Source organism: Lichenostomus cassidix, unplaced genomic scaffold (assembly GCF_008360975.1).
Source record: "Lichenostomus cassidix isolate B80296 unplaced genomic scaffold, HeHo_3.0 HiC_scaffold_853, whole genome shotgun sequence".
Lineage (NCBI taxonomy): Eukaryota > Metazoa > Chordata > Aves > Passeriformes > Meliphagidae > Lichenostomus > Lichenostomus cassidix.
This window is the reverse complement of record NW_028147366.1, coordinates 160-59,031: the sequence shown is the minus strand read 5'-3', so window position 1 is coordinate 59,031 and position 58,872 is coordinate 160. Positions and strand designations below refer to the sequence as shown.

Here is a 58,872-nt window from a genome sequence, read left to right as displayed (position 1 = left end):
CTCGGGGCACTGCGGGCTCACTGCTCCCTCACGGCCGGGATCGTCCCTCAGCCCCGCTCTGACCAATCAGCGCGCGGGAAAACGAGGAGTGACGGCTGAGTCGGCCAGTCGCTGGGGTTGGAGGGGTTTGAGTGGGAAAACTAGCCAATGGGAGGTCGGGCTGCTCCGTGAGGGGAGAATCCTCAGACCTTCTGTTCGCTCTGCAGAGAGAAGCTGTGGAGACATCTGACATCTGATACTCCACGGCTGCTGGCCTGTCCCAAGGGCTGGATTGGGTACAACGGGATCTGCTAGCTCCTCTCGAGGGATCACCACTCCTGGGATCAGGCTCAGACTCGGCGCTCCGAGCTCGGGGCCTCCCTGGCTGTGCTCAATGACAAGGAAATGGTGAGTGAGGGGATCTGGGGGGATTTTGGGTGGCTGAGGGGAGCCTGGGGAGCTCTTGGGCCACAGGTGCAGCTCCCATTGTTTGCTCTTCTCTCCTTGCCAGAAGTTCCTCTTCCACCTCAGTGAGAATGACAATTCCTGGCTTGGGCTGCACAGACAGGGCCAGTGGCTGCAGTGGGTGGATGGCAGCAGCTTCATCTCCTTGTGAGTTGTGGGGGCACAGGCAGGGCCCTGTGGTTCCAGTGCTGTCTTTGCTTCTCCCTGCAGGGTTCGTGTCCTGGGCAATGCAGGGTGTGTGTTGGAAAATGGCTAATAGAAAGAGGCCATATTGGCGAGGTGTGCGTGCAGAAGAAGATGCAGCATGCACAAACCAGCTATTGTTCTAAACTCTGAAGGTGCTATTGTTCCTAACTCTAAGATGCTATTGTTCATAACTTTGAGATGTTCTTCCCAGGAGATTGAAAGGAAAAGAGAGCTAGAATTGTATCCAATGTAGAGGAAATAAGCAAAATAGAGAGTCGCACAGTAATTCAGCTTATGCTGGCAGAACTGTAGCTGATTCAAGTGAAACGTGCCTAGAGACTGCAGCAAATCAGAAAGCTAAGATACTATATGCATAGACCTGACAGCCAATCATAAGTGCCAGTCTGTCACATGAATCTGTACCTGTTTTCTATAATAATGCTTGTCTTAGAAGAAATAAATGGAATAACACTATTATCTCTGTGAGAGTGTGTGCTATGTCCCAGTGACCTCTCTGACATTTGGGGTCCAAGACAGGGACAGAGTACACCAAAGCTGAAGCTGCAAGAAGATTGAATCGGTCAAGCAGTGGAAGCTGGGAGGAGGTCGCAGACGCGGAGAAACGCCTGAAGACCAAATTGAAATCCGAGCCAAGAAACGGCTGAAAACCGAATTAAAGTCCAAGCCAGGTGAGGAGGGTCGCTACCTCTTCCTCCGCGCGGGGGTCGCGTGCAATGGATTTAGAACTTGCCGCAGCACAAAATTTACTCTTTAATATCCTTGATAATAGAGGGAAAGGAGTGAAGGAGAAAAATTTAGATAAACTTATTTCCTACACTAGGAAGAAAAACTATTTTGGCTCACCCCCTCTGCTTTTTGCTGTGCCAGAATGGCAAGGGGTTGGAGATTTTTTTTTTCGACCAAATGATACAGAACAAGGGGAGAAAAGGTCTAACAGCTAGGAGAGCGACTTGGTGCTCTATAATCAACACTTTAAAAACTATGAAGACAGAGACCCGTGTAGCTGCCGCAGCAGTGCAGGCTTTCTCCGTTCTGCTGGCCGCCGTCCAACAGATAACACCCCCTCTGCTCCTCTGCCGCTGAAAGAGTCCAAGGAAGAAACAAAAGCTTTTTTATTTGAAAAGTTTCAAGTGATGAAAAAGCAAAAAGTAGAGTCCAGCTCGACTGTCTGAATTACACAGAAGGTATGAAAAATCTAACCTGAGAGGTCTGCTCAAAAGGGAGTCTGCTACAGGACAGAATCCAGAGATAAGTGCAGAAATTTCTCCGATTGCAAGCTCCAGTCAAATAATACAGAACACGGAAGTCACAGAAGTCATGCCTCCAGCATCCATGCCTCCCTCCGTCACCTCAATTGCCCACGTGGGCAGCAATCCCAGAAACACAGCCCTTGCCCAGTGAGGAAAAAAGCAGCTCTGACGAAAAAGAAACAGAGCTGGCAAACAATATTACTCTGCAAAAAGCAGCCACCAAAAGCCAGAAAGAACTCAAGAATCTTATAGAAGAACTGAGAACTCAATTGCAACAAGTGATGAAACAATTGAAACAGCAAGGAAACAACACAATTGCCCAGAAAATAGTACAACCAATGACTAGCCCCTCAGGGTCACTACAAATATTGCAGCATGTAAGACCAGCTATAAATGCAGCCCAACTACAGCAGTGGGCTTTCCAGCCCCCTGCGCCCCAGACAGCAATGAGTCTGGAGCAAGTCCCGCTTGGGTGTGTGAAGTGCCTTCCCCCCCGGACACTTTGGGCTGCCTGGCTAGGCGTAGGGCCAAAGAGAAGAGCAGGGCCAGCTCTGCTGTTTTTCCTCTTCGCTTTCCCCCGCGCAGCCTTCCCCACCATCCGGTGACAGGGGAGCAGGCGAGCACTAGCTGTGCCCCGGAAAACCCTGTCAAGACTTCACAAGTTGATTTGTGAATGTATTTTCAAAGTGCTTTTTTTAAATTAGTATAACTGAGTTGTCTTTTAAACTTGTTTTCAGCTTTTCAGAATAAGAAAGCCTTGTAGCAAAATAATTGTCCTAATGAGTGATAACACCTTGATTGATAAAACCTTGAACAAGAGCTAAATTCTTTGCTGAAGCAGTTCTAAAAGTGTTTATTTTAAGTATACCTCTGATGTTCATAGAGTCTTAGCCAGATAGAAACTGTTCAAGTCAGTTTTTTTCCCAATGCATTTTATCTCAACTCTACAAAATTAGTATATAAACCACAACAAAATGCCTTATTTGTAGCCTTATTGTGGACAAACCTCCATTTCTCTCTTTTTAAAACCTTTCCAAAATTTAAAAAATCTTTTCTTCTGCCTGCGAAATAGCTAGCCAAGCTGCTTTGGCATTTGCCCAGCTAAGTGTTTAGAAGATACCTGAGGCTACAGCTCTGACCTTGGCATGCCTGAAACTACTCAGTATGAAGCAAATAGTACAAATATAATTGCAGGCAGCTTTTATCTTGGTTTACAGACAAGCTCTGTGTTGTGTCCTTACTCAGCAGAGATTCAGGTAGCCCTGATGCATTCAGTAAAGTGAATATTAACAGAATAAAATATAAGGCTGTAGCAATTAACTTTACAGCCTGATGTGAAAACATCAAATGAATTACCATGTGTTTACCACACTTTTCTGACCCTTCCAGTTAATCCTGCAGAAATGTAACCCTCTGAAGTTCTCTGTTGCTGCTGTCTTATCTCTAGCTCAGTTACTTCTTTGTATATTGTTCATTTATGTTTAATTGCTGTATGATAAATCTTCAGTAGTTTTCTTGTAATGATAGAGTCAAAATGAGTTAAACTCTGCTGTATCTGAAACTTTTAGAATAATACTCTCAAGTTTGAATCTAGCTTTCATAAATTTAAAGTTCAAAAGATGCAGAGGCATCCAAAGTAACTACCTCACTAAATTTAAGGAAAATTTTTTTTTATTATTCACAAGTATGACTAAAACCAATGTCTGTGTGTATGTGAGTGTGACAGTACTGCAGCAAACATACTGAGTGCTGTTTTAACTTCTTAAGCATTTTAAATTTGTAAGTTAAGTCTCTAGATGATGTTCTAACCAAGACCTCCAGAAGAACAGAAGTTTTGTCCTGTATTGAAGGCAAAGCTCCAAGGAGTTCTGAGACATAAATACGTGCACCTGAAACCAACAAAAGGAAGGTTTACTGTCTTCTCCCCTGTGTCCTGTGTTTATGTCTGTGGACTCACAGTTACTTAAAAACAAACATTTACTATAAATAGCAAAAAATAAGCTAGAGCACAGAAAACTCCGTTCTGCCTAGAGACGTTTTGTGCTGTGTTATAGTGAATATTTTAAACTACCTCTCAAGTGCCATTGAAGCTAAGTTCTGTTAAGTTAAATAAGTTTAAGTTTTATTAAACGTACATTATGTTAAGTTTAAGTCATGTTACGTTTAAGCAATGTTAATTTTAAATTCCATTAAGTTTGAGTTCAATTATAGTTAAGTCTCTTAAGTGTTGCTCAATTTACTATTTATTAATTTTTAAGTTCTGGTAATTTTTTGTTCTGTTAAGTTCTATTAAGATTGAATTCTGTTCACTTTCAGTGATGTTAACTTTAAGTTTTGACAAGTTCATTTTTGTTACGTTATGCTCATTTAAAGAACACAGGTTTTCTACTGTGAAGATAAAATGAAGACTTAAGACAGAAACCTTCCTGATGAAAATTTAGCCATGTGAACACACAGTCTGTAAGATCCTTGCTGTCATTAAAAATTCTGTGGATCCAATTGTTCTGCATTTGTTAGCTTATCCTACTATTCATAACAATCTTTGCAGTTTTATCTCCCATAGATAGCACAAAAGAATGAGTGAAAATTTCAAATGATGCTGCACATGCACAATTTCAGTTATAATTTGTTTATGGTACCATTGATTATTTAGTTAAAGTTTAATAATAATGCCAGCTGCTTTAGAATATTTCACGTTACATTCTGTTGTTATCTGCAAGAACTGTATCATTTTAAAAAAGTTTTCCTAATTGTTATTAATAGAAGCCTGTTGGTAGAATGTTCTAGAGAAACCCTCCCAGTTAAGGCCTAGGCTCTGGCTAAGCCTTGGTCCTAGCTGGTTGGGAAGTATGCCACCAAACTCAGGTGTTTCTGCACCAAAAATGTGATTGAGTCACCTTGACTCGCTGATTTGGACTTGTGAAAGCTGAGCCCTCTTCCAGGTAAACTTGGAATCCTTGCCCGGGAAAGGTTCTCCAAGCCCTGCCTGTGAAATGAGGTTCCCCAGCGATTGCAGACTCTGAATGATGGCAAAGTAGTTAGGCAATTGATGATGTATTTTCTTAAGTAAGCTTATTGTTTCATTCCATGTATTGTTACACCTTTGTGTCATTTTTCATCTTATAGAAGGAAACACATCTTGCCAAAAACAAAAAGGGGGAGTATGACCCCTCAAGCAATTAGACAATGCAGTATTTGCACTAAAATTTTATGTGTGGAAAAACGTAATTTCGCTTTTTATAACAGTTATTGTTACTGTATTGACGATTCTAGATGTGTTGTTAATGTCATTATGTGAGTTCACTGAGCATAGCTTGCCTAACCTCTGTTGTTGCAGCATGGGCCCCAGCACAGCCCAAAACAAAGCTATGGGTCACTCTGGCCAGCCTAACGGAACAAGACGAAATTTGTCTCTCTCTCTCATCACCGGGCAATCCCTTTTCTACCTGCTTAGTCAGCATCCCTGTAGACAATTGGCCATGTCCTTCCAGCAATACCTGACAAGGCCATGTCCTTCCAGCGTCCCTACCTGCGATCAGACAAATCTTAACAGCACAATAGACAATTGGGACGCCTGGGTTCCTTCCCTTCCCATAGCCCCAAACGAGTCTCAAGAGCTGGAGCTATTAGGAGCCATACGAATGGATGCTTGTGTGACCTTTAATTGGACAAGCAAGCAAGCCAAAGTCAACAGTACAGCAACAAGTGTAAACTCTAGCCTGTCAGTATACGGAAATGCCAGCATGTGGAGCCAATATGCCTCCACCAATCTATCTGTGTCCACAAATAACACAATATCGTTACCAGCAGGAATGTTTTTAATTTGTGGAGACCACGCATGGCCCAGCATTTCCTCCCGATTACGAGTTGGACCTTGTTCCCTAGGGAGATTGACGTTGTTAACCCCCAACACTTGGATGATACTGAACATGACTTGACAACATAATCGAACAAAATGAATAGCTCATGCTTTCTCCCCTGACTGTAAATCAAATGTCAGATTCTGGTTCCCTGGAGCCATTATAGCTGCTTCCTTTTTTGCACCAGGAGTAGCTTCTGCTGGCGCCTTGGCTCAGCTGAACAAATTAGGATGCTGGCTAGCTAAACAAACTAACGCTACTTCTCAAGCCATTTCAGAGTTGTTGCTTGACGTTGATTCAGTTAGACATGCCACGCTACAAAATAGAGCTGCAATAGATTTTCTCTTACTAGCCCAAGGCCATGGCTGCGAAGAGTTTGACAGAATGTGCTGCATGAACCTTTCTGATCACTCAAAGTCCATTCACCGGCAACTTGCCGAACTGCAGCACCTGCCAGGGCAGCTACAGATAGCTGATGGCCTGGGGCTTGCCGGGTGGCTGAAAAGCTGGGGAATTACTGGATGGTTCAAAGACCTAATCCAATCAGCTGTGCTCATTTTAATTGTAGTTTTGCTATTTTCAACAATTTTGCCATGCATAGTGCAGTACTTACAGCGCATGCTAGTAAAGACGGTCAGTCAAGCCTGGCTTGTGCAAAAAGAAAAAAGGGGAATTGTTGGAGAATGGCTTGCACAGCAAGGCCACATAAGCGAAATGTACATGCACAAACGAGCCTTTGTTCCCAACTCTGAAATGTCCTTCCCAGGAGATAGAGAGGGACAAGAGCCAAGACTGTCCTTCCCAGGAGATAAAGAAGAATGAGAGCCAGGATTGTAACTAACATAGGGGAAATAAAGCGAGATAGGGAAAAATCACACACTCAGTACTTTAGCTGAAGCAAGCAAATCGTGCCTAGAAACTTACAGCCAATCAGCAAGCTGGAATAGACACGTGAACAGTAGCAAATAACCAATCATATGTACCAGCCTGTCGCGTACAAAACAGTACCTTTTGTCTATATTAATGCTTGTCTTAGAAGAAATAAACGAAATAGCACCAATACCTCTATGAGTGCGCGTGTTATATTTGGGCAACTCTCCACACACATGGCCATGGTGTGTTGTGATCATCTCATGGTCATCTCTTGGTCACAATCATCACATGCTCACAGTCATCTCACAGTCATGGTTAACTCATTGTAATGGTCATCTCATGTTCTTGGTGATCTCATGGCCATTGCATGGTCATGGTCATCTCATCATTGTCTTATAGTTAACTCATGGCCACATATGAGCCACATATCATATCCTGGTCATGTCATGGCTGTGGTTTTGTCATCCTCATGATCATGGCCATGGTCATGGTCACAGTCATCTCCTGGCCATCGCACAGTCATGGTCATTTCCTGATCACCATCATCTCATGCTCACGGTCATGGCACTGGAATGGTCATCTCTTGGTCACCTCGTGATCATGACCACACATGGCCATGGTGTGTTGTGATCATCTCATGGTCATCTCTTGGTCACAATCATCACATGCTCATGGTCATCTCACAGTCATCGTTAACTCATTGTAATGGTCAGTTCATGTTCATGGTCATCTCATGGTCATGGTTGTGTCATAGTCATGGTCATGGTCATTGCATGGCCATGGTCATCTCACTGTTATCTTCTAGTTAACTCATGGCCTCAGTCATATCCTGTCCATGTCATAGCTGTGGTTATGTCATGATCACGGTCATGGTTATCTCATGATCCTGGTCATCTCATGGTCACGGTCATCTCCTGGCCATTGCACAGTCATGGTCATTTCCTGACCACCATCATCTCATGCTCATGGTCATCTCCTTGTAATGGTCATGGCCATGGTCATGGTCGCGGTCATGTCTTGGTGTTGGAGGTTGGGGGCATTGGAATTTTTTCTCCATCCCTGTTACTAAGCAACAAATAGCTGGGTGATTAGAGCCATCTACTCTTTTGTAAGGGACAAAAGGTGTGCTGGGTGGGGCAGGGGAAGGGAAGGGAAGAGCAGGCCATTGGAACACTGGCTCTCTCGTCGTTCAGACATGGAGAGGAGAGGCTGCTCCTTGCCTCTGGCTGTGACCGCAGAAAAATCCAACTGTGCTCTGTCTTCTCCTCCTGGCTTGGAGAGCTTTGATTTAACCTCTTTCCCATTGGGAGTGCACGCTTCCCCGGCTGCGTTTCTCACAGTGTCCCTGCCGCCCACCCTGTTTTGCCTCACGAGACCGTGGCGTCTGCTGCGACTGGAGAGTCCCTGCTACTTCTCTGGCCAGCCCAGGGGAGAGCCAGCTCCTGCCCCCCCTGCCGCCCCGCTTTGCTGCTCCGAGCTGCCTGCCTGCTTCTCAGCCCTCCGCCATTACCAGCTGCGGCAGGCTGACCTGACCCTGCGCCACAGCGCCACCTGCAGCCGCTCGGGAGTCATCGCACCTGCCCTGCCTGGCCGGGAGCTCAACAGCGCCCCTGCTGCTTGCGACCGTGATTACACCACACGGGAGAGGGCTCAGCAGCTCAAAAAGTCATTTGCTATTGTGATAATAGCTGCAAGTTCCCCACACCCCTTTCGTAACGACTGTACTTGTCACCTATTGTCCTACCTTCCCTACTCCACATAGTCCTAACCACGCCCCCAGTTTTCCCTATTGGTTCCGGTACCCTAACCCCACGTGGCCCTGGCCACTCCCTTGGGTTTCCCCTATTGGTTCCTGTACTCCTAACTCCGCCCATGTACCTCCCTTGTACCCAGAGGTCACTGGGCCTGTGTGCTGTCCCTGCCCCTCTCTGTTTCCCTATAAAACCACTTACCCTCCGCCATCTTGCTGTCTATGCTCCACGTGTGTTTATGCTTCACATGTGGCTGTGCATGTGAGGCCTTCGCCCTCGAGGCATCTCTGCCTCGGGGAGGTCGTTGGCCTCTGCTGCACCATGCGAATAAACATCTTCCATGGACACAACGCATAGACCCTCCTCGCCTCCTTTATCACCACCAGTTGTGGAAGCAGACGAACCAGAGCTAGCCTTATGGCTCCCCGGCCGGTGAGAGCGCAGTGTCTGCCCTGGGACAGAGGGTTTGGAGCTCTGAGCCGCTGAACTGGGCTGGGTAGAGAAGCTCTAGGGTAAAGTCTGCTGCAACATCCTTTAAACCGCAACAAATGGCGCCCAACGTGGGGCAGAAGCCACCCTGGAAAGCATCCCCCTGAAGCCGCAACTGCGGCAGGGGAGTAGTCGCATTTGGGAAGCCATTTCCCCGACGAGAAGCTTGCATTCAGCGAGAAGACCGAAGGGGCGGCCGGTAGCCTCTGGAAGAAAGTCGCGCTTTTCAAGGAAGTCGGCCGAACGGCGGTGGACCATCCCGAGTGCTTTTTATTTTGATTCTCTGTGCTTGGTAAGCCCTCTGGAAAGCCCCTTGGAAGGGGAGCCGGTGAAGGCCTGGTCGGCTTGGTACGGGGGTCCCTTTTTTCTTTTTAGTTTGTTCTTTTTGCCTCGGGGTGGGTGGAGGGTTAGAGGTGGCTTCTTGTCGAGGTGAAGGGAGTCGCGCTCCATGCGAAATCTCGACAAGAAAAAACCCACTTCTAACAAGGAGAGACCTAAGTTTTGTGCCCCCATTTTGGGAGAAATTTTTCTTATAAAATTAGACATATTTTATAAGGAATGGGGAATCAGCTGTTGTGTGGGAAGTTTTTGCGCGCGAGAGATAAAGTAAACTAATCTGTGTTTTGTTTTATTTAGTTAGCTGGCAGTGAAAAACCCTTGTTCTCTCCCTAATAAGCACCTTCCCCTGCATGTATCCCCCAACATGGTGCCGGCCATGTGTTGGTGGCACCCCCTCCTCCACCAGCTCGTGCTCTCCCTCTGTCCCTCAGGAGAGAGCTGATCGTACGTTTTTCAGCCTCTCCTGTCCCTTTCCCGGGTTAGAACTGATCACTCTAACTCGAGATCCCTGCTAACCTCCTTTCCTGTGCCCCAAACCTCAGCCGAGGTGACTCCACGTGTTTTCCAATATGGCGCCGGCCGCATGGTCAGGCACGCCATGTTGTCTTCTTCCCCTTGAAATTTTCCCGGGCTTGCCGAAGCCCCGCCCCCTGTGTCCCTCGTGTTCCATTGTAGCCTCTCCCCCCGCGTCGGTGGGCGCTCCCTTCGGTTACAGATCCTTCCCCATCTGAGTGTTTCTCTTCGGTGCGGGCCCCTCCTCCCATCCTCCCAGGTGTTCCCTCTCAGCCAGAAGCAGCTATGGCCTGGCTGGAAGCGGAGCTGCACCTCCAGTTGCCCGCGGCAGGCTCGGAGGAGCCGGTGGAGCCGCACCCCTAGCTCCCCGCGGCAGACACTGCCCCCGGAGCCCGGTGGAGCTGCGCCAGAGCAGTCCCTGAAGCTGTGCTGCCGTCCAGCCGTGCTGGGGCCTAGTGGAACTGTTCCAGACCCGGCAGAGCCACAGCAGAGAAGAGCTGTGTGTCACCCAGTGGAGCTGCGCTGCGTCCAAAGTTTTCTCCCTCTCCTAAGCTGAGAAAGACTTCGGTGACAGCCCCGTTGCTGCTGCAAACCCTGCCTTCATCTTAGCAGCCCCAGCAAAAGAAAAACAGACTACAAACATGACTGCAGTCCGAAAATTCAGCCTGTGCTTAATTCCAACATCAAAATCAGCCAGCTGCATCATCGTTTTCCCCATACTCACAGCAAAACTAATTTTGTTATTGCTTTACATTATGTTGTTTTACCATTTTCCTGTTGTTTAAAAATTTGCTATGAAAGTTTTTAGGAAAAGCCTTTCCCTCTTTAATTTAGTAAAAAATGGGGAAATATTGTGATAATAGCTGCAAGTTCCCCGCACCCCTTTCTTAACGACTGTACTTGTCACCTATTGTCCTGCCTTCCCTACTCCACATAGTCCTAGCCACGCCCCCAGTTTTCCCTATTGGTTCCTGTACCCTAACCCCACGTGGCCCTGGCCACTCCCTTGGGTTTCCCCTATTGGTTCCTGTGCTCCTAACGCTGCCCCTGTACCTCCCCTGTGCCCAGAGGTCACTGGGCCTGTGTGCTGTCCCTGCCCCTCTCTGTTTCCCTATAAAACCCCTTACCCTCCGCCATCTTGCTGTCTACGCTCCACGTGTGTCTATGCTCCACATGTGGCTGTGCATGTGAGGCCTTCGCCCTCGAGGCATCTCTGCCTCGGGGAGGTCGTTGGCCTCTGCTGCACCATGCGAATAAACATCTTCCATGGACACAACGCATAGACCCTCCTCGCCTCCTTTATCATCGCTGGTTGTGGAAGCAGACGAACCAGAGCTAGCCTTATAGCTCCCCGGCCGGTGAGAGCGCAGTGTCCAGCCCTGGGACAGAGCGTTTGGAGCACTGAGGCGCTGAACCGGGCTGGGTAGAGAAGCTCTAAGGTAAAGTCTGCTGCAACATCCTCTAAACCGCAACAATTTGCTATTGGTTTCTGGTTCTATTTGTGGTTGCTATTATTGTTATTGCTTGTTTATAGGTACTAGTAAAGAACTGATAGTCCTTTTTTCCCAGGAAAAAAGCCCTTGATTTTCAAAATTAAATAATTCGGAGGGAGGAGAAAATCACATTCTCTGTCCTAAGGGAGAGTTCAACCTCTCTTGGCAGACACTTGTCTTTCAAACCAAGACACCTAGTTACTCTTCAACTCAAACCTTGTCTTCATCTCAATTTCATTTATACTTTCTATGTTCTCAGCATCTTTTGCAAGGTAATCATATCTATAAGGCCTTCCTATTTCATCTTCCCCAACAGGGAAGGGAAAAGGGGAGTGGCCAGCCCCAAAGGGCCAACCAGGGAAGGTCCTAGGGGAGAAGGACAGGGGTACAGACCAATAACTGTACCCCTTGTGAGGGAGTGAGGGAGGGTACAAAACTTGTAAACCAATGGGGTGCCATGCTGGGGGGAACATTCTAGAACAGAAACCATGAATCGGACAAAGGTGGGGAAGTGCATGGGGCCAATAGACTTGCTGCTTGGTGCATGTTGATGCTTCTAGCCACAGGGTCCTCTGGGTGGTGACAAGCCTGTCGCCCTAACCATATTAGTGATGACTTTGATCTCACACCCAGGATTCCTCATCCACTGTCACTGACCCATGCGGCTGGTCACCCAAGCTTATCTGCCTAAGGGCCACTGCAACAATGGCCATGGTCATGGTTGTGGTCATCTCACAGTCACGTCATGGTTATGATTCTCTCACAGCCATGGTCATCTCATGGTCATCTCATGGTCATCTCATGGTCATCTCACAATCTTGATCACCTCATGACTGTATCATGGTCATGAAATGGTCATGTTCACGGTCATCTCATGGTCAACTCACAGTCATGGTCATTTCCTGATGACCATCTGTCTTGGTTTGAAAGACAAGTGTCTGCTAAGAGAGGTTGAACTCTCCCTTAGGACAGAGAATGTGATTTCCCCTCCCTCCAAATTATTTTAATTTTGAAATCAAGGGCTTTCAGGCAAAGGTATGGGAAAAGGAATAACAGTTCTTTACTAGTATCTATAAACAAGCAATAACAATAATAACCACAAATAGAACCAGAAACCAATAGCAGATGACTTTTTGAGCTGCTGAGCACTTTCCCGTGTGGTGTAATCACGGTTGCAAGCAGCAGGGGCGCTGTTGAGCTCCCGGCCGGGCAGGGCAGGTGCGATGACTGCCGAGCGGCTGCAGGTGGCGCTGTGGCGCAGGGTCAGGTCAGCCCCAGGCAGCTGGTAATGGCGGAAAAGGCTGAAGAGCAGGCAGGCAGCTCGGAGCAGCAAAGCGGGGCGGCAGGGGCAGGGGCTGGCTCTCCCAGGCTAGCCAGTGAGGTGACAGGGACTCTGCAGTCACGGCAGACACCGCGGTCTCGTGCAGCAGAGCGGTGTGGGCGGCAGGGACAGCCGGACTCCCCGGCAGCTGCTGCGAGAAACGCAGCCAGGAAAACGTGCACTCCCAGTGGGAAAGAGGTTGAATCAAAGCTCACCCAGCCAGGGGGAGAAGACAGAGCACAGTTGCATTTCCTGCGGCTGCAGCCAGAAGCAAAGAGCAGTCCCTTTCCTCCCGGTGTCCCATGAACAAGTGCCAGTTCCAGCAGCCAGCTGCCTCCTTCCCCTGCCCCACCCAGCACACCCTTTTGTGTCTTACAAAAGAGTTGATGTCTCTAATCACCCAGCTATCTGTTGCTTAGTAACAGGGATGGAGAAAAAATTCCAATGCCCCCAACCTCCAACACCATCCTCTCATGTTCATGGTCATCTCGTTATCACAATCAGGTCATTCTCATGATCATGGTCATCTCATGATTCTGATCACCTCATGGCTGTGTCATGGTCACCTGATGGTCACAGTCCTCTCATGGCCATGGGCATCTCATGGTCAACTCATGGCCACAATCATATCTTGTTCATTTCACCATCATAGCTCAGCCATCGTCATGGACATCTCATGGTCATGGTCATGGTCATTTCCTGATCAGCATCATCTCATGCTCATAGTCATCTCATTGCAATGGCCATCTCATGGTCACGATCACGTTATGGTCACCTCAAGGCCAACCCATGGTCATCTCTTGATCCCAATCATCTCATGGTCAGGGTTGTGGCTGTGTTATGGCCACAGTCATGGTCATCCCATGGTCACCTCACAGTTATGTTTTGGTCATCTCATGGTCACTCTCACCTCATGCCCATCTTGTGCTCATGTCATGGTCATGGTCGGGGAACCTCTCTGAGATCCCAAACCTGGACTTTGGGACACTCAAAGACCACTGGGGACAATGAGGCCTGGCCTGGCCCCTCCCCCCATCCCACTGCCCTCCAGGAGCCCAGTGTGGCCATACCCCTCCTGGGGACACCTCAGACATGGGACACAGAGCAGGAAATGAATCCTGGGGATGGAGCTGGGCGTGGGAGGCAAGTGTTCACCTGCTCCTGGTGTCCCCAGCCTGCTCCTGGCGTCCCCAGCTCGATCCTGGTGTCCCAAACCTGCTCCCAGTGTCCCCATCTTGATTCTGGTGTCCCCAGCTTGATCCTGGTGTCTCCATTCCCATTCCTGGAGTCCCCAACCTGCTCCCAACGTCCCCATCCCGGTCCCCAGTGTCCCCATTCCCATTCCTGGCACCCACAGAGGAACTGCTGAACACCAGAGGAGAGAACTAGGATTTATTGCCCCAAACAGGATTTATTGCCCCAAACAGGATTTACTGCACCAAGCAGTATTTATTGCCCCAAGCAGGACTGATTGTCCAAAGCAGGATAATTTCACACCAGAATTAAAGCATTTGGAATAATTGTAATTCTTGGCTTTCAAACACAGAAAACAAGAAGTTGATCCAGGGAAGAGCTGCAGGATGGGTAGGAGCAGCAGGATGAGCTTTGCTGAATCTGCTGAATCTGAAGAGGGAAGGGGCTGGATCCGGCTCCATGGATGGCTCAGGTGATTTGTACTAGGATGAGAGAGGGTCACAGTGTCACCCTGTCCCTGTCCCTGTCCCCATCCCACAGGATAGACCTGACTGTGGAGCCCATGGAGAGCAAGAACTGCTCTGGAATCACACCTGATCCAACTCCATCCATCCCACCTGATCCTAATCCATCCATCCCACCCCAATCCCAATCCATCCATCACATCAAATCCTGCTCCAGACTCCCCCCCTGATCCCACTCCACCCATCCTGCCCCAGTCCCCCTCAGGAATCCCACTCTGATCCTGCTCCATACCTGCAGTAGAGCCGTTGGTTCCCATTTCTGTTCCTGCAGAAAGAGAAGATCCATGAGATTCCAGCACGGATCACACTCTGGGATTAACCCTGTTAATCCCGGGATTAATCCAGGATCCACCCTGGGATCTGCACAGAGGGGATCCAGAGCTGGATCCACCACTGGAACTCACCGGCTGGTGGGCTGTACCCAGAGTTCTGCCTCCTCCCTGTGGAAAAACAGTGGGATCAGCACCCATGGTGTGGGATTTCCGGAACACTGCCGGGTGGATCCGTGCCCTTCCCGACCCCCATCCCGTGGGTTACCGGATTGGAACTTCCAGATGCCAAATCCGATGCCAACGACAAGGACAGCAGCGATGATGCACAGAGCAATCACCAGGGCGAGATTCCCCGATTTTGGCTCTGGGAAATGCAGAACAGTGAGGAGGAGGAGGGGAATCCCCATTTGGGAATTCCCAATTCCCTATTCCCACATTCCCAATTCCCAGCCTCACCCCAGCTGAAGATCCCAGGCTCCAGCGTTCCGGGATGCTCCACCCGGCACCGGTACTGCTCCCGCTCCTCCGGCCGCGCCTCGATCCTGGCCCAGGTGTGGAAGGTGCCGTCGCTGTTGGGAACGATCCCACCCCACTCCGTCTCCTGATCCCAGATTTCATCCCCCTTCATCCAGTTGACTGTGATGTCTCTGGGGTAGAATCCATATGCATGGCAGGACAAGATCAGCTTCCCGTATTCCTCTTTTCCAAACACATGGACATCAGGGCGTTCTGCAACGGGATAACGGTGAGATGGATCCATGGAATTCCAATGGGAACGGGATGGGGGTGAGATCTGCCCATGGAATTCCCACTGAAACAGGATAGAGGTGAGATCTGCCCATGGAATTCCCACTAGAATTACTGTGCTCCCAACTCCTCCATTCCCAAATCCCAAATCCCCACAGGAATTCTGCCCCACCTTTGCGCTCCAGCTCCTTCTGCCCATATCCAACGTATTTCCGAAGCCATTCCACACAGACGTGCCCCAGGTAATTCGTCCACTGCTCAACCGCGTTCAGTTCACCTTCCCAGCGCCTCCTGGTGACCTCAGCAGCATTGTCAGCTGCCACGAATCCCTTGGATCCCAAGTCGAAGGAGATGTAATCCCACCCATCATAGCCAAACCGATCAGATCCACGGACACTCCCGTCAGACATGAGGTCACAGCCATAAACCCTCAGCCATGTTCGGGGATCTGGGGGGGGGAGGATTGTACCCACAGAGACCCATGGAATTGTGTCCCAGCCTCACAGAGCCTCATCCCAGCCCTTTGGAGCCCCATGGAGGCACATCAGAGCCCCACAGATCCCATCCCAGCCCCACAGATCCCATCTCAGCCCCACAGATCCCATCTCAGCCCCACAGATCCCATCCCAGCCCCACAGATCCCATCCTGTCCCATCCCAGCCCCGCACATCCCATCTCAGCCCCACAGATCCCATCCCAACCCCATACATCCCATTCCATCTCAGCCCCACAGTTCCCATTCCAGCCCCATAGATCCCATCCCACCCCACAGGTCCCATCCTGTCCCACAGATCTCATCCCACCCCCACAGATCCCATCCTGTCCCACAACTCCCATCCCACCCCCACAGTTCCCACCCCAGCCCCACAGATCCATCCCAGCCCCACAATTCCCATCTCAGCCCCACAGATCCCATCCCATTCCCTCCCAGCCCCACAGTTCCCATCCCAGCCCCACAGTTCCCATCTCAGACCGACACATCCATCTCAGCCCCATAGATCCCATCCCACCCCACAGATCCCATCCCAGCCCCACAGTTCCCATCCCAGCCCCATAGATCCCATTCCATCTCAGCCCTGCATATGCCATTCCAGCCCCACAGATCCTATTCCATCCCATCCTAGCCCCGCAGATCCCATCCCAACTCCATAAATCCCATTCCATCTCAGCCCCACAGTTCCCATTCCAGCCCCGTAGATCCCATCCCACCCCACAGATCCCATCCCAGCCCCACAGATCTCATCTCAGCCCTACAGATCCCATCCCACCCCACAGATCCCATCCCAGCCCCACAAATCCATCCCAGCCCCACAGATCCCATCCCAGCCCCATAGTTCCCAACTCACCCCCACAGATCCCACAGATCCATCCCAGCCCCACATATCCATCTCAGCCCCACAGATCCCATCCCAGCCCCACAGATCCCACCCCACACCATAGGTCCCATCCCATCCCATTCCAGCCCCACAGATCCCATCCCAACACCACAGATCCCATCTCAGCCCCACAGATCCCATCTCAGCCCCACAGATCCCATTCCATCCCATCCCATTCCAGCCCCACAGATCCCACCCCACACCACAGATCCCATCCCATCCCATTCCAGCCCCATAGATCCCATCCCATTCCAGCCCCACAGATCCCATCCCAGCCCCATAGATCCCATCCCAGCCCCCCAGATGCCATTCCAGCCCCACAGATCCCATCCCAGCCCCACAGATTCCCATCCCAGCCCCAAAGTTCCCAACTCAGCCCCACAGATCCCACAGATCCATCCCAGCCCCACAGATCCATCTCAGCCCCACAGATCCCATCCCATTACAGCCCCACAGTCCCCATTCCAGCCCCATAGATCCTGTCTCAGCCTGACAGATCCCATCCCAGCCCCACAGATCCCATCCCAGCCCAGCCCCACAGATCCCACCCCAACCCCACAGCTCCCATCCCAGCCCCACAGACCCCATCCCAGCCCCACAGTTCCCATCCCAGCCCCACAGATCCCATCCCAGCCCCACAGATCCCATCCCAGCCCCACAGATCCCATCCCAGCCCCAGCTCCCCCACTCACCCCTGCTCTGGTTGTATCTCTCCCGCAGTGTCTCCAGGTCAATGGCAGCCACATGCTGGTTCTGCTCAGCAATCTGGGTCTGCTCATCCCAATATCCCGGCTCAGCTCTGTCCTTCATCCACTGTGTCAGTGGCTCCACTCGGCCTCTCTCGCTGTCGTAGCGCACAAAGGGAATTCCATCCACGTACCCCATTATCATGAACTGTGGAACCCCCGGGCTGGGCTCTGACACTGCCACGTCCAGGTAACGCAGGGAGTGCAGAACTGGGGGGACACAGAGATTTGGGGGGTCTGAGGGGTCATGGCTCAATGAAAGGGGAAATGGGAGAGCTGGGAAGGGGTTTGGGGATTTCATGACCAAGAGCTTGGGGTGCAGGGAGGGATGGGGGAGTCGAGAGAGTCCCTGTGCCAAAAAAAGGGGGTCCAGGGGTCCCTAGAGCCCAGGAAAGAGGGGTCACAAGATAGGGAGAGCTGGGAATAGGGGTCCTGGAGATTCTTGATGCACAGGAAAGGGGGGCTGGGGGCTGGGAAAAGCAGGAATGGGGGTCCAGGGGCTCTCAGGGTCAAGGGAAAACAGGGACTGGGGAAAGCAGGATGGTCGGGAAATGGGGTGCAGGGGGGGATTGGTGCAGGATAAGGGAGTGCAGGGGAGTCCCAGAGCCTCGGAATGGAACTTCAGGGGGAAACTTCCTGGGAATTCCCCTGGAACCCCCTGGAACCCCATCTGACCCCCCAGGGACCCCCCAGACCCCTGCAGGAAGCACAGGGGGTGCAGAACTGGGGGGACGCAGAGCCTGGCGAGGTCTGGAGGCAGCCAAGGGTCAGGGAGTGGAACTGGGAGAGCCGGGAAGAGTCCAGAGTTCAAGGAAGGGACTGGGAGAGGAGGGATGGGGCTGGGAAAGGTGAGAGGATCCTGGGGTGCAGTTTGGGAGACAGGAAAGAGAAAGTGACCGAGGGAGTGCGGGGGGAGGGGACAGGGGAAAAGGGGAATTCCAGGGGAATTCACCTGGATCCCACTGGATCCCCACTGCGACCCCCGTGAGGCTCCTCTGAGACCCCCGGGAGCCACCTGGGACCCCCTGGAGCACCTTTCGGGAAGGGCCGGGAGTGGAGAACTGGGGGGACACGGAAATTCGGGAGGCCTGGGGGGGCGAAAAGCCGAGGAAAAGGGCGGGGCTGGGGTCTGGGAAATGCGGGATGCCCGGGAAGGGGGTGCAGGGGGGTTTGGTGCTGGATAAGGGGGCGCAGGGGGGTTTGGTGCTGGATAAGGGGGTGCAGGGGGTGCCGGTGGCCAGAAATGAACATTCAAGGGATCCCCGACCTCAGGAATTGGGGTTCAGTGGATTCCAATGCCAGGAAATGGCAGTTCAGGGGGGTCCCTATGCCCAGGAATGGCGGGTCAGGGGGGTCTCAGTGCAGGATAAGGGGATTCGGGGGGTCCCGGTGCTGGGGAAGGGATGGAGGAGGGTCACAGGGCAAAACATCGGGGTTCAGGGGTTCCCGTGCTCGGGAATGGAGGTTTAGGGGGGTCCCGGTGGCCGGGAATGGAGGCTCAGGGGGTCCCGGTGCCGGGGCACTCGCCGGGCAGATCTCGGTGTCGCCGCTTGGGAGACGCGAAAGTGACCGAGAGAGCGCGGGGGGAGGGGAAGGGGAATTCCAGGGAATTCATCTGGATCCCACTGGATCCCTTCTGCGACACCCCTGGGACCCTGTGACTGCCACTTGGGACACCCTGGGACCCTCCAGGGCATCCTGGGACCCCTTTTCAGGAAGCGCCGGGAATGGAGAACTGGGGGGACAGGAAATTTGGGGGATCTGGGGGATCTAAAGATCAAGGAAAAGGGAAGAGCTGGGGTCTGGGAAAGGCGGGATGGCCCCGAATGGGGTGCAGGGGGTCCCAGGGCCGGATAAGGAGGTACAGGGAGGTCCCGGTGGCCGGAAATGAACGTTCAGGGGGGTCCCTGTGCCCAGGAATGGAGGGTCCCGGTGCGAGATGAGGGGGTTCAGGGGGGTCGCGGTGCTGGGGAAGGGAACGGAGGGAGCTTACCGTACGAAAAATGGGGGTTCAGGGAGTTCCCGTGCCCGGGAAAGCAAGTTTAGGGAGTTCCCAGCAGCCGGAAATGGAAGTTCAGGGGGTCCCGGTGCTCAGGAATTGCGGTTCAGGGGGTCCCGGGGGTCTCACTCACCTCTCGTCGCTCCCCCCGGGGCCCCCAGGAGCCCCAGGAGCCCCAAGAGCACCCCCAGCCCCAGCGCTGGAGCCATCGCGCTGCTCCGCTGCGACCCGCCTGGCCCCGCCCACTGCCCTGGGCCCGCCCGTTGCCATGGCCCCGCCCACTGCCCTGGCCCCGCCCCCAGCACAGCCTCCTGCCCCGCGATTGGCGCAGCTATTTCCTGCTCGCCAATGGCAGCCCGGCCTGATAGTGACGTCACCGGTCGCCGGGCAGATCCGGAACTCGCAGGTTGAGACCGAGAGAGGGCAGGGCGGGGAGAGAAAGGGGAAATCAGAGAATTCATGTGGATCCCACTGGATCCTCGCTGTTCCGGCCTGGGCTCCTGCCGGGGCTGCAGGGGAGTCCCTGCTCCATCCCGGCCTCAGCCACAGCTCACAGCACCTTCAGCTCCAGGTCGCACCGAGCTCCCGGCGGCTCAGGGCAGCAGCGATTCTTTGTCCTCCTGCCCGGGCCGGCACAGCGCCAGAGCTGCTGCTCAGCCGAAGGTTCCGAGAAATGCCCGAGTTCCGGGAAAGGGAGATGACTCCATGCGTGTGCAGAGCCCGCGCCTCGCTGCCCTTGGCTGGCTGTGCTGTCACTCGGAATTGTCCCAGCGCGATTGCTGCTCGGTGCCAGCGAGCGGGGACAAGGCCGGCGCCGGTGTCGCCCCCAGACAGGCAGGCAGGCAGGCAGGGCTTTAGTGGGGCAGCAGCGGCGCCATGGTGGGAGCGTGTGTGCGGCCCGGGAGCGGCGGCAGCGGGCGGAGCCCGGGGAGGCGGCGGCGGAGCTCGGAGAGGCTGTCCCAGCGCAGGTGGGAGCCGCGCTGGCTTGTTCCGGGGCTCGGGGCTCGCTGCGGGCGGATGGAGGGGATGCAGGGGGCGGCAGGAGGGCTGTGGCGGCTTCCTTCTCCCGTCTCTCTCCCTCCCTCCCTCCGTGGCTGTGGCGCCGTGTTGCCGCTGGCCTGAGGCCGCTGAGGGAGCGGCTGCCCGCGGTCTCCTTGCCGCTGCTGCCTCGGCAGGAGGCGGTGCTGGAGCAGCGCTGGCTCGTCCCGCTTGCTGTGGGTAGCACAGAACAGAACAACACAGCACAGAACAGAAGAGCGCAGAGCAGAACAGCACATCACAGTCCCATTCCCGGGACTGTTCCCGGCAGTGCGGCACTGGTCTGGGCACCCCTGGTGCAGCGGGACATGTCCGTGCCCCGGGCTGGCATGGGATGGGATGAACTTGAGTGTCTCTGGCAAGCCAAGCACTCTGGAGGAGAAAGAGCAGCTTGGGGCATTACACAGATCCCGTCCCATCGTCTCGGTTGTACATTCCCTGCCAGGCTCTGCCTCTTGTCTCAAACATGTACCGACCGGGCGCTGCCTCCGCTCACTGTCCCTGAGCTCCAACCCTCAGGGCAGGGCATGCAGGGAACAATGCTGAGCCCCTCAGGGCTGCTGGTTCTTTTCTTGTCCCCCCAGCAGGCTGAGCCCGATCCGCAGCTGCCCTGTTCCCACACTCGGCAGCTCCCGGGTGCTGTCCCTAACTGTCCCTGCCTGTCCCTAACTGTCCCTGCCTGTCCCAGCCCGGAGCTGCACAGCCAGAGGGGTTGGGGCTGCAGGGCCGAGCTGGGCCCGGAGCTCTCTGACACTGTGTTTGTGTCCCCAGGTGCTGCCGGGGAGCAGAGACAGGGCAGGACTGAGCCGGCAGTGCCTTCCAGAGCCAGCACTAGCTGGGAGCTCTTATCATGTACAGAGCCGCTGTTGAGATTCCCGAGGATGCCCTGGGTGCCCAGGATGGATCAGCAACCAGGGGGACAGAGCTGCCTCAGCTGCCAGATCCTGCTGGGCACAGGCAGGGAGAAGCTGCTTCTCTGTTGGGGCAGAGTGAATCGCAGCTCAGGAATGGCATTGGAGAGAAGTGCCAGGATGGATCAGCAATGGGAGTCACACACAGAAAGAGCCTCAGAAGATATCTGGGTGAGTGCAGGGCCAGCGCTGTGGCCTCTAGGGAGGGGACAATGGGCAGTGTGAGCACAGGGCTGGCAGGGTGTGGCTGTGTCCAGGGCTCTGCAAGAGGCCTGGTGCTCTGCTGGACTGACAGCCCTGGCCCTGGGCACTTCTCCTGCCCTGGCTGTCCCCACACCTGTGTCCCTTGTCCCTGTTCATGCTGCCAGCTCAGTGAGTGGCACACGGGCTGAGGGTCCTTCCTGTGCTCCCCTGGCGTTGGGTGGGGGATGTGAGGGCTGGGCCTGCTCAGGACAGCTCCATGCTCACAGCCTATGCCTCTTTCCAGCTCCTGTTGAGTGGATCAGATCCCATCCCGTGCTCACCCTGCTGATGCTGACTCTGCTCCTGCTCCTGGCTGTGGCTCTGGCGGTGTCCTTGGCTGCTGTGTCAGGTAAGGAGGAGCAGCAGCCTCAGCCCAACCCCTCGGGGCACTGCGGGCTCACTGCTCCCTCACGGCCGGGATCGTCCCTCAGCCCCGCTCTGACCAATCAGCGCGCGGGAGAACGAGGAGTGACGGCTGAATCAGCCAATCGCGGCGGGCTGAAGGAATTTGGGCGGGAAAATCAGCCAATGGGAGTTCGAGCTGCTCCGTGAGGGGAGAATCCTCAGCCCTTCTGTTCGCTCTGCAGGGAGAAGACAAACTGACGCTCCGGTTACATCTGACACTCCTCTGCTGCTGGCCTGTCCCCATGGCTGGGTTGGGTACAACGGGATCTGCTACTTCCTCTCGAGGGATCACCTCTCCTGGGATCAGACTAAGGCTCGGTGCTCCGAGCTCGTGGCCTCCCTGGCTGTGCTCGAGGACTGGGAAATGGTGAGTGAGGGGTTTGGGGTGGCTGAGGGGAGCCTGGGGAGCTCCTGGGCCAGGGCTGCAGCTCCCATTATCTGCTCCTCTCTCCTTGCCAGGAGTTCCTGTTCCATTTCAGCAAGAACGACGATTACTGGCTCGGGCTGCACAGACAGGACCAGCGGCTGCAGTGGGTGGATGGCAGCAGATTCAGCTCCTTGTGAGTTCTGGGGGCACAGGCAGGGCCTGGGGGCACAGGGGCACAAGGTGTCTCCCTGAGGTTCCAGCAATGTCTCTGCTTTTTCCTGCAGGGTCAAGCTCCAAGGCAATGCAGACTGTGTGCACCTGGCTGAGAATTATCTGGGGGGACAGCCCTGCTCAAGTGACATGCAGTATATCTGCAGCAGACCCCAAACTCACCTGTAATGGGATGGAGAAAAGATCTCTTGCTGAGAACATCCTCAGGAGTGAGATCTGCTCGAGTGACATGAACTACGTGTGCAGCAGAGCCCAAAGTCACCTGTAACAGGACATGGGCAAAGCACCTTCTGCACACTTGGCAGCTCCAGTTCTTTGCCTCTTCCTCCAGCACAAGGATGTCCTTCCTCAGCTGCAGCACCTGCCTTGTGCTGACTCTCAGGAGCACCTCAGTGCCTCATCTCTGGGTCACCTCAGTGCCACTTTATATGGTCACCTCAGTGCCTGATGTCACAAACACCTCAGTGGCTGATCTCAGGGTCACCTCAGTGCCACTTGAAAGGATTGCTGGAAAATGTGGCAGTTTAAATATTTTGTATAACTTTAGTCAAAGTTTGTCTTTACCCCAAAAATAGGAATTTTAGGTTTCTTTCCAGGGCATTGTTCTGCCAGGTGAGGTCTGATAAACTCAACATATCTACAAACATTCACCTCCAGTAGGGGTGAAGACATCTGGGCAGGAAAGCACTGACAGGGAAATTGAAGAATGAAAAATCTGATTACCATCAGAGATGAGGAGATTCAGATCCAATGGGAAACTGAATACTGGGGGTTTGCTCAGCTTTGGAGCAATGAACACTGAGCCAATGCTTTTCTATGTCTTTGTACTGTATAAAATATTTAAATATTTTAAAAATCCATGTGTCATGGAATGGTTCTCTCTGCACAGCTGGGCTGTGTGTGGATGAGATGATTTCTGTGGTACATCCTGACCAGAACTACATCCTGGCCAGATAGTAAAGTAATGCCTTGACTCTCTAACATTAAAAATGTTGTTGGAGGGTTTTTGTTTTTCCTGCTGTTTCAGTGACATCAGGGAGGTACGAAATTGTCTGCAGGAGAAGGAAATGGGGATTTGGGGTTTGTTCCTGTGGGGGAAAGGAAAATGGGGATTTGGGGTTTGTTCCTGTGGGGGAAAGGACAGGGAGTTGTGGCAGGAGATGCTGCCAGACAAAAGCCACCCTCGCTGCCCTAAGATGGTGAAAATAAAAGAGCAGGAGATCTCTCTGATCTCTGAGAGGTGGGAATTGATGAAATACCATAGAATAAATGAAGTGGGGAGAATTGAGTGATGAAAAGCCAGAGGTATCTGAAAAAAGACCCAAAATGTTCTGTGGAGCTGACTCAGCGCCCTGGGGCCTCACTTCTGCTACCCGCTAATTAGGAGCAATTTGTCAGGCTAATTAATGGCTAATTAATCGCTGTTTCGCCATCCCTGAGCCGCTTTGCTCCTCTGCCAGGCTCTATCCAGCTCAGCGCCTGCAGAGCTGCCCTGCGCTGGGTGAGCTCCGTGCATCGCTTTGGTTTCCCCAAAAAGCCAAAATCTCCCCAAACCCCTCGGGCTGAGCACAGGAACGGACAGGCTTTGGGCAGAAAACTCCCAAATCGTTGTTCCCCAGGCTGGGAAGGAGAAACCGAACCGAACCGATCCGGGAGCTCCGGCAGCTCCTCTCTGCCGGCCGCGATGGAACGGAGCAGGGGCAGCAGGGCAAGGGACGGGGCTGCAGGTGCCGAGGGGACACGAGGGACAGCGGGGAGGACGAAGAAGCAGTTAATGGCAAAGAAATAAAGCGATGAAGAGACAAAGCCGCACAATCCGCTCCGCACTTGGGATCCGCTCAGCCCTGCCATGGTTTCGCTCTCACCATGGCGCCGCCGGGGAAGGGGAGCGAGCGGCAGTGACGTCACCGCCCCTCGCGCCCCTCGCTCCTCGGTGAGTTGCTGACAAGATGATGGCGGCGGCGGCGGCGGCAGCTTTGGGAGCGGGAGAGATTTGGGGATTCACGGTGAGTTTTGGGGGTTTTGTGTGGAGAACTGCGGGTTTTTTGGGTTTTTGTGTGGAGAACTGCGGGTTTTTTGGGGTTTTGTGTGGAGAACTGCGGGCTTTTGGGGTTTTGTGTGGAGAACTGCGGGTTTTTTGGGGTTTTGTGTGGAGAACTGAGGGTTTTTTGGGGCTTTGTGTGGAGAACTGAGGGTTTTTGGGGTTTTGTGTGGAGAACTGAGGGTTTTTGGGGCCGCGGACGGGTCTGGGGGGCTATGGGGACATTGCCGACATATCCGAGAAACCCCACTTCAACCTCCTAAAAATCCGTTTTATTTCCCAAAATTCGGTTTTGTTCCCAAAATTGTACTTCACCCCTCAAAAACCCACTTTTGTCTCGCAAAAACCTTCCACTCCCAAACCGTTTTATTCTTCAAAATCCCATTCCATCCCCTCAAATCCTACTCTTTTTCCCAAAAATACTCCATTTTAATTCCTCAAGTCCCTTTTATTCCCTCTTTGGGTCTGAAATTAACAATTCCACAGAGCATTTAAGCTGATTTATACCTGGATTTAACAATTGAAGAGAAGTAACATCTTGCAGCATTTACTCAGATTCATATGTGAATTACCAATTCCCCAGAGCAGTAACAGCTAACAGCATTTAACCTGATTTATAGCAGAATTTAACCTGATTTATGCCCGAATGTGGCTATTCAAGAGGAGTCACAGCTAACAGCATTTAACCTGATTTACATTTGAATTCAACCTCGTTTATACCTGAATTTAACAATTCAAGAGGAGTAACACCTAACAGCATTTAACCTGATTTGTGCCTGAATGTAACCTGATTTATGCCTGAATTTAGCAATTCGAGAGGAGTAACACCTAGCAGCATTTAATCAGATTCCATACGTGAAATACCAGTTCCACAGAGCAGTAACAGCTAGCAGCATTTAACATGAGTCACCCTGGAACTGTAAAGCTGAGAAGAGAAATCAAACCCATTTCCGCCCCTTGCCCCGATCCGGATCCGTTCGCCGCTGCGACTGCGCGGGGTGGGGATGGGTTGGGGCCGGGGAGGGGCGGAGCGGAGGCGGGGGCTCAGCAGAGGCTGGAGGAGCGGCCGATTAGAGGTTGGGGGGCGGCGGAGCTCGGAGAGCAGCGGCAGCAGTGAGAGCAGCGGAGCCCGGGGAGGCGGCGGAGCTCGGAGAGGCTGTCCCAGCGCAGGTGGGAGCCGCGCTGCCTTGTGCCGGGGCTCGGGGCTCGCTGCGGGCAGATGGAGGGGATGGAGGGGGCGGCAGGGGGGCTGTGGCGGCTTCGTTCTCCCGTCTCCCTCCCTCCTTCCCTCCCTGGCTGTGGCGCCGTGTTGCCGCTGGCCTGAGGCCGCTGAGGGAGCGGCTGCCCGCGGTCTCCTTGCCGCTGCTGCCTCGGCAGGAGGCGGTGCCGGAGCAGCGCTGGCTCGTCCCGCTTGCTGTGGGTAGCACAGCACAGCACAGCACACGGGAGATGTCCGTGCCCGGGGCTGGTAGGGGACGGGAGGAACTTGAGTGTCCCTGCCAAGGGACGCGGTCTGGAGGAGAATAGCTTGGGGCATTTGGCGGGCCGCCAGGCCTCCCGCCTACCCGTACATGTCCACCATGTCCGCCCCCCTCTCCGTATTCTCCCTGCCAAGCTCCGCCTCTTGTCCTCAACCACGCCCCGAAAGGGCGGTGCCTTCGCTCGCTGTCCCTGAGCTGCAACCTTTAGCGCAGGGCATGCAGGGGACAATGCTGAGCCCCTCAGGGCTGCTGGTTCTTCCCCCCGCGGCAGGCTGAGCCCGATCCGCAGCTGCCTTGTTCCCGCACTCGGCAGCTCCTGGGCTCTGTCCCTGCCTGTCCCTAATTATCCCTAATTGTCCCTAACTGTCCCTGCCTGTCCCAGGCCGGAGCTGCACAGCCAGAGGGGTTGGGGCTGCAGGGCCGAGCTGGGCCCGGAGCTCTCTGACACTGTGTTTGTGTCCCCAGGTGCTGCCGGGGAGCAGAGACAGGGCAGGACTGAACTGGCAGCGCCTTCCAGAGCCAACACCAGCCGGGGCCTCTTATCATGTACAAAGCCGCTGTTGAGATTCCCGAGGATGCCCTGGGTGCCTAGGATGGATCAGCGACCAGGGGGACAGAGCTGCCTCAGCTGTCAGATCCTGCTGGGCACAGGCAGGGAGAAGCTGCTTCTCTGTTGGGGCAGAGTGAATCCCAGCCCAGGGATGGCATTGGAGAGAAGTGCCAGGATGGATCAGCAATGGGAGTCACACACAGAAAGAGCCTTGGAAGATATCTGGGTGAGTGTAGGGCCAGTGCTGTGGCCTCTAGGGAGGGAACATTGGACAGTGTCATCCCAGGAGCACAGGGCTGGCAGGGTGTGGCTGTGTCCAGGGCTCTACAAGAGGCCTTGTGCTCTGCTGGACTGACAGCCCTGGCCCTGGGCAGTTCTCCTGCCACAGGCTGTCCCCATGGTGTGTCCCTGTTTGTCCCCTGTCTGTGTCCCTGTCCCTTATCTCTCCTTCTGCCAGCTCAGTGAGGGGAGAATGGGCTGCGGGTTCCTTCCTGCTCAGGACAGCTCCATCCTCACGGCCTGCGGCTCTTTCCAGCTGCTGTTGAGTGGATCAGATCCCATCCCGTGCTCACCCTGCTGATGCTGACTCTGCTCCTGCTCCTGGCTGTGGCTCTGGCGGTGTCCTTGGCTGCTGTGTCAGGTAAGGAGGAGCAGCAGCCTCAGCCCAACCCCTCGGCGCACTGCGGGCTCACTGCTCCCTCACGGCCGGGATCGTCCCTCAGCCCCGCCCTGACCAATCAGCGCGCGGGAAAACGAGGAGTGACGGCTGAGTCGGCCAGTCGCTGGGGTTGGAGGGGTTTGAGCGGGAAAACTAGCCAATGGGAGCTCGGGCTGCTCCGTGAGGGGAGAATCCTCAGACCTTCTGTTCGCTCTGCAGAGAGAAGCTGTGGAGACATCTGACATCTGATACTCCACGGCTGCTGCCCTGACCCAAGGGCTGGATTGGGTACAACGGGATCTGCTAGCTCCTCTCGAGGGATCACCACTCCTGGGATCAGGCTCAGACTCGGTGCTCTGAGCTCGGGGCCTCCCTGGCTGTGCTCAATGACAAGGAAATGGTGAGTGAGGGGATCTGGGGGGATTTGCGGTGGCTGAGGGGAGCCTGGGGAGCTCCTGGGCCAGAGGTGCAGCTCCCATTGTTTGCTCTTCTCTCCTTGCCAGAAGTTCCTCTTCCACCTCAGTGAGAATGACAATTCCTGGCTCGAGCTGCACAGACAGGGCCAGTGGCTGCAGTGGATGGCCGCCCTCCAACAGATAACACCCCCTCTGCTCCTCTGCCGCTGAAAGAGTCCAAGGAAGAAACAAAAGCTTTTTTATTTGAAAAGTTTCAAGTGATGAAAAAGCAAAAAGTAGAGTCCAGCTCGACTGTCTGAATTACACAGAAGGTATGAAAAATCTAACCTGAGAGCTCTGCTCAAAAGGGAGTCTGCTACAGGACAGAATCCAGAGATAAGTGCAGAAATTTCTCCGATCGCAAGCTCCAGTCAAATAATACAGAACACGGAAGTCACAGAAGTCATGCCTCCAGCATCCATGCCTCCCTCCGTCACCTCAAGTGCCCACGTGGGCAGCAATCCCAGAAACACAGCCCTTGCCCAGTGAGGAAAAAAGCAGCTCTGACGAAAAAGAAACAGAGCTGGCTAACAATATTACTCTGCAAAAAACAGCCAGCAAAAGCCAGAAAGAACTCAAGAATCTTATAGAAGAACTGAGAACTCAATTGCAACAAGTGATGAAACAATTGAAACAGCAAGGAAACAACACAATTGCCCAGAAAATAGTACAACCAACGACTAGCCCCTCAGGGTCACTACAAATATTGCAGCATGTAAGACCAGCTATAAATGCAGCCCAACTACAGCAGTGGGCTTTCCAGCCCCCTGCGCCCCAGACAGCAATGAGTCTGGAGCAAGTCCCGCTTGGGTGTGTGAAGTGCCTTCCCCCCCGGACACTTTGGGCTGCCTGGCTAGGCGTAGGGCCAAAGAGAAGAGCAGGGCCAGCCCTGCTGTTTTTCCTCTTCGCTTTCCCCCGCGCAGCCTCCCCACACCATCCGGTGACGGGGGAGCAGGCGAGCACTAGCTGTGCCCCGGAAAACCCTGTCAAGACTTCACAAATTGATTTGTGAATGTATTTTCAAAGTGCTTTTTTTTAATTAGTATAACTGAGTTGTCTTTTAAACTTGTTTTCAGCTTTTCAGAATGAGAAAGCCTTGTAGCAAAATAATTGTCCTAATGAGTGATAACACCTTAATTGCTAAAACCCTGAACAAGAGCTAAATTCCTTGCTGAAGCAGTTCTAAAAGTGTTTATTTTAAGTATACCTCTGATGTTCATAGAGTCTTAGCCAGATATAAACTGTTCAAGTCAGTTTAATTTTTCCCAATGCATTTTATCTCAACTCTACAAAATTAGTATATAAATCACAACAAAATGCCTTATTTGTAGCCTTATTGTGGACAAACCTCCATTTCTCTCTTTTTAAAACCTTTCCAAAATTTAAAAAATCTTTTCTTCTGCCTGCGAAATAGCTCGCAAAGCTGCTTTGGCATTTGCCCAGCTAAGTGTTTAGAAGATATCTGAGGCTACAGCTCTGACCTTGGCATGCCTGAAACTACTCAGTATGAGGCAAATAATACAAATATAATTGCAAGCAGCCTTTATCTTAGTTTACAGACAAGCTCTGTGTTGTATCCTTACTCAGCATAGATTCAAGTAGCCCTGATGCATTCAGTGAAGTGAATATTAACTGAACAAAATATGAGGCTGTAGCAATTAACTTTACAGCCTGATGTCAAAACATCGAATGAATTACCGTGTGTTTACCACACTTTTCTGACCCTTCCAGTTAATCCTGCAGAAATTTAACCCTCTGAAGTTCTCTGTTGCTGCTGTCTTATCTATAGTCTAGTTACTTCTTTGTATATTGTGCATTTATGTTTAATTGCTGTATGATAAATCTTCAGTAGTTTTCTTGTAATGATAGAGTCAAAATGAGTGTCGGGGGTTGAGAATTTCTTCCCATTCCTGTTACTAAGCAACAAATAGTCCGATGTTCGGAGCGATCAAGTCTTTTGTAAAAGACAAAGGCTAGGTTTTTGGGCAGGGCACGGTAAGGGAGAGCCAGCCCTGGGAAGGCTCTCTCGTGGTTCGGATGCTGAGGGTAGAGGCTGCTGGCTCTTTGCTTTCCAGCTGCTACCAGAGGAAATCCAACTGTGCCCTGTTTCTCTTCTCTCCTGGCTGGGTGAGCTTTGATTCAACTTTTCTTCCCACTGGGAAGGGCGCGTTTCCCCCGGCTGCGTTTTCCCGCAGCAGCTGCCGGGAGAGTCCCGCGGCCCCTGCTGCCTGCCCCTGCCCTCTGCCGCACGAGACCGCGGCGTCTGCTGTGACTGCAGAAATCTTTGCTACCTCGCTGCTAGCCGGGAGGGAGCCAGTGCCTGATCCTGCCTCCCTGCTTTCTGCTGCTCCGAGCTGCCTGGCTGCCTGCTTTCTCAGCCTGCTTGCCATCATCCAGCTGCCTGGGGCTGACCTGACCCTGCACCACAGCGCCACCTGCAGCCGCTCGGGAGTCATCGCACCTACCCTGCCCGGCCGGGAGCTCAACAGCGCCCCTGCTGCTTGCAACCGTGATTACACCACACAGGAGAAGGCTCAGCAGCTCACAAGTTACCTGCTATTGGTTTTCTGGTTCTAGTTATGGTTGCTATTGTTATTGTTTGTTTATAGATACTGGTAAAGAACTGATATTCCTTTTTTCCCATACTTTTGCCTGAAAGCCCTTGATTTACAAAATTAAATAATTCGGAGGGAGGAGGGGAAGAAAAATCACATCCTCTGCTCTAGGGGAAGGTTCAACCTCTCTTGGTAGACACCTGTCTTTCAAACCAAGACACGTGGTCATGACCACATCATGGTCATGGTTGTGTCATGGTCATCTCATGGTCATGTCATGATCATCTCATGGTCAACTCATGGCCACAATCATATCATGGTCATCTCATGGCCATGGTTGTGTCATGGTCACAATCATCCTGTGGCCGTCATCATCTCACGGTCACCTCATGGTCATGGATCACCTCATGGCTATGGATGTGTTGTGGTCATCTCATGGTCATCTCTTGGGCACAGTCATCTCATGCTCACAGTCATCTCACCCTCGTGGTCATGTCATGGTCATCTCATGCTCATGATCATCTCCTGATCATGGTCATCGGATGGTCATGGTCACCTCATAGCTGTGGTAGTGCCATGGTCATCTCATGCTCATGGTCATCTCATGCTCATGATCATTTCCTAGCTATGGTCATGTTGTGGTCACCTCTTGGTCATGTCTTGATCCCAATCATCTCATGCTCATGGTCATGTTATGGTCACAGTCATGGTCATCTCTTGGTGATCTCCTGATTACCATCATCTCATGCTCACTGTCACCTCACTGTAACGGTCATCTCATGGTCGTGATCATCTCATGGTCATCTCATGGTCATGGTAATTTCATTATCATGGTTATCTCATGGTCATCTCATGATCAACTCATGGCCACAACTCATGGTCATCTTACAGTCATGGTTGTGTCACAGTCATGGTCATTTCATGGTCATCTCATTGTAATGATCATCTCATGGTCATGGTCATCTCACAGCCATGGTCATCTCATGATTATTTCATGGTCTTGATGATCACATGGCCATGGTGTGTTGTGATCATCTCATGGTCATCTCTTGGTCACAATCACCACATGGTCATAGTCATCTCACAGTCATGGTCATACCATGGTCATGGTCACCGTCATCTCATTGCTACCTCATGGTCATCTCATGGTCAACTCCTGGCCACAATGATATGGTAATCTCACAGCTGTGGCTGTCATGGTCATGGTCATCTCATGGTCATCTCATGGTCATCTCATGGTCAGAATTAGGTCATGGTCTTGATAATGTCATGGTTGTGATTGTGTTACGGTCACAGTCATGGTCATCTCATGGCCTTGATCACCACATGGCCATGGTTGTGTTGTGGTCATCTCTTGGTCACAACTATCTCATGCTCATGGTCATCTCATGGTCATGGTTGTGTCCTGGTCACAGCCATGGTTATCTCACTGTAATGGTGTCGTGGGTTTGAGACACGACCCTTGCCAGGAGGATGCACGAAAAAGGGCAAACAGGCTTCAAGCTTAAAGTTGCAAAAAGTGTTTAATTACCTAACAGAGTTGGAGGATAAATGCAGGCAAAAATAAACTTTTCATACATTATTTTGTTCACTCCTCCCTCCCTCTTACGAACCTATAGTATTCACCCCCTTTCCTCCTCTACAATCCACAAGCCAGGTGGGGGGGGCAGGGTGTGGGGTCTCTTTTCAGTCCACAGAGCAGATTCTCAAATTTATTCATCACTAGAATTCTTTTACTACAAATACTCTTTATTTCTACTTGTTTCTCTCTCTCTCCCCAGTTTTCTGCTCTCACCCCCACCCTCTTAAAAAGCAGTCTCTGCACTCACCCCCCTTCCCTCTTTCCAAACCAGCAACACAGACAGGGGGCAGGTTGAGGGGTCCTCTGGTCAGTCCAATCAGGAAAAGAGGTTTTCTACCTAGCCATGGGGTCCTTCCCACGAGAGACAGTCCTCTGAGAACTTCTTTGGCGTGGGTCCAATCTCACGAGCAACATCTCACCCGAATTCTGCTGCAACATGAGTCTTTTGTCCATAAGGTGCTGTGCAGACTCTCCCGAGCTGAGGCCAGGCTGCTTCCATGCCAGGAACAAGGCCTATCTCTCTCAGTCAAGGCCTTTTGCAGTTTTAACTCTTAGATGAGACTCCTACTGGTTCACAGTCTTTTCCAGGCATCCACCTGCTCCTCTGGCGTGGGCTGTGGGTGGATTTCTGCACTCCTGTGGACTCCATGGGCTGCAGGGGAACCTCCTGCTCCCCCATGGCCTTCACTGTGGCTCGCAGAGGGTTTTCAGCAACTACAAAGAAGTGAAAGAAGTGCGCACCTGCTTTGTTTTGACTTTTTCTTAAATATGTTTTCACAGAGGCGTAACCAGCACCTCCAATTGGCCCAAACTTGGCCGGTAGCATGTCCATCACCTTCAGAGCCATCAGAGATTGTCTCTGCTGGACTTGATGTAAAAATTTCCAGAACTTGCACTCAGGACACACAGGAGCCATCTTTGTGCCACACCCCACCCCTCAGACACCTCCCTAGGCCTACTAGAACAGCTTCTGAGGGGTCCAAATTTCTCTTAGATGTTAAAAACACTTCACTGATGTTTTGGGCCAATTAAAACCACCACAAATGGTCATCTCATGATCATGGCTGTGTCATGGTCACCATCATCTCATGGTCACTGCATGGTCATCACATGGTCTTGATTATGTCATTGTCTTGGTCATCACATGGCCATCTCAGGATGATGGTCACTTCCTGATCACCATTATCTCATGCTCACGGTCATGGCACTGGAATGGTCATCTCTTGGTCACCTCATGATCATGACCACACATGGCCATGGTGTGTTGTGATCATCTCATGGTCATCTCTTGGTCACAATCATCACATGCTCATGGTCATCTCACAGTCATGGTTAACTCATTGTAATGGTCAGTTCATGTTCATGGTCATCTCATGGTCATGGTTATGTCATAGTCATGGTCATGGTCATTGCATGGCCATGGTCATCTCCCTGTTATCTTCTAGTTAACTCATGGCCTCAGTCATATCCTGGCCATGTCATGGCTGTGGTTATGTCATGATCATGATCACGGCCATGGTCATCTCATGGTCACGGTCATCTCCTTGTAATGGTCATGGCCATGGTCATGGTCGAGGTCATGTCCTCGTCATCTCATGGTCCTCATCACCACATGGTCATGATCATGTTGTGGTCATCTCATGGTCATCTCTTGGTCACAAGCATCTCACACTCATGGTCATCTCAGTGTAATGGTCATCTCGTCATAGTTGTGTCAAGTTCATTGCATGGTCATGGTCATGGTCATCTCATGATCATCCTGCAGTCATCTCATGGTTACAGTCACGTCATGGTCTTGATTATCTCACGGTCATGGTCATCTCATGACCGTCTCATGGTCATCTCATGGCCACAATCATATCATGGTCATCTCTGGGCTGTGGTTGTGTCACAGTCGTGTCATCTCATGAGCACAGTCATCTCATGGTCATCTCATGATCATGGTCATTGTCTGATCACCATCATCTCATGCTCATAGTCATCTCGTTGTTATGGTCATCTCATGGTCACAATGATCTCATGGCCATGGTCATGTGGTCACCTCATGGTCATCTTTTGGTCACAATCATCACATGCTCATGGTCATCTCACTGGAATGGTCATGTCATGGTCATGGTCATCTCATGGTCACCTCATGGTTACAATTCTCTCACAGCCATGGTCATGTTGTGGTCATCTCATGGTCACCGCATGATCTTGATCATCTCTGTATCATGGTCATGAAATGGCCACAGTCATGCCCATCTATGGTCATGGTCATTTCCCGATGACCACGTTCATGGTCACCTCGTCATCACAATCATGTCATTCTCATGGTTGTGGTCATCTCATGACTGTGATCACCTCATGGCCGTGTCACAGTCACCTGATTGTTGAAGAATGGCTAGCAGAACAAGGCCGTATCAGCGAGGTGTACGTGCAGAATGCAAATGTGCGTGCACAGCCCAGCTATTGCTCCCAACTCTGAGATGTCCTTCCCAGGAGACAGAAAGGGAAAGAGAGCCAGAATTGTAACCAACACAGGGGAAACAGAGCAAGATGGAGAAAAAATCACACAATCAATATTTCAGCTTGTGCAGGCAGAACTTTAGCTGATTTGAGTGAAACCATGCCTAGAAACTTGTAGCCAATCAGCGAGCTAGGATGGACACGTGAACAGTGCCAAGTAACCAATCATAAGTGCCAGTCTGTCGTGTGGACAGTACCTTCTGTCTATAATAATGCTTGTCTTAGGAAAAATAAATGGAATAACACCATTGCCTCTGTGAGTGTGTGTGTTATATCCCGGCGACTCTCCGACATTTGGCGCATTGACCAGAGACTGTGCTTTGAGCACGACTGTACTCCGAGTACGAACAAGCTGAAGCTGCAAGAAAATCGACTCGATCGTGCAGTGAGAAGCTAGGAGAGGTCGCAGACGCGGAGAAACGGCTGAAGACTTCAGTCAGGTGAGGAGGGTCGCTCCCTCTCTCCTCCGTGAGAGGGTCACGAGCAATGGATTTAGAATTTGCCGCGGCGCAGCAATTGTTCCTTAATATCCTCTATAAGCGAGGGGAAGGAGTGAGACAAAAAGGCTTAGATAAGCTGTCGGGGGTTGGGGGATGCCTTGGAATTTTTCTCCATCGCTGTTACTAAGCAACAACTAGCTGGGTGATTAGAGACATCAACTCTTTTGTAAGAGACAAAGGGTGTGCTTGGGCAGGGCAGGGGAAGGGAAGAGCCAGCTGTTGGAACACTCGCTCTCATCATCGGACACCAGGAAGAGAGGCTGCTCCTTGCTTCTGGCTGGGACCAGAGGAAATCCAACTGTGCCGTTTTCTCCTCCTGGCTGGGTGAGCTTTGATTCAACTTTTCTTCCCACTGGGAAGTGCACGTTTCCCCGGGCTGCGTTTTCTCGCAGTAGCTGCCAGGACAGTCCGGCTGCCTCTGCTGCCTGCCCCCGCCCTCTGCTGCACGAGACCGCCGCGTCTGCTGTGACTGCAGAAATCCTTGCTACCTCGCTAGCTAGCTGGGGAGAGAGCCAGCCCCTGCCGCCCTGCTTTCTGCCGCTCCGAGCTGCTTTGCTGCCCTGCATGCTTCTCAGCCTGTCCACCATTGCAGCTGCGGGAGGCTGACCTGACCCTGCACCACAGCGCCACCTGCAGCCGCTCGGGAGTCATTGCACCTGCCCTGCCCGGCCAGGAGCTCAACAGCGCCACCTGCTGATTTTTTTTTTCCAACCATAATTACACTGTACGGGAAAGTCATCTGCTATTGGTTTCTGGGTCTATTTATGGTTGTTGTTATTGCTTGTTTATAGATACTAGTAAAGAACTGTTATTCCTTTTCTCATATCTTTGCCTGAAAGTCCTTGATTTCCAAATTAAATAATTCAGAGGGAGAGGAAATCACATTCTCTGTCCTAAGGGAGGGTTCAACCTCTCTCAGCAGGCACCTGTCTTTCAAACCGAGACATAAGCTTATTTCCTACACTAGGAAGCAAGGTTTTTTTACCTCACCTCCTTTGCTTTTCTCTGTGTCAGAACAGTGGGAAGTATGAGATCTCATTTTCGATCAAACAATACAGAGAAAAGGCGCGAAAAATCTAACAGATTTGGGTACTACTTGGCGTTCTGTTATAAGCACTTTAAAATCCATGGAAGCTGAAACCAAGATTGCTGCTGCCACTTCAGAGGCTATTACTGGCAGCACTCCAACACATAACACTCCCTCTGCTCCTGCGCCGCTGAGAGAGTCCAGGGAAGAAACAAAGGGTTCTTTGTTTCAAAAGTTTCAAGCGATGAAAGGGCAAAAAGCAGACGCATGCTTTTCTGTCTCTGAGCTACGCAAAAAGTATGAAAATTCTAACCAGGGAGGTCCGCTCGGGAGAGAGTCTGTTGCAGGTCAGGATTCTGAGACAGAAGTTACTCCGAACACCAGCTCAAGTCAAATGACACCAAACACGGAAGTCACAGAAGGCACCCAGCGTCCATGCCTCCCTCCGTCACCTCAACCATCCACATGGGCAGCAATCCCAGAAACACAGCCTCTGCCCAGTGAAGAAGAAAGCAGCTCTGACAAAGAAATAACAGAGCCGGCTAACAATATTACTCTGCAGGAGACAGCCACCAAAAGCCAGAAAGAACTCAAGAATCCTATAGAAGAACTGAGAACTCAATTGCGACAAGTGATGGAGCAATTGAAACAGCAAAGAAACAACACAATTGCCCAGGAAATAGCACAGCCTACAATTAGCTCACAACAAATATCGCAGCATTGTGGAACAGCTAAAGATGCAGCTCAACTATAGCAGCAGGCTTTCCAGCCCCCTGTCCCCCGAAAGTTGCCAGGGGATGAGAAATTATTTACTTCTCATTTACTTCTCAGAAATTATTTATTTCTCACATGTGTTTCTCTCACATGAGGGGATGGCCGCCAATTGGTTTCCAGTGGTCCAAGACACATCCTAGAGGTGACACCTGCAACACCTCTTGGAAGGTTTTGTTTCCCACTGGGACCAGTTCCCATTTAGGATCTCCTGGAAGAAACTCCAAACCTTCCCTCTTCCCCCTTAAGGTACCTTGAAAGCCAACCCAGGCAAGCTTTTGCTGGGCCTCCCAGGCACGTTCACCCCTTTCAAGTCAAGTCAATATGCCTTGCTCCAATTCCCTTCAGACCGGGCATCGCAGGTGCGCTCGCAGACCGGGGAACCCCTCGCTGCTGCCTTGAGGCCCCGTGATCCCTCACACCTGTTGTAACACAGGAGTGTTTTGCAGCAGCTTCAACAAAGCGGCTGCTCCAAACATGGTAAAAATAAAAAATGCCTTCACCCTGATGGAGCCTTAAGAAGCAGGAATTCTCCCCTGGGCCTGATGCATGAGGGAATCCTTCCTCTGGAATCTCCTGCGAGCTGAGCACAGCAAAGCTCCTGTTCCTATCCTGGATTTTCCATAGAGATTCATTGATTGTCCCAGAAGAAACATTTGATTTTGCCTCGCTCCCTTCAATTTCTTTGTTGGAGGGTCTGTGTGTGAAGTGCCTTCCCCCCCGGACACTTTGGGCTGCCTGGCTAGGCGTAGGGCCAAAGAGAAGAGCAGGGCCAGCTCTGCTGTTTTTCCTCTTCGCTTTCCCCCGCGCAGCCTCCCCACACCATCCGGTGACGGGGGAGCAGGCGAGCACTAGCTGTGCCCCAGAAAACCCTGTCAAGACTTCACAAGTTGATTTGTGAATGTATTTTCAAAGTGCTTTTTTTAAATTAGTATAACTGAGTTGTCTTTTAAACTTGTTTTCAGCTTTTCAGAATAAGAAAGCCTTGTAGCAAAATAATTGTCCTAATGAGTGATAACACCTTGATTGATAAAACCTTGAACAAGAGCTAAATTCCTTGCTGAAGCAGTTCTAAAAGTGTTTATTTTAAGTATACCTCTGATGTTATTAGAGTCTTAGCCAGATATAAACTGTTCAAGTCAGTTTAATTTTTCCCAATGCATTTTATCTCAACTCTACAAAATTAGTATATAAACCACAACAAAATGCCTTATTTGTAGCCTTATTGTGGACAAACCTCCATTTCTCTCTTTTTAAAACCTTTCCAAAATTTAAAAAACTTTTCTTCTGCCTGCAAAATAGCTCACAAAGCTGCTTTGGCGTATGCCCAGCTAAGTGTTTAGAAGATATCTGAGGCTACAGCTCTGACCTTGGCATGCCTGAAACTACTCAGTATGAAGCAAATAGTACAAATATAATTGCAGGCAGCTTTTATCTTGGTTTACAGACAAGCTCTGTGTTGTATCCTTACTCAGCAGAGATTCAAGTAGCCCTGATGCATTCTGTAAAGTGAATATTAACTGAACAAAATATAAGGCTGTAGCAATTAACTTTACAGCCTGATGTCAAAACATCGAATGAATTACCGTGTGTTTACCACACTTTTCTGACCCTTCCAGTTAATCCTGCAGAAATGTAACCCTCTGAAGTTCTCTGTTGCTGCTGTCTTATCTATAGCTCAGTTACTTCTTTGTATATTGTTCATTGATGTTTAATTGCTGTATGATAAATCTTCAGTAGTTTTCTTGTAATGATAGAGTCAAAATGAGTTAAACTCTGCTGTATCTGAAACTTTTAGAATAATACTCTCAAGTTTGAATCTAGCTTTCATAAATTTAAAGCTCAAAAGATGCAGAGGCATCCAAAGTAACTACCTCACTAAATTTAAGGAAATGTTTTTTTTATTATTCACAAGTATAACTAAAACCAATGTCTGTGTGTATGTGAGTGTGACAGTACTGCAGCAAACATACTGAGTGCTGTTTTAACTTCTTAAGCATTTTAAATTTGTAAGTTAAGTCTCTAGATGACGTTCTAACCAAGACCTCCAGAAGAACAGAAGTTTTATTCTGTATTGAAGGCAAAGCTCCAGGAAGTTCTGAGACATAAATACCTACACCTGAAACCAACAAAAGGAAGTTTTACTGTCTTCTCCCCTGTGTCCTGTGTTTATGTCTGTGGACTCACAATTACTTAAAAACAAACATTTACTATAAATAGCAAAAAATAACCTAGAGCACAGAAAACTCCGTTCTGCCTAGAGACGTTTTGTGCTGTGTTATAGTGAATATTTTAAACTACCTCTCAAGTGCCATTGAAGCTAAGTTCCGTTAAGTTAAATAAGTTTAAGTTTTATTAAACGTATATTATGTTAAGTTCAAGTCAAGTTAAGTTTAAGCAATGTTAATTTTAAATTCCATTAAGTTTGAGTTCAATTATAGTTAAGTCTCTTAAGTGTTGCTCAATTTACTATTTATTAAGTTCTAGTAATTTTATGTTCTATTAAGTTCTATTAAGATTGAATTCTGTTCACTTTCAGTGATGTTAACTTTAAGTTTTGACAAGTTCATTTTTGTTACGTTATGCTCATTTAAAGAACACAGGTTTTCTACTGTGAAGATAAAATGAAGACTTAAGACAGAAACCTTCCTGATGAAAATTTAGCCATGTGAACACACAGTCTGTAAGATCCTTGCTGTCGTTAAAAATTCTGTGGATCCAATTGTTCTGCATTTGTTAGCTTATCCTACTATTCATAACAATCTTTGCAGTTTTATCTCCCATAGATAGCACAAAAGAATGAGTGAAAATTTCAAATGATGCTGCATGTGCACAATTTCAGTTATAATTTGTTTATGGTACCATTGATTATTTAGTTAAAGTTAAATAATAATGCCAGCTGCTTTAGAATATTTCACGTTACCTTCTGTTGTTATCTGCAAGAACTGTATCATTTTAAAAAAGTTTTCCTAATTGTTATTAATAGAAGCCTGTTGGTAGAATGTTCTAGAGAAACCCTCCCAGTTAAGGCCTAGGCTCTGGCTAAGCCTTGGTCCTAGCTGGTTGGGAAGTATGCCACCAAACCCAGGTGTTTCTGCACCAAAAATGTGATCGAGTCACCTTGACTCACTGATTTGGACTTGTGAAAGCTGAACCCTCTTCCAGGTAAACTTGGAATCCTTGCCCGGGAAAGGTTCTCCAAGCCCTGCCTGTGGAATGAGGTTCCCCAGCAATTGCAGTCCCTGGGAGATAGCAGAGTAGTTAAATAATTGAGGTTGTATTTTCTTAAATAAGCTTATTGTTTCATTCCATGTATTGTTACACCTTTGTGTCATTTTTCATCTTATAGAAGGAAACACATCTTGCCAAAAACAAAAAGGGGGAGTATGACCCCTCAAGCAATTAGACAATGCAGTATTTGCACTAAAATTTTATGTGTGGAAAAACGTAATTCCGCTTTTTAGAACAGTTATTGTTACTGTATTGACGATTCTAGATGTGTTGTTAACGTAATTATGTGAATTCACTGAGCATAGCTTGCCTAACCTCTGTTGTTGCAGCATGGGCCCCAGCACAGCCCAAAACGAATCTATGGGTCACTCTGGCCAGCCTAACAGAACAAAATGAAATTTGTCTCGCCCTCTCATCACCAGGCAATCCCTTTTCTACCTGCTTAGTTGGCATCCCTGTAGACAATTGGCCATGCCCTTCCAGCGTCAATACCTGCAATCAGACAAATCTTAACAGCACAGTAGACAATTGGGACGCCTGGGTTCCTTCCCTTCCCATAGCCCCAAACGAGTCTCAAGAGCTAGAACTATTAGGTGCTGTACGAATGGATGCTTGCGTGACCTTTAATTGGACAAGCAAGCAAGCCAAAGTAAACGGTACAGCAACAAGCGTAAACTCTAGTCTGACAGTATACAGAGATGCCAGTACATGGTGTCAATATGCTTCTACTAAGCTATCTGTGTCCACAAATAACCCTATGTCGTTACCAGCAGGAATGTTTTTAATTCGTGGAGACCACGCATGGCCCAGCATTCCCTCCCGATTACGAGGTGGACCCTGTTCCCTAGGGAGATTGACGTTGTTAACCCCCAACACTTGGATGATACTGAATATGACCAACAACATCATCGAACAAACGAATGGCTCATGCTTTCTCCCCTGACAGTAAATCAAACATCAAATTCTGGTCCCCTGAAGCCATCATAGCTGCTTCCTTTTTTGCACCAGGAGTAGCTTCTGCTGGCGCCTTGGCTCAGCTGAACAAATTAGGATGCTGGCTAGCTAAACAAACTAACTCTCTTCTCAAGCCATTTCAGAGTTGTTGCTTGACATTGATTCAGTTAGACACGCCACGCTACAAAATAGAGCTGTGATAGATTTTCTCTTACTAGCCCAAGGCCATGGCTGTGAAGAATTTGACGGAATGTGCTGCATGAACCTTTCTGATCACTCAAAGTCCATTCACCAGCAACTTGCCGAACTGCAGCACCTGCCAGGGCAGCTACAGATAGCCGATGGCCTGGGGCTTGCCGGGTGGCTGAAAAGCTGGGGAATTACTGGATGGTTCAAAGACCTAATCCAATCAGCTGTGCACATTTTAATTGTAGTTTTGCTATTTTTAACAATTTTGCCATGCATAGTGCAGTACTTACAGCGCATGCTAGTAAAGATGGTCAGTCAAGCCTGGCTTGTGCAAAAAGAAAAAAGGGGAGTTGTTGGAGAATGGCTTGCACAGCAAGGCCACATAAGCGAAGTGTACGTGCAAGGCGAAATGTATATGCACAAACCAGCCTTTGTTCCCAACTCTGAAATGTCCTTCCCAGGAGACAGAGAGGGACAAGAGCCAAGACTGTCCTTCTGAGGAGATAAAGAAGAACGAGAGCCAGGATTGTAACTAACATAGGGGAAATAAAGCAAGATAGGGAAAAATCACACAGTCAGTACTTTAGCTGAAGCAAGCAAATCGTGCCTAGAAACTTATAGCCAATCAGCAAGCTAGAATAGACACGTGAACAGTAGCAAATAAGCAATCATATGTACCAGCCTGTCACGTGAACAGTACCTTTTGTCTATATTAATGCTTGTCTTAGAAGAAATAAACGAAATAGCACCAATACCTCTATGAGTGCGCGTGTTATATTCGGGCAACTCTCCACACACGTGGCCATGGTGTGTTGTGATCATCTCATGGTCATCTCTTGGTCACAATCATCACATGCTCACAGTCATCTCACAGTCATGGTTAACTCATTGTAATGGTCAGCTCATGTTCTTGGTGATCTCATGGCCATTGCATGGTCATGGTCATCTCATCATTGTCTTATAGTTAACTCATGGCCACATATGAGCCACATATCATATCCTGGTCATGTCATGGCTGTGGTTTTGTCATCCTCATGGTCATGGTCATCTCATGGTCACAGTCATCTCCTGGCCATCGCACAGTCATGGTCATTTCCTGATCACCATCATCTCATACTCATGGTCATTTCACTGGAATGGTCATCTCTTGGTCACCTCGTGATCATGACCACACATGGCCATGGTGTGTTGTGATCATCTCATGGTCATCTCTTGGTCACAATCATCACATGCTCATGGTAATCTCACAGTCATCGTTAACTCATTGTAATGGTCATCTCATGGCCATGGTTGTGTCATAGTCATGGTCATGGTCATTGCATGGCCATGGTCATCTCACTGTTGTCTTCTAGTTAACTCATGGCCTCAGTCATATCCTGGCCATGTCATGGCTGTGGTTATGTCATGATCATGATCACAGCCATGGTCATCTCATGGTCACGGTCATCTCATGGTCACGGTCATCTCCTGGCCATCGCACAGTTATGGTCATTTCCTGATCACCATCATCTCATGCTCATGGTCATCTCCTTGTAATGGTCATGGCCTGCAGCTTCACGCTCAGAAAAGCGACCAAACACCGAGAAGTGGCACGGAAGGGCGGATGGCCGCGCTGGAGACACGCTGGGCACGCCGCGGCAGCAAAGCACGCTGGTGAGCTGCGGCGCCCGGGGCACGGTAGCGCGACGGGAAAGCGGTAGAGGTGAAAGAAGATGTAGGCACTTGAGCTTGGGATTCCAAGGGTTTATTGAAGGATCAGCAGGCGAACGATGGAGGGTGGCGGAGAAGGAAGGAGCACGGAGGGCAGCAGAGGGGCAGGAATCCGGGACTCAAGAGCCCAGAACAAAGGGCTGCACAGGGTTAAAAGGGAAGGGAAAAGGGGAGTGGCCAGCCCCGAAGGGCCAACCAGGGAAGGTCCTAGGGGAGAAGGACAGGGGTACAGACCAATAACTGTACAGCGAAGGAGGGTACAAAACTTGTAAACCAATGGGGTGCCATGCTGGGGGGAACATTCTAGAACAGAAACCATAAATGGGACAAAGGTGGGGAAGTGCATGGGGCCAATAGACTTGCTGCTTGGTGCATGTTAATGCTTCCAGCCGCAGGGTCCTCTGGGTGGTGACAAGCCTGTCGCCCTAACCATATCAGTGATGGCTTTGGTCTCACACCCAGGATTTCTCATCCACTGTCACTGACCCATGCGGCTGGTCACCCAAGCTTATCTGCCTAAGGGCCACCGCAACAATGGCCATGGTCATGGTTGTGGTCATCTCATGGTCATCTCACAGTCACCTCATGGTTATGATTCTCTCACAGCCATGGTCATATCGTGGTCATCTCATGGTCACCTCACGATCTTGATCACCTCATGACTGTATCATGGTCATGAAATGGTCATGTTCACGGTCATCTCATGGTCAACTCACAGTCATGGTCATTTTCTGATGACAATCTGTCTTGGTTTGAAAGACAGGTGTCTGCTAAGAGAGGTTGAACTCTCCCTTAGGACAGAGAATGTGATTTCCCTCCCTCCAAATTATTTAAATTTTGAAATCAAGGGCTTTCAGGCAAAGGTATGGGAAAAGGAATAACAGTTCTTTACTAGTACCTATAAACAAGCAATAACAATAATAATAATAACCACAAATAGAACCAGAAACCAATAGCAGATGACTTTTTGAGCTGCTGAGCCTTTTCCCGTGTGGTGTAATTATGGTTGCAAGCAGCAGGGGCGCTGTTGAGCTCCCGGCCGGGCAGGGCAGGTGCGATGACTGCCGAGCGGCTGCAGGTGGCGCTGTGGCGCAGGGTCAGGTTGGCCTCACACAGCTGGTCATGGCGGAGGGCTGAGGAGCAGGCAGGCAGCTCGGAGCAGCAAAGCGGGGCGGCAGGGGCAGGGGCTGGCTCTCTCCCGGGCTAGCCAGCGAGGTGACAGGGACTCTGCAGTCATGGCAGATGCCGCGGTCTCGTGCAGCAGAGCGGGGCGGGCGGCAGGGACAGCCGGACTCTCCCAGCAGCTGCTGCGAGAAACGCAGCCAGGAAAACGTGCACTTCCCAGTGGGAAAGAGGTTGAATCAAAGCTCACCCAGCCAGGAGGACAAGAGAGAGCACAGTTGCATTTCCTGCGGCTGCAGCCAGAAGCAAAGAGCAGTCCCTTTCCTCCCGGTGTCCCATGAACAAGTGCCAGTTCCAGCAGCCGGCTGCCTCCTTCCCTTGCCCCACCCAGCACACCCTTTTGTCCCTTACAAAAGAGTTGATGTCTCTAATCACCCAGCTATCTGTTGCTTAGTAACAGGGATGGAGAAAAAATTCCAATGCCCCCAACCTCCAACACCATCCTCTCATGTTCATGGTCATCTCGTTATCACAATCAGGTCATTCTCATGATCACAGTCATCTCATGATTCTGATCACCTCATGGCTGTGTCATGGTCACCTGATGGTCACAGTCCTCTCATGGCCATGGGCATCTCATGGTCAACTCATGGCCACAATCATATCTTGCTCATCTCACCATCATAGCTCAGCCATCATCATGGACATCTCATGGTCATGGTCACGGTCATTTCCTGATCACCATCATCTTGTGCTCATGGTCATCTCATTGCAATGGCCATCTCAGGGTCATGATTGTGTCATGGTCACCTCAAGGCCATGGTTGTGCCATGGCCAACCCATGGTCATCTCTTGGTCCCAATCATCTCATGGTCAGGGTTGTGGCTGTGTCATGGTCACAGTCATGGTCATCCCATGGTCATCTCACAGTTGTGTTTTGGTCATCTCATGGTCACTCTCACCTCATGCCCATCTCGTGCTCGTGTCATGGTTATGGTCATGGTCATGGTCAGGGAAGCTCTCTGAGATCCCAAACCTGGACTTTGGGACACTCAAGGACCACTGGGGACAATGAGGCCTGGCCTGACCCCTCCCCCCATCCCACTGCCCCTCCAGGAGCCCAGTGTGGCCAAACCCCTCCTGGGGACACCTCAGACATGGGACACAGAGCAGGAAATGAATCCTGGGGATGGAGCTGGGCATGGGAGGCAAGTGTTCACCTGCTCCTGGTGTCCCCAACCTGCTCCTGGCGTCCCCAGCTCGATCCTGGTGTCCCAAACCTGCTCCCAGTGTCCCCATCTTGATTCTGGTGTCCCCAGCTTGATCCTGGTGTCTCCATTCCCATTCCTGGAGTCCCCAACCTGCTCCCAACGTCCCCATCCCGGTCCCCAGTGTCCCCATTCCCATTCCTGGCACCCACAGAGGAACTGCTGAACACCAGAGGAGGGAACCACAATTTATTGCCCCAAACAGAATTTATTTCCCCAAGCAGGATTGATTGCCCCAAGCAGGATTTATTGCCCAAAGCAGGATTGATTGCCCAAAGCAGGATAATTTCATACCAAAATTAAAGCATTTGGAATAATTGCGGTTCTCAGCTTTCAAACACAGAAAATGGGAAGTTGATCCATCGGGAAAAGCTGCAGCATGGGTAGGAGCAGTGGGATGAGCTTTGCTGAATCTGCTGAATCTGAAGACAGAAGGGGCTGGTTCCAGCTCCAGGGATGGCTCAGGTGATTTGTACTGGGATGAGAGAGGGTCACAGTGTCACCCTGTCCCTGTCCCCATCCCACGAGATAGACCTGACTGTGGAGCTCATGGAGAGCAGGAATTGCTCTGGAATCACACCTGATCCAACTCCATCCATCCCACCTGATCCTGATCCTGATCCATCCATCCCACACCAATCCCAATCCATCCATCCATCCATCCCACACCAATCTTGCTCTATCCATCCCAATCCATCCATCCCACCCCAATCCCAATCCATCCATCCCATCAAATCCTGCTCCAGACTCCCCCCCTGATCCCACTCCACCCATCCTGCCCCAATCCCCCTCAGGAATCCCACTCTGATCCTGCTCCATACCTGCAGTAGAGCCCTTGGTTCCCATTTCTGTTCCTGCAGAAAGAGAAGATCCATGAGATTCCAGCACGGATCACACTCTGGGATTAACCCGAGGATCCACCCTGGGATCTGCACAGAGGGGATCCAGAGCTGGATCCACCACTGGTACTCACCGGCTGGTGGGCTGTACCCAGAGTTCTGCTTCCTCCCTGTGGAAAAACAGTGGGATCAGCACCCATGGTGTGGGATTCCCGGAACGCTGCCGGGTGGATCCGTGCCCTTCCCGACCCCCATCCCGTGGGTTACCGGATTGGAACTTCCAGACGCCGAATCCAATGCCAACGACAAGGACAGCAGCGATGATGCACAGAGCAATCATCAGGGTGAGATTCCCGGATTTGGGCTCTGGGAAATGCAGAACAGTGAGGAGGAGGAGGGGAATCCCCATTTGGGAATTCCCAATTCCCTATTCCCACATTCCCAATTCCCAGCCTCACCCCAGCTGAAGATCCCAGGCTCCAGCGTTCCGGGATGCTCCACCCGGCACCGGTACTGCTCCCGCTCCTCCGGCCGCGCCTCGATCCTGGCCCAGGTGTGGAAGGTGCCGTCGCTGTTGGGAACGATCCCACCCCACTCTGTCTCCTGATCCCAGATTTCGTCCCCCTTCATCCAGTTGACTGTGATGTCTCTGGGGTAGAATCCATACACGTGGCAGGACAAGATCAGCTTCCCGTATTCCTCTTTTCCAGACACATGGACATCGGGGCGTTCTGCAATGGGATAATGGTGAGATGGATCCATGGAATTCCAATGGAAACGGGATGGGGGTGAGATGTGCCCATGGAATTCCTACAGGAACAGGATGGGGGTGAGATCTGCCCATGGAATTCCCACAGGAATGGGATAGAGGTGAGATCTGCCCATGGAATTCCTGCTGGAGTGGGATGGGGGTGAGATCTGCCCATGGAATTCCTACAGGAATGGGATGGGGGTGAGATCTGCCCATGGAATTCCCACTGGGACAGGATGGGGGTGAGATGTGCCCATGGAATTCCTACAAGAATGACGGTGCTCCCAAATCCTCCATTCCCAGATCCCAACTCCTCCATTCCTAAATCCCAAATCTCCCCAGGAATTCTGCCCCACCTTTGCGCTCCAGCTCCTTCTGCCCATATCCGACGTATTTCCGAAGCCATTCCACACAGACGTGCTCCAGGTAATTCGTCCAATTCTCAACCTCGTTCAGTTCACCTTCCCAGCGCCTCCTGGTGATCTCAGCAGTATTGTCAGCTGCCACGAATCCCTTGGATCCCAACTCGAAGGAGATGAAATCCCGCCCATCGTAGCCATACCGATAGGATCCACGGATAGTCTCATCAGACATGAGGTCACAGCCACAAACCATCTGCCATGTGTGGAGACCTGGGGGGGAGGATTGTACCCACAGAGACCCATGGAATTGTGTCCCAGCCCCACAAATCCCATCCCAGCCCCTTGGAGCCCCATGGAGGCACATCAGAGCCCCACAGATCCATCCCAGCCCCACACTTCCCATTCCAGCCCCACAGATCCCATCCCAGCCCCACAGATCCCCTCTCAGCCCCACAGATCCCATCCCAGCCCCACAGATCTCATCCCAACCCCATACATCTCATCCCATCCCAGCCCCATAGATCCATCCCAGCCCCACAGTTCCCATCCCAGCCCCACAGTTCCCATCCCAGCCCCACAGATCCCATCCCAGCCCCACAGATCCCATCCCAGCCCCACAGATCCCATTCCATCCCATCCCATTCCAGCCCCACAGTCCCCATTCCAGCCCCATAGATCCCATCTCAGCCCGACAAATCCCATCCCAGCCCCATAGATCCCATCCCAGCCCCACAGATCCCATCCCATCCCAGCCCCACAGATGCCATTCCACTCCACAGATCCCACTCCACCCCACAGATCCCATCCCATTCCATTCCAGCCCCACAGTTCCCATCCCAGCCCCACAGTTCCCATCCCAGCCCCACAGATCCCACCCCACCCCACAGATCCCATTCCATCCTAGCCCCACAGATGCCATTCCCGCCCCACAGATTCCCATCTCAGCCCCACAGATCCATCCCAGCCCCACAGATCCATCCCAGCCCCACAGATCCCAGCCCACACCACAGATCCCATCCCATCCCATTCTAGCCCCACAGATCCCATCCCATCCCAGCCCCACAGACCCCATCCTGCCCCATCCCACCCCACAGCTCCCATCCTGCCCCATCCCACCCCACAGCTCCCATCTCAGCCCCACAGTTCCCATCCCAGCCCCACAGATCCCATCCCAGCCCCAGCTCCCCCACTCACCCCCGCTCTGGTTGTATCTCTCCCGCAGTGTCTCCAGGTCAATGGCAAACACATGCTGGGTCCTCTCAGCAATCTGGGTCTGCCTATCCCAATATCCCGGCTCAGCTCCATCCTTTATCCACTGTGTCTGTGGCTCATCCCGGCCTCTCTTGCTGTCATACCGTGTGATGGGAATTCCATCCACATACCCCATTATCATGAACTGTGGGATCCCCGGGCTGGGCTCTGACACTGCCACAGCCAGGTTACGCAGGGAGTGCAGAACTGGGGGGACACAGAGATTTGGGGGGTCTGGGGGGTCATGGCTCAATGAAAGGGGGAATGGGAGAGCTGGGAAGGGGTTTGGGGATCTCATGACCAAGAGCTTGGGGTGCAGGGAGGGATGGGGGAGTCCAGAGAGTTCCTGTGCCAAGGAAAGGGGGTCCAGGGGTCCCTAGAGCCGAGGAAAGAGGGGTCACAAGATGGGGAGAGCTGGGAATAGGGGTCCTGGAGATTCTTGATGCACAGGAAAGGGGCGCTGGGAAAAGCCGGAATTTTAGGGGGTCCAGGGGCTCTCAGGGTCAGGGGAAAACAGGGACTGGGGAAAGCAGGATGGTTGGGAAATGGGGTGCAGGGGGGGATTGGTGCAGGATAAGGGAGTGCAGGGGAGTCCCAGAGCCTCGGAATGGAAGTTCAGGGGGAAACTTCCTGGGAATTCCCCTGGATCCCCCTGGAACCCCATTTGACCCCCCAGGGACCCCCCAGACCCCTGCAGGAAGCACAGGGGGTGCAGAACTGGGGGGACGCAGAGCCTGGTGAGCTCTGGAGGCAGCCAAGGGTCAGGGAGTGGAACTGGGAGAGCTGGGAAGAGTCCAGAGTTCAAGGAAGGGACTGGGAGAGGAGGGATGGGGCTGGGAAAGGTGAGAGGATCCTGGGGTGCAGTTTGGGAGACAGGAAAGAGAAAGTGACCGAGGGAGTGCGGGGGGAGGGGACAGGGGAAAAGGGGAATTCCAGGGGAATTCACCTGGATCCCACTGGATCCCCACTGCGACCCCCGTGAGGCTCCTCTGAGACCCCCGGGAGCCACCTGGGACCCCCTGGAGCACCTTTTGGGAAAGGCTGGGAGAGGAGAACTGGGGGGACACGGAAATTCGGGAGGCCTGGGGGGGCAAAAAGCCGAGGAAAAGGGCGGGGCTGGGGTCTGGGAAATGCGGGATGCCCGGGAAGGGGGTGCAGGGGGGTTTGGTGCTGGATAAGGGGGAGCAGGGGGTCCCGAAGGTCGGAAATGAACATTCGAGGGATCGCTGACACCAGGAAATGGGGTTAAGTGGATTCCATTGCCGGGAAATGGCAGTTCAGGGGGGTCCCTGTGCAAGATAAGGGGGTTCAGGGGGTCCCGGTGCTGGGGAAGGGTATGGAGGGGAGTTACAGGGCCAATAATGGGGGTTCAGGGGGTCCCGTTCCCGGAAATGGAGGCTCAGGGGGGTCCCGGTGCCGAGGCTGTCTCCGGGCACATCTCGGTTTCGCCGCTTGGGAGACGCCAAAGTGACGGAGTGGGGAAGGAGAGGGCGGGGGAAAAGGGGAATTCCAGTGAATTCATCTTGATCGCCGCTGTGACACCCTGAGACCCTGTGACAACTGTTCCCCAGTGATCCCCATTGGGCAGAATCCTGGTGACCCCCATTCCAGGTGATCCCCATTGGGTGGGTGGAAGGTGTTTTAAATAGTCAAATTTTCCTTCTTCTCCTATTCTTAGTTTGTTAGCAATAAATTCAGTTCACATATCCAATTCCAAGCATGTTTTGTGCACAAAGGTGTTTGATGAGGGATGTCTTAGCCAGGTCCTTCTATCAACTCAGGAAGCCTTGGTTCAGTTTTCTCTCTCCACTGCAGCTGTGCAGGGCAGTGAGAGAGCAGCTCTGCTGGGTGCCTGGCATGGGGCCAGCGTCACCCCACTGCAATGTGCCATGGCCTCGTGTGGCCCTGTGCTCTGGAGCCAGCGCTGCTGTTGCTTTTTCCTTCCTGATGATTTTCTCTTTTGCATGAAAGGCTTGTGAAGTGCCCCCGCTGTCCCTGGCGTCCCCTGGGCGCCGGCAGCCGCGTCCCTTGGCTTGCTCCCCCTGGGCCGTTGCAGGGCGGCTGGCGGAGGCTGGGAGCTGCCGTTGGGGCCGTGGGGCTGCCCCGGGGGCTGCGTGCCGAGGCGGGGCCGGGAGGTGCGGAGAACTTGGTCGCTATTTGCAGAGCAATGGCGCCTTGGGCCCGGGCCCGTTGCAGGGCTGTTCCTCATGTGCGGCTTTGGCCTCGGCCAGCCCGGGGGGCACTGAGAGCGCGGGGCTTGGGCTGTGCGCTGTGCAGAGCCCGCGCCTCGCTGCCCTTGGCTGGCTGTGCTGTCACTCGGGATTGTCCCAGCGCAATTGCTGCTCGGTGCCAGCGAGCGGGGACAAGGCCAGCGCCGGTGTCGCCCCCAGGCAGGCAGGAGGCAGGCAGGGCTTTAGTGGGGCAGCAGCGGCGCCATGGTGGGAGCGTGTGTGCGGCCCGGGAGCGGCGGCAGCGGGCGGAGCCCGGGGAGGCGGCAGCGGAGCTCGGAGAGGCTGTCCCAGCGCAGGTGGGAGCCGCGCTGGCTTGTGCCGGGGCTCGGGGCTCGCTGCGGGCGGATGGAGGGGATGGAGGGGTTGTGGTGGCTCCCTCCCTCCCTCCCTGGCTGTGGCACCGTGTTGCCGCTGGCCTGAGGCCACTGAGGGAGCGGCTGCCCGCGGTCTCCTTGCCGCTGCTGCCTCGGCAGGAGGCGGTGCCGGAGCAGCGCTGGCTCGTCCCGCTTCCTGTCGGTAGGACAGAAGAGAACACCACATCACAGAACAGAAGAGCGCAGAACAGAACAGCATATCACAGTCCCATTCCCGGGACTGTTCCCAGCCATGCGGCACTGGTCTGGGCGCCCCTGGTGCAGCGGGACATGTCCGTGCCCCGGGCTGGCATGGGATGGGATGAACTTGAGTGTCTCTGGCAAGCCAAGCGATCTGGAGGAGAAAGAGCAGCTTGAGGCATTCCGCGGATCCCCGTCCCATCCTCTCGGTTGTACATTCCCTGCCAGGCTCTGCCTCTTGTCTCAAACATGTACCCACCGGGCGCTGCCTCCGCTCACTGTCCCTGAGCTCCATCCCTCAGGGCAGGGCATGCAGGGAACAATGCTGAGCCCCTCAGGGCTGCTGGTTCTTTTCTTGCCCCCCCCCCGGCAGGCTGAGCCCGATCCGCAGCTGCCCTGTTCCCACACTCGGCAGCTCCCGGGTGCTGTCCCTAACTGTCCCTAACTGTCCCTAACTGTCCCTGCCTGTCCCAGCCCGGAGCTGCACAGCCAGAGGGGTTGGGGCTGCAGGGCCGAGCTGGGCCTGGAGCTCTCTGACACTGTGTTTGTGTCCCCAGGTGCTGCCGGGGAGCAGAGACAGGGCAGGACTGAGCCGGCAGTGCCTTCCAGAGCCAACACCAGCCGGGGCCTCTCATCGTGTACAGAGCCGCTGTTGAGATTCCCGAGGATGCCCTGGGTGCCCAGGATGGATCAGCAACCAGGGGAACAGAGCTGCCTCAGCTGCCAGATCCTGCTGGGCACAGGCAGGGAGAAGCTGCTTCTCTCTTGGGGCAGAGTGAATCGCAGCTCAGGAATGGCATTGGAGAGAAGTGCCAGGATGGATCAGCAATGGGAGTCACACACAGAAAGAGCCTCGGAAGAAATCTGGGTGAGTGCAGGGCCAGCACTGTGGCCTCTAGGGAGGGGACAATGGACAGTGTGAGCACAGGGCTGGCAGGGTGTGGCTGTGTCCAGGGCTCTGCAAGAGGCCTGGTGCTCTGCTGGACTGACACACCTGGCTTTGGGCAGTTCTCATGCCCTGGCTGTCCCCTGGCTGTGTCCCTTGTCCCTGTTCGTGCTGCCAGCTCAGTGAGTGGCACACGGGCTGAGGGTCCCTCCTGTGCTCCCTGGGCGTTAGGTGGGAGATGTGAGGGCTGGGCCTGCTCAGGACAGCTCCATGCTCACAGCCTATGCCTCTTTCCAGCTCCTGTTGAGTGGAGCAGATCCCATCCCGTGCTCACCCTGCTGATGCTGACTCTGCTCCTGCTCCTGGCTGTGGCTCTGGCGGTGTCCTTGGCTGCTGTGTCAGGTAAGGAGGAGCAGCAGCCTCAGCCCAACCCCTCGGGGCACTGCGGGCTCACTGCTCCCTCACGGCCGGGATCGTCCCTCAGCCCCGCTCTGACCAATCAGCGCGGGAGAACGAGGAGTGACGGCTGAATCAGCCAATCGATGGTGCAGGAGTTTGCGCGGGAAAACCAGCCAATGGGAGCTCGGGCTGCTCCGTGAGGGGAGAATCCTCAAACCTCTTCCCGTTACAGGGAGAAGACATGGAGAGACTACAGTTATTTCAGTTACCCCTGACACTGCACGGCTGCTGGCCTATCCCCATGGCTGGGTTGGGTACGACGGGATCTGCTAGTTCCTCTCGGGGGATCATATCACCTGGTACTAGGCTCAAACTCAGTGCTCTGAGCTCAGGGCCTCCCTGGCTGTGCTCAATGACAAGGAAATGGTGAGTGAGGGGATTTGGGGTGGCTGAGGGGAGCCTGGAGAGCTCCTGGGCCAGGGGTGCAGCTCCCACTGTTGGCTCCTCTCTCCTTGCCAGGAGTTCCTCTTCCACCCCAGTGGGAATGTCGATTCCTGGCTCGGGCTGCACAGAAAGGACCAGCGGCTGCAGTGGGTGGATGGCAGCAGCTTCAGCTCCTCGTGAGTCCTGGGGGCACAGGCAGGGCCTGGGGGCACAGGGGCACAAAGTGTCTCCCTGAGGTTCCAGCGCTGTCTCTGCTCCTCCCTGCAGAGTTCCTGTCCTGGGCAATGCAGGGTGTGTGCACCTGGCTGAGAATTATCTTGGGAGACAGCCCTGCTCAAATCCACTGCCCTATATCTACAGCAGACCCCAAACTCACCTGTAATGGGATGGAGAAAAGATCTCTGTTCGGGGAGTGATCTTCGCCTCTTCCCCCACCATGAGGATGTCTTTCCTCAGCTGCAGCGTCTGCCTTGCACTGATCCTCAGTGTCACCTCAGTGCTTGTTCTGCAGGAGATGAACCTGCAGGAGGAGGAAATGATGTGGAAGCTGCTATGTGGCTGTCTGGGCTGGGGGTTGCTTTCTACCTCTGGAGTCATTCTAGGCTTCCTGTTTCTCTTGCACTACATATTTCTATAGTGATCTTTTCTATAGATACGGATATAAGTCTGTGGGAAGAGATTTCAAACACATTCTCTCAATACTCTATTTCTACACTAATCCTGTATCTATACATTGATCTACCTCTTTGTATACAGACTATGAACAGGTACTTCATATGAATGTGACCTTCCTTGGTGTAAGGTAGGAATAATGCCATGGTGTGGATTTGACCCCACCTGCGCCATTTCCTTAAGGACTGAACTAATCCTTGTGGTCCCTTCCAACTCGGAGCATTCTTTGAGACATCCTTCTGTGACCTCCATCAGTAGTTATGGTGCCAATGTTGCTGTTGTTGTTATTTACAGTATTGTTTTATTACTTTCACAATAAATGCTTGTCAAGGCTGCACTGTCCCTCCTCTCCCCTCAGCACCTGCAGCCCTGTCCCTTGCCCTGCTGCCCCTGCCCCGGGGGCTGCGTGCCGAGCCAGAGCCTCTTCCCAGTGCTCCCAGTGCTCCCAGTCTGCCCGTGCAGCCTCCAGCAGCCAGCGAGGCCTTCAGCTGGGCCGGCAGAGAGGAGCTGCTGGGAGCTCCCAAATCAGTTTGGTTCCGTTTGTCCTTCCCAGCCTGGGGAACAACGATTTGGGAGTTTTCTGCCCAAACCCTGTCTGTTCCTCCGCTCAGCTCAAGAGGTTTGGGGAGATTTTGGCTTTTTGGGGGAAATCAAGGCGATGTGGGGACAAGGCGGGATTGTCCCTCAGCCGCGTTCTGACCAATCAGAGCTCGAGATCAAGGAGTGGCGGGAGATTCAGCCAATCAAAAGGAGCGGTGGGGTTTGGGCGGGAACATCAGCCAATGGGAGCGAGGGGCGGGCTTTGGGTGGGTTCTATAAAAGGATCTCTGAGGGGCTTGAAGCTCCCCAGAGCCTCAAAGTCAGACTCAGGATTGCCCTGGAATGTCCCGGGCTGGGCAGGAAGCCAAGGAACCGCTGTGGTGAGTCCGGGATGGAGCAGAGACTTCCTGCAGCCCTGGCAGGAGCAGGAGATACCTGAGAGAGACCCCGAGCCTGTGGAAAGCCCCTCAGAGCCATGGCAGTTGCTCCCGGCGGGACTCCCGGCCTGTTCCTGAGGGACTCTGTGCGGTGCCTTACAGGATTCCATCATTCCAATGTGAAATTCCACCCTCTGGCGGAGGCACTGGGCTCCACCTGAATTGTTGTGCAGCGATGGTGGCAGCAGCTCCCACATCCTCCCTGTTGGCTCCCACATTCCCCCCGAGCATCTCAAAATGTCGGGAGAGGAATGAGCCTGGAATGTTCTGGGGCGCTCAGGAGGCCAAAGAACTGCTGTGGTGAGTCCGGGATGGAGCAGAGTCTCCCTGCAGGAGCCCAGGGGATGCCTGAGAGAGACCAAAGCTGCTCTGTCAGTGCCTTCCTCACCCTAGGCAGGAAACAGTAGGAATATGTATTAGACTGCTGCAATAGAAAAGGTTTTTCAAGCTTATCTCCATCAATATCAGGCGTGCTTCTGGTTAATTGCCAAGCACCCAGCGCTGTTACTTTGCTTTATTGTCTTTGTTCCCTATTGTGCTTTATTAAATCTTTTAAATGTTAACAGGACAGTGAAACCTTTCACACAAGGAAAGGCTGGAGGGTCAGGATAAGGGTGGGGAGACATCACTCATGGTTGTAACAGAAGTGATTTGAGGAAATTAATTGAATTGATTTTCAAACAAATCACAGCAGAAGAATGACTGTGGGTGTGTGAAAGCACGGTGAGGAGGAGGATAAAAAGAAACCAGGTGTAAAAGCTGCACAGCACTCAACCTTACCAGTATTTTAACTTATCTAAATCTATAACTTAACTTATGCCTTCACTGATATCTCAGTTTAACAGAGGAACATTTGGAAGCATTTAACTTGGCTTCTAACTCTAACTTAACCTCACAGGTCTGATTTAGTCAGATATCCGAGGCACTCAAACACCTCAGAGCAGCATTTCTGACACATTTGCCAAAACACAGGCACAGTGTGTGCACACAGAAAGAGTCAGTGCCAGGGACCTGTCAGGAATTCCCCTCGAGTACAGCGAAATGCTCACTCTGGATCCTTTTCCGTCTCCCCAGGGAGGGAAGGGTTGATGTTGCAGAGCAGAAAGGCCTTGCAAAGTGAGGGCCTTGCTGCCCTTGTAAAATCCTTGCTCACTTCTGTTACTTTAGAGAACTAGAAAAGCATTCTGGGAACGACTCAGCCAAGCTGGAGGTGAAAAACAAGTTACATAATTGTAAAACAATTATTAGTACCAATAAGAGCTCTCACCGTGAGGCTCGTGGGTGGTTGTACCTGATGCCTGTTCCTATCACGGTCTATAGTGGTTGGTTAAACACATCTGTTGTGCCTCACAAGTATGTAAACTCATAACAAATGAACGGTTTAAGAACCCTGGATTTTTACAATAAAGGGGTCTTTGCCATAACATCGTAGAGATCGTGTGTTTAACGCTGCAGGCTGAGCCTCGAGGAGTGGGAGGTCCCTCGTTTTTTGGGGATCCCCCAAGTGCAGCAAACGGGAGATTTCCCAGCTTGGAGAGGCCTCACTCAGAGGGAGGAGCTGCTCCTCATTTTGGGGCTCATTTTAGATTGGTGTTTATAGGGCCAGAGAGATGGGCTTTAGTCATGTACAGGAAATCATGCTATGAAAAGACAACATCCATAAAGGAGACAGAGGAGTCCTGTGATTTTATTTGAATAAAGGGAGAGAATCCGATGAGGCACACGCCTGCAGGGTTTTCTTTCTCGAGGTTTCGGGGGGTGCAGCCCCCTTTTATCCCAAACTCCCATCCATGTGTTGCTCTGTTCCTTCCCCCACTGGCTGACGTCCTAGGAAGGTACAGCCTTCCCGAACTGCCTACCACATATTTCCCCCTCGAACTTGTCATTTTATCCCAAAGTTCAGAAACTCAGGCTTGTGCAGACCCGTTTGGTGTTTCAGGATTTTTCTGTTTCTGGGCCCTGAGCAGATGTCATGTGGCAATTCCTGGCATTTAGCCAGAGTCAAACTGTGACATATTCAAACCTGAAGCTTGAAGTTGATCCAGTTAACACCCATCCCCTCTGCCATGGAATTGTAAAGACATCAGCACACATCTTCCCTATCAGAACAATGCTTCACCTAGCCACAGTTTGGGTCTCAGCTTGCTTAGAAAGTGTGAGCGCAGGGATGCTGTGGCATTCGGCTGGGGAAAAAGCGTGTATTAAACCTTATAATTTATGCTTGGATTTTGTGTCTTCGAGGTCTTTCCTAACCTAAATGCTTTTGATTCTTCTGCTGGTTTTTCTGCACAGGGAAACACAAACCTTTTCCTTTTCATAAGGCAAAGAGGAGCTCGTTGGACCCGTGCCTGAGATGCAGCGATGTTTACCATCAGCTCAGAGGAACTAACAGGGGCGAGGAATTATTTTAATTGGGCAGCGCGGGGAGCACAAAACGATGTGGAACTTTTTTTACCAGCTGCGGGACACGGAGGACAGTGCCTCGCCTCCATTGGCTGGTCCGCTTGTCACTCTTCGTCATCGCGGCGCTGATTGGCCAGAGCGGGGCAGAGGGACGGTTCCGCCCCGCCCCACCTCATTCGAGCATTCGCAGGTCCAGCAGTGCCTCCGGATCCTCGGGAGCTGCAGCAGTGAGCGGAGCGGAGCGGAGCGGCTGCAGTGAGCGGAGCGGAGCCCGGGGAGGCGGCGGCGGAGCTCGGAGAGGCTGTCCCAGCGCAGGTGGGAGCCGCGCTGCCTTGTGCCGGGGCTCGGGGCTCGCTGCGGGCGGTCCGTGCGGGAGGCGACCGCGGCGAGGGGGGATCTGGCGGATTCGTTCCACCGTGTCCCCCCGGTTCCTCGTGTTTCTCCTGACCTGAGGCCGCTGAGGGAGCGGCTGACCGCGGGATGCGACGGCGTGGGGAAAAGGGGGGGAAAGGGTGGGCGCTGGGCTTGGGGGGAGGGGGAGAAGGGATGGAAGAGGAGGAGGAGGGATGAGGAAGGAGCGGGAGAAAGGCCGGAGATCCGAGGAGGAGGCGGGAGGAGGAAGGAGGAGGAGCCGCGGGAGGAGGAAGGAGGAGAGAGGAAGAGGAGGAACAGGAAGAGGTTGGAGAGAGGAAGAGGAGGAGCAGCAGAAGCAGCGCGGAGCTCTTTGTCTGTCGCGGCCCCGGGAGCATCGGCGCCCCGCATGCCGCAGGTGAGGGGGAGGAGGAAGTCGCCCCAAATGTCTCGGGGGTCCCCGAGCGGCGTTTTCTCTGGGCGGGTGTTTGGAGCTCGCAGCTTCCGGGATTGAGCCCCAAATCTCGTGAAGGGTCGCTGGGAGGGTTTGATTGTGCGGGGGGAATGTTTGGATGTTGCGGAAGGGCAAAGCTAAGGAGCCAGTGGGGCATTTGGGGATATTTTGGGGGCTGCAGGTGGCCATGGCCCGGTGTCGGGGTGGGAGGGGGACATGGGGCATGGGGTCCCCCCGGGAGAGCGGTGGAGGGGAAGGGCGGGAGCCCCGGAGTGGGGTGAGCGGAGAGGGGCGATGGCGGAGCTGGGGAAGCCCCGGCAGGCTGGAGAGGGGGGAGCGTGGATAAGGGAGAAGCCTGGGATCCCTGGAAGCGCGGAGCAGAGAATGAGGGGAGAAGGGACCCCTGGGACCCCCAAAGCCCCCGGATCATCCCTAAGCGGGACCCTGGAAAATAGGGAAGCCCGGGAGCCACGGGAGCCCTATGAGTGCAGGGAAGGGAGACCCTGAGGAGGCCAAAGTGAAAAGAGCAGAGAGGGGGAAATGGTGGGAGGGTTTTGAGGTGAATGGTGGTGGTTTGGTGTTTTTATGGACACAAAACCCTGGGAGACTTGCAGAGCTGGCGCTGGGGAGGAGGAACCTCCAGGGCAAGGCGCTGAGCCCTTGTTTTTCCCCCAAAGCAGGATTTGTCATTGCCAAGGCGTGGCGGGATGGAGGAGGAGGAAAAGGCCCTGAGATGCAGCCCGAGGAGGAGCTGCAAACGCTCGGAGGAAAGAGCCTCACTGTGCCGGGAAGGCAGCCGGAGATGCAGCTGGAGCTCAGAGCTGGGAGAGAAAGCTCAGGGCAGAGAGAATCCCCACAAGTGTGGGGAATGTGGGAAAAGCTTCAGGTGGAGATCTCACCTGATCCGGCACCAGATGATCCACACAGGGGAAAAGCCCTACGAGTGTGGGGAATGTGGGAAGAACTTCAGCCGGGTGTCTATCCTGATGCAGCACCAGAGGATCCACACTGGGGAAAAGCCCTTCGAATGTGGGGAATGTGGGAAAAGCTTCAGAGACAGCTCCCACCTGTTCCATCACAAAAAGATCCACACCGGGGAGAGG

General features: G+C 52.4%; 4 protein-coding genes across 4 annotated transcripts; 2 read left to right on the top strand and 2 right to left on the bottom strand.

Moving 5' to 3' along the window:
• The first annotated feature begins 5,380 nt into the window (after window positions 1-5,380).
• LOC146423298 (uncharacterized) lies at window positions 5,381-6,583 on the top strand. Its single transcript, XM_085044900.1, is given in 1 exon segment — window positions 5,381-6,583. A coding segment is annotated over 1 exon segment (1,203 nt).
• Window positions 6,584-13,914: 7,331 nt separating this feature from the next.
• LOC146423297 (class I histocompatibility antigen, F10 alpha chain-like) lies at window positions 13,915-19,669 on the bottom strand. Its single transcript, XM_085044901.1, has 8 exons — window positions 19,532-19,669; window positions 17,346-17,609; window positions 15,450-15,725; window positions 14,987-15,259; window positions 14,796-14,894; window positions 14,663-14,698; window positions 14,491-14,523; window positions 13,915-14,216 (listed from the first exon to the last, which is right to left on the bottom strand). Exons 1-8 carry the CDS (start codon window positions 19,605-19,607, stop codon window positions 14,203-14,205), a joined length of 1,071 nt encoding a protein of 356 aa, XP_084901027.1. The 5' UTR covers window positions 19,608-19,669; the 3' UTR covers window positions 13,915-14,202.
• Window positions 19,670-20,150: 481 nt separating this feature from the next.
• LOC146423295 (killer cell lectin-like receptor subfamily B member 1C) lies at window positions 20,151-53,926 on the top strand. Its single transcript, XM_085044907.1, has 6 exons — window positions 20,151-20,366; window positions 21,208-21,518; window positions 21,835-21,939; window positions 22,178-22,362; window positions 22,455-22,555; window positions 53,180-53,926. Exons 2-6 carry the CDS (start codon window positions 21,287-21,289, stop codon window positions 53,292-53,294), a joined length of 738 nt encoding a protein of 245 aa, XP_084901033.1. The 5' UTR covers window positions 20,151-20,366; window positions 21,208-21,286; the 3' UTR covers window positions 53,295-53,926.
• LOC146423296 (class I histocompatibility antigen, F10 alpha chain-like) lies at window positions 45,370-48,621 on the bottom strand. The gene is made up of 7 exons (XM_085044902.1): window positions 48,342-48,621; window positions 47,142-47,417; window positions 46,493-46,765; window positions 46,302-46,400; window positions 46,169-46,204; window positions 46,017-46,049; window positions 45,370-45,670 (listed from the first exon to the last, which is right to left on the bottom strand). The coding sequence occupies exons 1-7, from the start codon at window positions 48,538-48,540 to the stop codon at window positions 45,657-45,659; spliced, it is 930 nt and encodes a 309-aa protein (XP_084901028.1). The 5' UTR covers window positions 48,541-48,621; the 3' UTR covers window positions 45,370-45,656.
• Window positions 53,927-58,872: the final 4,946 nt, after the last annotated feature.

Coding starts and splice junctions, on each gene's coding strand:
- LOC146423295 (XM_085044907.1), top strand. CDS start 21,287: ATGTACAGAGCCGCTGTTGAGATTCCCGAGGATGCCCTGGGTGCCCAG. Junction 21,519..21,834: donor GAGCCTCAGAAGATATCTGG/GTGAGTGCAGGG, acceptor GCCTCTTTCCAG/CTCCTGTTGAGTGGATCAGA. Junction 22,556..53,179: donor GGCAGCAGATTCAGCTCCTT/GTGAGTTCTGGG, acceptor TCCTCCCTGCAG/AGTTCCTGTCCTGGGCAATG.
- LOC146423296 (XM_085044902.1), bottom strand. CDS start 48,540: ATGATAATGGGGTATGTGGATGGAATTCCCATCACACGGTATGACAGC. Junction 46,766..47,141: donor GAAGGAGCTGGAGCGCAAAG/GTGGGGCAGAAT, acceptor ATCCCATTGCAG/AACGCCCCGATGTCCATGTG. Junction 46,205..46,301: donor CGTCTGGAAGTTCCAATCCG/GTAACCCACGGG, acceptor GTTTTTCCACAG/GGAGGAAGCAGAACTCTGGG.
- LOC146423297 (XM_085044901.1), bottom strand. CDS start 19,607: ATGGCTCCAGCGCTGGGGCTGGGGGTGCTCTTGGGGCTCCTGGGGCTC. Junction 17,610..19,531: donor CCCGGGGGGAGCGACGAGAG/GTGAGTGAGACC, acceptor GTGTCCCCCCAG/TTCTGCACTCCCTGCGTTAC. Junction 15,260..15,449: donor GAAGGAGCTGGAGCGCAAAG/GTGGGGCAGAAT, acceptor ATCCCGTTGCAG/AACGCCCTGATGTCCATGTG.